Source organism: Lucilia cuprina, chromosome 4 (assembly GCF_022045245.1).
Source record: "Lucilia cuprina isolate Lc7/37 chromosome 4, ASM2204524v1, whole genome shotgun sequence".
Taxonomy (NCBI): Eukaryota; Metazoa; Arthropoda; class Insecta; order Diptera; family Calliphoridae; genus Lucilia; species Lucilia cuprina.
In genome coordinates, this window is record NC_060952.1 from 19,621,967 (window position 1) to 19,694,055 (window position 72,089).

Genomic DNA, 72,089 nt, shown 5'->3' on the forward strand with positions numbered 1-72,089 from the left:
CGTGTTAAAAGGAATGAAAAGAAGTAAATAAAGAGAGAACAAATATTAAAACTTGTTATGCTTTCTGTTCGCCTAGTATGTTACATGAATATATATTTAACAAATAAATTAAAAAACAAAAAAAATATTTTATATTTATGTATGTAATTAGTACATATGTATATAGTTAGTATGTTATTTAGTATCATTTTAGGTGCAATTTCAATCAAAGCTTTTATTAAGGACGAAAAACGCTTGTTTATTTATACATAAGGAATCTTTTTAATAGAGATATTTTCTTCCAATTGTTGTGTTAAATATGAAATTTTAAGTGAATATTCATTCACGTCCTCCCTGTGGTAATATATTCCACCTGCAAAGAAAAGATAAATATGTTAATGTTAAAAATATATTAATACTTCTGCCCATAAATAAAATTTTTAAAAAATAATATATTTAATTATAATTTTTTTGGTAAATTTAATTTCACCAAATAATTTATTTGTTTTAAATTTTTTAATCTTTGTTCAATATAACAAGACCTGTATAAAATGGTTACATCGTTTCCTGGTATAAAACTGAAGATCATTATAAACATTTCGTTCGTTTCCTAGCAAGGACATACATATGTATGTATAAATAATAATATTTTTAAGCGTATTTTAATTTGAACGCACTATTTAAAGAGTTTCAAAGTGCAACCATAAAAAAATAAAGTATTTAGACATTCATGTACTTGTTTATTATTAAAAAATGCACACAAACAAAAACAGACACTTATACCACTATACAAATGCATTAAACTACCATAAAGGTGACGTTTTTCCAGTTCAATGCAAATGAAGAAATAATAAAATATTTACATACTTATTTAAAATTTAATGTTTTACGAATTTATGCATTTTGGACTTGCCACATACACACACACATGCACAAATACATACATATATTTAATACACTATTGTTTGTGTGTTTAAAATTTAAAAAAATATTGAGGCACGCCTAAAGTCCTACAACACAAGTGCATTTATGATTCTGATCAAGTGTGTTGATGCTGCTGCTTGCTATACACATACTTGCTGTTGTTGCTCATATTGTTGTTGTTTCACTTGCAACTCAAGTGTTTTGGAATTTTTTGGTTTTTTTATTGAATAAAAAAATGTTGCTCCCGTGAAGATTTTTTTTGTCAAATAAAAAAAGTCGTGACAGATTTTATTATAGGTTTGTATTTTTTTTAATATGAATTATGAGCTTTAGGTTAAAATTGATTTTAAATGGTGCTGTATGCATATAAAAAATTTGGAAAATTTTTGAGGTTTTTTTATATAAAATTTTAGTTTGTATTTAAAAGGAATATGTAAAAGTAGAATAAAAAAAACATAACGCAAAATGAAAAAGATACGTGACACACTTCTTGCACGTGTTAGTTTTAAGGAAAAAACTATATTGACATAAGTAAAAAACAGCAAAGAATTTATATCAAAAAATTAAACAAGATGTATTAAGTTAAAAATAAATACAGCAGACATAATCAATGTTTTTTATGAATACAATGCTTTATTATAATGTTTTTGCAAACTAATTTTAAATCGAAAATATTGGCAAATATGTCCTGGAGATAACGTTGAATATATATGTTTTTAAATCACGCTTTTTAATATGAACAAGATTTTGCTTATTTTAAATAGGAAACTTGTCAAAAGCATGTCTGACAGAATTGATGAAGATTTGGTTCTCGAAAATATTTGAGGTCTTCATAAAATTAATTTCGATAGACACACAGATGGACATCCTTAATTAACTCCGCTTTCAAGGATCTTATATACTTTATAGGGTCGGAAAATTATATTGTGAAAATTACAAACAGTATGACAAATTTATATGTATATACCCTTCTCATGAAGGTGAAGAGTCCGTCCGTCCATTTAAAACTTGTAATCAAACTACAGGTCGCAATTTTGAAAGTAATTCAATGAAATTTGGTGCATAATTATTGTTCCTGGGACAAAGCCTATTGAAAATGGTGAAGATCGGTCCATGTAAACCTTATAATCAAACTACATGTTGCAATTATAGAGATAATTCAATCAAATTTGGCCCATCATCTTCTATGGTACAGGGGACGAAGTCTTTTGAAAATAGTTAACATCGGTCTATTATTTCACCTAGTCCCCATACAACTGAAAGCGCTAAATAGGGCTTTTAAGTTCATAATTATGTTTAATACCCTCGTATCTCGTCAAAAAGCTGCAAAACAAAGTTCTATACAAGCCCCCTTTAAAATTTTACTTAAATGTCCACAATTTTATTCAACAATAAATGGCTTAAGTATATCTGAGGCAAGGTACAATTCAACTTAAATGCTTTATTTCAAATACTGTAGGGTATTATATGGTTGGCCTCACCCGACTATAATTTCTTACTTGTTTGTTTTAGGCCAAAGTTCCCTAACAGCTAATACTACGGTAACCGTAGTATTAGCGTACCTTTTTAAAAACAACTATTTATTTTGCTTTTGCTCAATACATTGGATCCTTTAAAAGGATATTCATTGAGATACTCTTATGTATTAACATACATAAATGTGCATATATATTAATTACACAACTTAAGGGGACATATGTACACATACTTTACTATACAACTCCAAATTTAACTGCAACTACTAAAAAACTAAAAGTCACACACTTTATGTCTCTTTCAATTATAATATTCACTTGTAATTTAATCAAGGACATGTGTTTTAAATCAAAAATATAAAGTTAAATGTTAAAACAACATATGAATCCATATGCACTTGTAGTAGTACCAACACCAGTAGTTACCATATGGAACTAATAAAATACACCTTAACCTAACATCGCTTTAGTTGTTACATAAAACTTCTTACTAACAACATTATTCTTAAGTAAAGGACTAGACTAAAAGGACTACTTAAAAATTCCCACAGTAGTTAAATGTTGCATGTACATTGTACATGTATTAGTATTAGATGTAGTGCATCGTTATTGCATTTGCAATTGCTATAAGATAGGGAGTAGCACTTCAAATTAGTGTTGACAGTTTATTTTGAATAATTGCTTTTTTTCTCAAATTTAAATGGATTTTTCAGCTTCTGACACAGGTTTCATATTTATGTATATATTTTTTTAATATGTATATTTGTTTTAAAAAAATTATTTTTGGGTTCTCAACTCTAGACAACCATAAAAAATTACAAGTACCAAAAAGAAAAGTAATTATGAATGTTGTAAATAATGTTAGAACCGAAAAAAAACAGGAGTTATGATTTAATGTTTTTAAAACAAAAACATGTACTTGAAGTAAAGGAGTTAAAACCAACAATTATATTGTTTACAATCTAAAAATGATTTATTTCACTAGTAGGCAATTAATGCGAACATGTTAATGTATGTGTAAAAATTTATTAATAATAAATTTTATTTTTAGTTAAAATTAAACGTTTTCTTTTTTAATAAAAAATATAAGGGAAACAAAAAATAGAAATTGAAATAATCACCTCCTGCATAGATTCATTTGAAAACACACAATACTACAAACAGACGGGCGGACGTACTATTTTCCAACAATCGCCTGTTCATTATTTAAAATTGAGTATGAGTTGTTGAATGGATGGGTTGCTGCAACAACATCAGCGACAAAATTAATAATAACAACATCATCGATGTACAGCAACATCAGTGACAACTATTTGTTTATACTTTGAGAAATTTGAATAAGGAATGTTATGTTTTTTAACTTTAGATTTCAAATATGAATTAATGTTTAATTGGAAAAATATAGACTGAATAGTTGAATAATTTTCACTTTTATTTAAACATTCTTGAATACATTACTTAGAAATATAACATTAATTTGTATACTCTACATCACTATGGGATAGTATTATGCGTTTGTGATAATGTTTGTAACACCCAAAAATATTGGACCTACGCCCACCCAGGAGTATATCAGTTAGCTCAGATCAACTTTCTTAGTTTATTTAGGTCTGTCCGTCCATCTGTATATATGTGTAAATCTTTTGTGCACGCTACAGGTCGCAATTTTCAAGATCTTAAGATTCAAGATTTAATTTGGCACTACAGCTCGCATCATTCAAGATAATTTGATTTGGCACATACATACCCAATGACGAATTGTATTGATTTTTTTTTTTTGAAATCGGTCTAGCCCTCATACAATAACCCCGAATAAGACTTCTGGTCACATAATTATGTTAAATGTTCTAGTATGTAAACATGATCGGGCTTCACTGAACCCTAACCTTTATACAAACGCCCTTTCAGAAAATGGCTTAAATGTAAAAATTCATTTATAAATTCTAATAAGACGATAAAATTCTACATAAATAACTTTGAAGTAGACATAAATTCCTTTAACAAAATTTATAAGGATAGGCCCATATTTAAGTTTACCCCCATATGTGCCCTCTTGTATCTTTTTTCAACTAAACGAAAAATATTGTGGAATTCAGGTAAAAAACAAATTAAATGCTTTATTATTTAAACAAATAATCTACACTTTTAACAATCTTACTGGTGTAGGGTATCATATGGTCGATCTATACAATCATACTTTAATATGGAATATTATATAGCGTATAAGGAACTAATTAGTGGTTCTAATTGAAGTTTTTTTTTACGAAATATTAATTTTTACATTTGTATAAAAAACCATTCCAGATAGAATGATAAAATAACTTCTTATTGGAGTATTGAGTAAGAGAATAGATTAGTAAACACAGAAACTAAGAGTTATGCCGATTTTATATTTAGTCATTTAAAGGTCATCGTCGAACACAAATAAGTACTTATTCACCTAAAAGTAACTACTCCAATATTATTTCCCTACTTACCGGGTAAGTAAAGATTTCACTAGAAAATAAGTAATGCTCTTTTACATGCTCTTTCCTCTTTCAAATTCTTACAGTGTAAATCTTAATGTCTATTATGTCTGCATTTCTTTTTTATGAAATAAATATAACAATATTGTCATAAATAGAGACTATAAATAATCAAAAGAGTTGACAAATCACGTATTAAAAGTTTCCACAATAGTAACGAATTATCTTAATGCCTTGCAGCAGTATCAACAATCTGCACTTTTATTGATTTAAAAATAAAAAGTTATACTATTCATCTGAGAGCAGGGCACACATACATACATGCATACATACATACATACATACATACATACATACATACATACATACATACATACATACATACATACATACATACATACATACATACATACATACATACATACATACATACATACATACATACATACATACATACATACATACATGCAAACATATGTATAAATTAATATGGGAGACATAATATCAAGTGTCCCGTGGTCTTCCGAACAGGATTAAAATTTGCACCAAATGTTAATCAGCTTTCCGATCCTATAAAGTATACATATCCTTTTAGACGGCAAAGGTTCGATTAAGGTTCCTATGTCCGTCTGTCTGTTAGTGATGCAAATTTTCAATAATTCTATTAGACATGCTTTAGAATTTTTTTTAAAGAAATATATATCTTTGGGAAACATTCTTTGCTTAATAATTTCAACAATTAATCATTTAATCGTTTCACATGATACGTGACCATTTTAAATATAAAATTAATTTAAAATTTTTCTTTAATTCTTCGGAAATTATTCATATACATATTCTATTATTAAAAATCAAAAACTAAGTTCTACATCATTTAAATTGTCATTTATTATAGAAATTCTACGAAATTAAGTAATTTTTCTACACACGCCCTATACGAAACTACCTTATTTTTTCCAAAAACATATTGTTTAGATTAAAATAATTATTTTATATTTCTGAAACAAGTTAGAGAAGGAGAAAGAAATTTCATGTTTAAAAATTTAGTCAACCATGCGATACACAATTTTTTACATTTGGTTGCAGAAACCATGCATAAATATGTCAATAGGATTATCCCACTTTTTTACACACTAACAGCATATTAAAATTCTCACTTTTGTTGAAGTTGAAAACGATAGTATGAAGGAAAAAGAAAGGGCAAATACAACATATTTCATACAGAATTTATGGTATTTAAAGAAAAAGGACAATAACATTTGAAAAAAAAATCAATTTAACTACATAAATAAACAAAAGACCAGTGGCATCTGCTCCAATTACAATATTTACAACTACTGCTTGTACTTTACCTTTTACTTTAAATATAGTGTGTTTTTTTGTAAAAATTATTGTTGTTGGTTTTTGGGTATTAGAAAAAGAAAGTGAAAATGTAAAGTATATTAAATAACCCCTACAACAAAGTGGAAATTTGAAAGAAGAAAAGACATCACTTGCGTTTCATCAAACATATAGTTACTAAGTTTATTTAAATGTATGTTTACAATAGAGATCGGTATGTAGTCCAGACTATATAGCAGTCGATATCCAAGAATATAAATAAATCTATAGTCCAGACTATAGTCCCACTATAGAGCACTTTATAGTCCAAACTATAGTGAAGTCTTGAGTTCCGATTAAAAAGCAATCTATAATTCCATCTGTAGACTACACTATTGACTGCACTAAAGACTAGTCTATAATCTTGATTATATAGAATAGTTTGGAAAATATACTTTTCTATAGTTTGGTCTTATTCGGAAATACAGAATACTATAGTGTTGTCTACTGACCCGACTATAAAGCAATCTTTAATCTAAATAATAAAGCAATCTATAGTGCAGACTGAAAGTAATTCATATGAATTTTAGACTGCTCTAACGTCCGGACTATATATAGACTTATCAATAGCCTGGAATACGGACGGTTCATTAGACTCTGCAGTCCATAACATAGTTCAGTCTACTCTTTAGACTCATTCTATAGTTCAGTGTAGAGAGCAGTGTAGAGATCAGACTAAGAGTAAGTAAAAGAAGAGTATATATTCTAGATTTTATAGAGTAGTCTATAGTCCAGACTATATATAAGAAGTCTAAAGCACAGACCACTATACAGAGCAGCCCATGATCCAAACTATAGTGTAGCCTTTAATACAGGCAATAGGGTAGTCTATAGTCGGGAATATAGAGCAGTTTAGCTTTCAGACTCAGATAGTTTGGGCTATAGATCCGAACTATAAATTGCTCGAGTATCGGCGATATTAATGAGTAATATTAATATTTACTTATTACTTTATTTATAAAATTTGTGTCCCTATACAAGGATTAAGTGTCCCAACATTAAAAGTTATTTTAGGCCAATTATTTTTGGTATAGATTTTGTATGGATAATATAGAATCAATATTTTCGGGTGGTACAGAAGTTACTACAAAAACATTGTACCCTCCCTATTAAATATACACGTTTAATAAACATTTCTCCTGAATGTTGTTTTTAAGAATCATTTTTCATACACTTGATTATTTCAAATGTTAAAATGTTGTAGTTGTTATATTCAGTGTATGTTTTTGTTATTACATCAACCATTTCAAGCTGTTAAATTATGACATTCAACTGTCAAGTGTATGTTACTACTCCACATATACATACCTAACTTCAGTACTCTAAATCATGTATTTGTGTTGCATGTGCAACATAGCATTCAGTAGCATTTAAATGAATAAAATGCAAATGATATCATATACTCTAAACTGTGACAGGGTTTACAGTTCATCCTTTGACATTTCAAAAACGAAAAAAGGATCCACTAACAACACAATAACAATATTGTTATTTTGAAAGCGTGAGAACAGGAGACATTGTTATCCTTTGCACCACCACCTAAATAAACACATTTATTTATTTTCTATTTTCATTAGGTTTTTTTGTATTTAGTTATTTTAACATTTTTATTTACTGTTTGCTTGGTTTATTATGTAGGTTGCGTGAGTATTAGAATAATGTTTGTTGTATTTATTGTAAAGACATTTAAAATTATAGATGGGTGTTAATTTTTTCTTTACACTTTTACACAATTTTTAAATATTTATTCATCATCATGTGTGTGTTTCTTTTGCTTTAACAAAAACAATAAAAAGGAGGAGAAACTGTTAAACAAAAGAATAGTAAATTTGATCCTTACAACAAACTACTGGAAATATGAGTATTTATTAGACTACTTGTTTATGTTACAGTTTAGAATTTTATTTTAATGTATATGTGAAAAGAAATCCATCATTGTAATACATTTGACTTGTGAAAAATTTGGACTAAAGAAACTAAATAATTTAGTATGATTTTAAATTTGTGCCTAATTTTCTGTTCCATTTAAATGTTTTAATATGTATTTCTATATTATGAGACCTGTCACAGAATTATATTCCGATCTTAAATAATTACTACTTAGAAAATACACTGCAAAAATAAAACGAAGTGCTTCCAAAATAAAAACATTACTTCTCAAGGACTATTTCAGTATCTCCATGGAGTAAATTCTACTTCTTTTTCGATTCTTTGGAAGTGGCAGACTCCTTTTCGATATTAAAATTTTCTCTTAGAAAAATTTATTTTCGAAAATATTAAAAAATCTAATGAACTATTTACATTTTTCACAAAGAAAGATTATTTTGCTATAAAAATCGATTTTCCCGGAAAGTTTTTTAAGTAATTGATTTCTTTATTATTTGTTTTGTATTAATTTTACTTTGCCCTAAGTAATTCTTAAATTTAAGTACTTCTTTTACTTAACATTATCCAAAAATTCTCTTCTTTATGTACAAAAAAAAAACACTTTAAAAAACAACCAGGTGTTTGATTTAAAAAATTTCTTCAATAATCATTTTCCCAAAAAAGTTCTACTTAAACTAATAACACCCAAGAAAAAAAGAAATAACAAATAAAAAATCAACATTAAAAGAAAATTTCAAATTTACATAAATTATCTGAAAGACACGAAGATGCTCCAAACATCAATATACAAGTGTATTTTAATGTAAACAAATTTCCTGTGTTTTTGCCTTTTTTCACTTTCCTTCTGCTCCCATTGAAAAGAACAATAAATTTTATTCTTCTGAACACATGATTGTTTCATTAGAAGACAACTGAAGAGAAAGACAAAAATCAATATGTTTCATTTTAAAATTAATTAGTTTGGGAAATTTTTCTTTAAAATACGTTACAAAATTACTAAAGAAAGTAAAGTAAAATTTAACTTTTACGAGCAAGTGTTAAAGGAATTTCCTTTAAGTTAAATCCTTAAAGAAAATTTTTAACAATATTTAAACAACGGAAATGAAATCTTAAATTTTGTGTGACAAAAATTGAGAAAAAGTATTCTCAACATTCTTGGGTATATTTATATAAAATATACTTGAGGTTACGGTGTCAGTGTTGTTTAAATATTGTACAAGTGTCGTTTTGTTGGAGTGTTTGTATATTTATAAGAGTATGTGAAAATTTAGACTACAAACAATTTAAAAAGTTGAAAGGATTTTATAACAAAAAAAAAACAAAAATCACATAATAAACAAAACAAAAATACCTCTGTTACATAGATATTAATACATAGACATAGGACCTCATCAACTGGATTAAACAACAGCAGTATCCCAGCAGTTCGACAAAGGGTCAATGCATACGAAAAAGACAGTAATTTCAACTAATAGTTAACCACCTGGGTGATTGTAATTCGTATGTTTTGGGTCATTCGTCACGAATGTACCCTTTGTAATCGAGAATGAAGACAGTCGTCACTTTAGTGTCCCCTTTGTAAGCGAGAGCGGAGCCAATCGTCTCTTTACAGTCTCCAAGATTAGACTCTTAAAAGTTGTTTTCGTTTTATTGAACTTCCGTAGTTATTTTACCCATTTTTTGGAGAAATGATTGTTACTTTCTACTAATATGCCACCATCTGGATATCTCAAATTTATATCTTTCGGGTCAATCGTCACATTGATGTTCCATAGTATTCTAGAGAGTAGACTTATCACCTGTTGGCACCAATTCGCATGTTTCGGGACATTTATCAAGAATAAAAGTAAATCATCACCATCCTAGAACACGTCCATGTCCTAGTTTTATAGCAAGAAATGTAGCACCGGTTAAATAGCTAGTAATGTGACTGACTTCCAAGAACCCATTTGGAGATTACCATCCTTTGACTATTTTTAACCGTCTTTTGACTGTATCTTTGTAGGGTGTAGAGTGATGATTGACTTCCTCGTAGAACAAGCCCATGTTAAAATGGTTGGTCACCTGGGTAGTCAGATAGCTAGGGGCCACCTCAAGTGGTAGTTTAAGTCGTCAGTCCCATCGAACTGCTGGGATACTATATATTCACTAACACAACAACAGCTATTGTATTTTAAAAGAAGCTTTATCCAACCAAAATTTTCAGCTAAAATAAAGTACAAGGAGCAATATTAAGTAATATTATTTTTCGTACTTTTTTCGTTCTTTCTACAATAATTCGAGACTTTTTGGATTATAATATTTTCATAAAACTCATCATGTATTATATTCAGAATCCTTATTCTAAGGCGATCTAGCAACATAAAACACAATAGTGTGTAAACGCTAACAGATATAGTTTAAAAAGTTAGAACTGAACTTAAAATACTTTTATAGCTATCAAATTCCACATTCTTTGTTACACTGTAACATCTGAGTCATGTTAATCCCCCGTATTCATTTTCATATAAAATTCCTACAATAAACCATTAAAAACTTTATTAAGCATTTATGAATATGCAGGATTCCTCCATAGGTGTTTGTTATTAAAAACAACAAGTCAATGGCTAAGCATACAATAGAGCAGAAAAAGCCCCTCTAGTTTATTTAGTATTTTTGCTAGAATTATTACAATAGAATAAAATGTTAAACAAAAACAATGAACATCAAAATAGAAAAAAGTAAACAAATAAACTTTTGTTGTGTGTAAACAATAAGAAAGAAACACAACAAAAATGCAACACGTGCGTTTTTTGTAATCATCTATGAATGTGTGTGTAAGTGGTCATAAAAATGTGAATATGTTTGTGTTTATAAAAGTCTATACATAACTCAATATACACTATACTAACATAACGTTAAAGGGATTCATGTGAAAGGACATTGCATAGTTTTTTTTTTACATGTGGAAACTATAAAATACACTGACAGTTTAAAAATAGGCCCGGATAATAAAAGTTTTGACAACATCAAACACATTTTATTTAAAATCATTTCACATAAGAACTAAGATATCTTTACAATTTATTGCAACAAATGCTTTGCATATTTAAAGGAAATATTTTTAATATTTCTTTCAAGAATAGTGTTCGCTTACATATCTTTGTTTTGCTACTGTTCTGGCTGCTCAAAATATTAAATACTACACAGAGCTAAGTTAAATGTTGTTTATTTTTTTAATTTCCTATTATCCTTTACAGTGTAATTTAACTATATTTTTGTCGAATCTGTAACTATGTGTGTATGTCTATGAATGAGATTGCGTGTAAATAATACTAAAGTATATTTATATCCTTGTCTTGCTGTACTTGTAAATGTTTTTGTTTAGTAAATAAAAGCTGTTAACTACTTTGTTATTATACAAACAAAAATCTTAGTATTTACTAACATTTCTTTTACTTCTGTTTACGCTAAAAAAGAGTAAGCAATAGAATTGAAAAATGTCATTTTAGAAAAAATGCAACTTAGTATATTTACATATGATACAAAATAAGCATAAGTTTATTTTTTAAAAGCTTTTTGACTTTATATAAAACTTTAAATGTTAGAAATTTAAGGATAATTTTAGTAATATTTATACACTTCCAAAAAACTCATTTCCTATACACACCAAAAGACTTAACCTTAGTAATTTTACAAAAGTTTTAATATAACTCACTTATCTACGAAATGACCTTGAAAACTATATGATTTATTAAATTTAAATTTTTTACGATCGATTTGGATGAAAGTTGCATCAAGATTAGTAATACTAATAACTTTCGGCTAACAGCTGCGAAAGTTAGATGTTTGAAAGTTGGAAAGTTTGATCAATTTTTTTCAAATGAGTGTAATATTTCACACAATGGATAAAGCAAAACTTATTTAAAGGACAGACTGACTGACGGACACAGCTAAATCAACTCAGAAAATGATTCTAAGCCGATTGGTATACTTTAAGGCTTTACAAACATCAGCACAAACGCATAATGGTGGTGTAGGGTATAACAAATAAAAAAACATAATAATTAAAACTACTTCCATGACAAAAGGGTTAAGTATGTAACTTTACATAAACATCAGCAGCAGCAATAAGAACAACGATAAGAGAACTAGCAACATATTTTTATCATGTAGCTTTTCATGTATTTTGCATAAATGTTTTTACAAATTCTTAAAATTTTGCCATATTTAAGGCTTATATCGTTGTTTTTGGCGGTGACTATAAACAACACTTGCTCATTTATATTTACATTTACTCAAACTCATACAAAATCACAGACAAACAATAATATTTTAAAAACCATTTGACATCATGTTGTCTTTTTCAATGAAAATTCATTATCATTAAACATGATCAACATGGCTCCTATTTATGTGGTCAACTGAATATATGTATAACAACAACAACAATTTGATGTGAACACACACACACCCACCCACTCTTTCACACAGCATAAAATTATTATAGAAAAAAATAATAACAACAATAATGAAAGCAACATCAGAAAAGTATGTGTCAGTATTTGTAAAAAAGGACATCATCTGCATGATTATACATAAACAGGCAACAACCACACAAATAATAAATGCTAGTACAAGAACCAAATTATACATACAAACAGTGGGTTTTGATTGAAAAAGTAATAATAATAAATTAATATCAACAAAAAGACAAAAAAATATTATATGTATTTTTAAAAAATTTAATTCACTTCCCACTTAAAGGAATATAGAATTCCAAAATAAACAACTTGTTGACCCACTGTATTTTGAAAAAAATATTTGTATGTTACAAGTAAATATGTATAAGTTTCTGTATAGGTATTTGTATGTTTGGTTTATTGTTCTGTAGACTTTTTAACCTTTTGATGGGACTTCAATGCCAAACATTTTGTTATTGTTGTTGCTGCTGTTTGGTATATTTCCAATGGAGTTGAATAAATGAGTTTGTTAGGCTCTTGTGGGTTTGCTGGTTGGCTTTCCCTAGTTAATTGCTCTTTCTTTCAGTCCTTTAATTTTTAAAATATTTTTTTCTTGTGGAAAATGAAAATTTTCCAGTTAACAAAAACAAGCCCACATACTATTGCATGCTTGCAACTACGCATAAGCCCTGTAGTTTTACATTAATCATTTAGAATACTTAACAAAAATCTTTGTCAAACAAAAAGTGAATCGATTTTTTATCATTTTAAAGTGAGCGTTTCTTTATAATCGGTAGGGCACACATTTTAGACGTTTTTCTCTGTTATCAACATTAATGAATTGCAGAATTATATGCACATTTGTAACAAAAGTGAAGTGTGGTTATAATCTGTGAAAACTGATCTTCCCACCGAAAATAAAAATTTAGTTCGTTATATAAGATACAATTTCTCAAAACTTTTGTTCTGTAGTCAATATTTGGTGAATTGGATTTAAGGATAAAAAAGGTGTTTCTTAAGGTTTGTGTTACTTTTTTTTCATATTTTTGGCAGATAAAAAAATTTTGTATCATATGAAAGGTCTTTGAGAAACGATTTCAAAGACATATCACAATTTGGTATACAATTACAAACGGTAAAATTTTTCAAAAAATTTTTAGATTTTTCTTATTTAAATTTTTTTCTTATTTTAAACATTTTATACACTTAAAAATGTGTCTAAAGGACCTATTAATTATACCAATATCTCTCCTTTGGTAGAAATATGAAAAAAATAATAACCTTAAAAAATGTTCTTTTAATTCTTTTATATTGGCGTTTATTTTTAACTCCAGGACAAACATTTTGAAAAACGGTATCTTAGAATCTATTAAATATTAATTTTAGTTGGGAACATTGAAACATTCAATCATACGAACTGCAGGGTAATAAGCCAATGAATTGTTATTTTAAATACAACGAAAAGAAAAATTATTTTTAGTTGACAACATTAGTGCGTGTAAGTATAAATAAAGTGTGTTTTTGTCAGGACTCTACGATTGTTTAAGGAAAATTGTTTTTTAATTGCTTCTGAAATTTAATAAAATCAGACAGTAAACAATATGCATTTTTATAGTTTAAGAATCATTGGTATAAGTTATTTTAAATAACTATTTTAAGCTTTTAAATTGTTTCTTTAAAAGCATTATGTTCTTAATTTTAAAGTTCAGAAAAGAATAATGGAAATGATTGAATTTGGCCTAAAAAAATATTTTTCATGAATTCTCATGATTAAATAGCTATAACTTTTTTAATATAAATTTTGAATTGTTCAAAAATCTTTAAGAGTCCTCACTGCCTGAAAATAAATTTTGGAACTTTATGAAAATTTTCGAAAATATGTTACTTTTATGCCTCGTTATAATTAATCTTTTCACCAATATGAAAAAATGGCCCTTTGATCGACCATCATCCTGTTTGCTATTAAATTTTATCGAAATGTAAAGACAAGTATAAATTTATAGTCGGACATTGCCGACCATATAAAACGCTACACCAGTCAGTATGTTAAAATTTTGAATTATTTTTTAAAAAATAAAGCATTTAATTTGTTTTATTGTGGAATATTTTATTTATTGTTGACAAAAAAAGAGATTTTCTACAAGAGAGCTCATAGTGGAGTAGGGGTAAATATGAGCCTATCCTTATAAATTTTGGTAGATGAATTTACGTCTACTTCAAAGTCATTTATGTAGATTTTAATCCTTTTATTAGTAATTATAACTAATTTTGACCTTGAAGTCATTTTCTGAAGGGGAGTTTGCATGGGAGCTAGGTTCAAATGAGGCCCGATAACTGTAAAAATTAGTATTGTCATTTATTGTTCTATAAAATAATTTTTTTTTTTTGATGTAATTACCAGCCTGAAGGCTCGATTCGGGGGGTACGGTTGTATGGGGGCTAGGAGAAATAATGGACCGATTTCAACCATTTTCAAAAGCGTTTGTCCTTGAACCAAAAAAAGATTATGTGCAAACTGCGACCTGTAGCGTGCGCACAAGGTTTACATGGACATACAGACAGATGGACGGACAATAGACGGGCATAGCTAAATCGACTCATAATGTGATTCTGAGTCGATTAAGCTATGTCCGTCCTAGCCCCCATACAAACAGCCTTCAGATTTAAAGGCCAAAATTCATATATAAACATTAATAAAAATTTTAAATTCTACATAAATACTTTACCAACATTTATAAGGATAGGCCCATATTTTCCCCTACTCCCCTTTGAGCCCTCTTGTAAAAAATATCTTTTTTTTTCCCAAAAATAAGTAAAAATTTTCCGGAATAAAGGTAAAAAACAAATCAAATGTTTTTAATTAATTTCAATTTTAACATACTGACTGGTGTAGGTGTTTTAATATTTATTAGCCTCTAACTGACAATGCGGTAATCCCCTCGAATTTTAGGCTTAGAGGCCTAAACTTAATGTCAAATTGTTAAGATTCGTTTGAATGAAATTATGAAATTTATATCATCTTTTCGCCAATCGAATCCACGAATTAAAAATTTAAAAAAGTAATAATAATATCAAAAAAAAAACTTAAATATTTAAATAAAATCATATGTTTTTTTTAATCCAAACACGTTTCAATTTAATTAATTTATTTTATCCAATTTGTACTTGAAAATGTATTAGAAACTTAATTAAAGCCACTTAAGTACTTATATTCAATACACACTCAAATTCAATATATTATAAAAATGCACACTTGTAAATTACAATTTATCAAATGAATTGTAAAGTGAATTAACTACACTGTGTGACAGTAAAGAAATCAAAATAGGATTTTTATTGTAGACGACCTTTAAAATGTTTGTCTTAATTTTATTTTTTTACTTTTAAACAAGTGCATAAACTTCTGTATTCTTCAAGAATATAAGGGAGTTATTAGCAATTGAATAAATACACTTTTTTAAAATTCTAGATATAGTGTTGTGGAATATGTATGTACATTAGTGTGTCCCGAGGAACAACGTTTTTACTAGAACATGTTTTAAAAATGGTTTGACATTTACTTTTCTTATTTCAGAGCTTTTAGGTTCATTTGGAGTTTTTAGGACCAGAATTACTAGAAAAAAGTAGTTCACGATAAACCCTACTGTACATATATAGTTGTTTTTATTGTTCTTAAAAACACTTATAATTCTTGTCAATTTGCAATGCTGATATATTGAAACATGATGACATGATGACTTTAAAATATAAATAACATACATAATTATAACATTGTATATATATACATAGACTTAAATATATGTATAAGGGTGCTCCGCAAATCATACATCTATCAACTTAATCCCACATATTTTGACTTTATAGTTTTGTTTGTTAAAAAATCTCTTTATACATATATTTACCCATTTATGATAAGAACGTCAAAATATAAAATGGCACATCCGACAAAAAAAATTTTAGGGATACTCTAACTTTTATACGCATACAAACGTTCCTTAATTTATACCAATGAGCAAGTATACCAAGTACTAACTACATAAAATTTAATTGATATTTCGAAAATTCTTTCCGTGATCGAAAATTATGATGTAGAGTAGGTTTGGGGATAGAAGCACTCAGCGTAACGTTGCCTAAACCGCGAATTGTGGTGACTTTAGATGGATACGTAATTTTCATGCGAAATATGGAGAATAACCTTTTGAAATGTAACAATAACAACAAACTATGGCAACATTATAAGTTAATACGAATAATAACTTTACATACCATCCCATTAACTTCGTGAAAAGGATACATATGTATATACATCCATAGATACAAACATACGTACATATTTATGTGCATATAAGTTTGTCATTTTGTTTGTGTAAAATTTTCAATTTCGAGACCCTATAAATATTTTTATAAGTATGTTTCTAAAGGTCACACAAACATATGTATATGTCTTCGGGATCTTATATAATTCTATCAGAATAAATATTTCAATAAAAATATTAACATCGACCAAATATAAACCGTAACTAAATTGAAATCAGAATTTCAAATTTCTCATACATATATGTATATGTAAATAATTTGCTTAAAATGCCAATTTTTTCTTCGAAATTTTTTTTTAATCCCAATAGTGAAAGGTATATAAGATTCGACATTGCCTGATATTTCAAGTCAAAATTAAGTGGAAAGAAGAGAGGAACTTTACACGTACGTGAAAACATTCAAACTTGCAACTCGACGAAGCAAAACAAAAATATTTTCGAAATCTATGAGTTTTCGTTTCCTGTAAAATTCTAACATACAAAAATTTTAGGTTTTACATCATGAATGAGAACTTGAACATGTTTTCAAAATACTTTATATTATAAAAAAAAACAATTTTCTGAACCTTAGATACATCTGTAAATGTAAATATGCATTTAAACATTATTTTTTGGAATTTTTTATTTTGAATCTGTTATCTTTTAAAGTAGGTGGCTCATAAAAAACATAATTAATTGAATTTTTGAAGGTGAAAGGTGAAAATATATTTCATTATTATGTTGCTAATGTTGCCACCATTATTTCCATAGCAAGTAAATCTCATTGGGTAACAATAGTCTATTTATGGCAGTCATTGCGTGGAATGGATATATGTTTCTAAGTCTTCCTCAAGAGCTCCAAACCATTTTTAGTGGTTTACTGTAAGGTTCTGATAGATCTAATTAATAAGGTTCAAAAGTGTGAAGTAAAAAAATACAAAAGCTGGAAACCCTGTATAAGAAATTCTTTTATACAGAGGAAACAAACTTTTTATATCCTACACCACTATAGTGGGAAGGGTATTATGCCTTTGTTCTGATGTTTGTAATACCCAAAAATATTGGTTCTACAACCACCTTAAAGTATACCAATCGGCTCAGAATCACTTTTTGAGTCGACTTAGCTTTAACTTGTTTTATATAAATAAAGTTTATACTAGTAGAATTACAACCACAACCAGACCAACAGCATTATCATCCGCCACAAGAAATAAAAAATTCAAGTATGTTTGGCTTTTAATTTTATTGTTGTTGTAGTTTTTTATTCAAATACATGCAACAACATTAAAGAACATCTCCAACATACAAGTAGTTGTTAGTTTGTCATTGAGTATCTGGTTATTTCATGGTTCGTTTTTGCAGTTTTTTCTTATATTATAGTATTTCCTTTGCAATGATAAGGATATGTCCATAAGGATGATGATGTTGGATGGTTTAGCATGACTAACGGACGAAATTGCAGACTGACAGTCGACTTGCTGGTTAGTTGTCTGGTTGGTAGTTTTGTGATTGTACTCGTGTAATTATACCGAAATACGCGTTCCTATTTATGCTTGAATTGAATCCTTGTTTAGCAAAGAATGAAAGTCATTAAAAATCAATTTTAATTAATTTGAGTTTATTTTTCACATAAAAGGAAACGTGAAAGTAATATGTATTACTAGGAAAAATTTGTATTTTTCTTTTATTATATATAGTTTTACTACAAACTTGAAAATGTATAGTACGTAAATAGATCAATTTATCCTTTAGTCTATTTAAATTTATTGATGTTTTTAACTAAAATTTAACTTCTATAGCAGTTTTAAAATAGGAGTATTCAAAAAGATACAAGTCTAACATTGAAGAATTAACATTTTAACTTTTAACTTTGTTCTTAGATACAGAAGTGATTATTTTTTCGTAGCATTACTGAAACTAGCAGTTAGTTAGCCGATAGTCGAAATATCTTATTACCATAATGTTTTTCCATTGATAACAATAATTATTTGCAATAATTGTATAATTGACTTGACCTCAGAATAAACAAGAAAAAACATTTTATTAACCACATTGTAAAATCTTTATTACGAAAATTATCAATTTGTATTTTAAAAAAATTTCAAATTAAAAGAAAATAATTGAGAATATATTTTTTTTTGTCTGACAAAAACTCTTATAAAAAACGTACAATTTAAAAACGAAAAATCAAAAATAAAATAAACATCATCAATACACTTGTACGATTATAAATGTTTAGTATTCATTTTTATTTTGACCCCATACAAAGGTTTGAATTTTTTTTTGTTGTGTTTTTTATTTTTTAATTTTTATAGTATTTATTTTTATTTACTTTGTATTGTTGTACTAGAAATTATTTCACTAAATCACACAAATTGAAAGGTGCCGGTGTGTAGAAGAAATTAAGACACAGGACTTTAAAAGAATAATTTGTATAAAAATCCTTGGCACTATACATATTTGGATAAGTAAAGTATTGAAGTAGTCAAAAGATAAACTTGACAATTAAAAAGTATTTTTTTAGTTAAAATTTAATTTGTTAATTCAAAAAAAAAAATAAATAAATTATAAACATATTATATACGATGTCAAATTTAATGCTTGTTTAGAAATGTTCTTGAAAATATGAACTTTGAACCTCGATCAAATCTAAACCTTAACGAATTTATATGTATATATGTTAAAACTTTAAATTTCGTGCTTACATAACCTAAATCATGGGTTTCTATTTCCAATTATCTGCAGTTTTTTTTTTGTGGTTAAAATTCGACTTTCTAATAGATTTTAGAATATTTAATAAAAACTTAATTTCATGGTTAATATTGTTTTTGTCTTTTAAATATCACATTTCTTAGTGAAAATTCTATAGATCTAGAATTCACTCTTTTTAATACTGACTGAAGCATAAACTTTTTTTTATTCACATATCAAAGAGTTGTATACATAAGTATTGTCTCCGATCATTTTTTATGTTTAAACTAAAAAAATCATTTTAAATTGTCGTTTGATTTTTAAATAAAACAAAAAAAAACTATAAAAAACCGCGTAAAAGGGAAATTTAAAACACCCGATATTTGTTGTATTTTATATACGATCTGTTTATATTAATAATGTGTTTAACCAAAAAAATAGTGAAAAAGTATAAAAAATAAAAGTTTTCCCAAAAAAAAAATCTAAAACACTTGAAAAGTGTCACATGTGTCAATGAAAATTAATTGATGTTTAGTGCGATCGAACACGTTGATTTGGATTTTATAAATAGAGTGAGAAAATGGAGTAAATATAAACAAATTAGTTTGAATTTGTTATATTTGTTATATTCAATATTTATATTAGAGATTTCCGGTTAAAATGTTGAATAAACAAAAACATATATCAAAAAATATTGAACAAACAATTTGGATTTAAAAAAAAGTTGTGAAATATTTACAGGAAAATATTTCGTAAAAAACACGATCATATATATATTTATACTTTAGGGTGTTTCGTGGACCACTTATTTGTAGGAATACGTCTCAAACGATAACTTTTAATGAAAATACAAGAAAAAGAAAAATTATATCGAATGTGCTTCTGATCACAAATTAAACATAAATCTTTTGAAATGCTTGATCGCTGTACAATATTTGCAATTTTTCTAAATTTAATTTCAAAAACTAGGAGACACGGGGTCTTAATCGTATTATGAGAAATTGGCTTTATAAAAATGTAACTACACCAATTCTAGATTTGGTTAAAGAAGTGTAATATCAAGGCACATACCAATAGGAATCCGTTGTTACACGGATGGCTCTAAATTGGGGGATAAATTTTAATTAGAATAAATTGGATTGGGCCCTTAATATATTTACCGACAGCCGAAAGGCAATGAGGGCAATATCAAGTAATAGACTTAAATCTTAGACTGTATAGGATTGTAAGAAAGCGTTAACATTATATTGGTACCAGGCCACTCGGGAGTAGTCGGCAACGAAAAGCGAAATGCGTAATAGCATTAAAAGTAAAGAAGCTCGAGGCAACGTAACAAGCGTTGAATTAAATTATGGGTGAGAGCATCCCAAAAGGCCTTTGGAATAATGAAACGATCCTATCGGATCTTTGCATGCCTGAAGTTAGTATGATGTTACTTATTTTGAGTGGTCACACAGATTTACGAGCATATCTGTGAAAAATTGGATGTGCTGATGTAGACGAAGAGGACATTTAAATACTATAGCACTTTCTTTGCCAATGTCAGACATTCGTGGAAGTTTCTTGGAAGTAATAATATTCCTGAATGACTATTCCTGACTAACATTGATTTGATTGGGTAGAAGTACTGAAAATACCTGCAAAACTATGATTTCAACAAATACTTGTAATATGAGTAATGTTCCCTTTTATTTCATTCCAAATACACTACTTCTAAAGTCATTCTCAATATGTAAAATTAAAATTAATAAGGGAAAATACAAATTGAAATAAAAACAGAAAAAATTGTTGAAATCACAAAATTTAAAAATATATATATAACTTAAGCATAGACAAAATATAATTATTTCGGCGTATTTGGATGTCATTAAACATCACTTACACAAAAGGTAAAATAATATTAATTTGATACTAGCAAAGTTCAACTGAATACAAACAATATGTTATTTAAAAATTTAATTTCCTTTTTCACGTAAAAATGTTAATCCTTCTTTAATTTTTTTAATAACTTAAAAAATATTTATTATTTAGCAAAATATCTAAAACAATAAACTTCATTAACTAATAGCTTTAAAGCTTAATATATTTAAATCCTTTTTAATTTTTTATACATAACTAATGAAAATTCATTTTGTAACATGCCACAAAATATTGCTGATAACAAAAACTCGTCATTTTATTCGTTTGCATGCATTTGAAATCAAATCATCTCAATTCGAACAAAGTACAACAAATAGGGTTTTAAAATTAAGTAAAACCACAACAATAAAGAATACTAAATACATATAACAGCAATAAAGATACACAATCGTAAGAACAAGTGTAGTTTGTTGTGTATGTTGCATGCAACATTAGCAACCGTTATATAAATTATAGTTTTAAATTACATTCGTGATACAACCAAATAATCTAAAGTATTGCACTCAATAGAAATGTATGTATATTTTCAAAATTTTAATGAAAAAATAACATTAAACCAAGAGAATTGAAAATAGACCCCATATGGCGTAATGATTTTGAATTTAAAATAAAACAACAACAAAGAAAACAAACAAATACTATTAAAATGAAGAAAGTGAAAAAAACGTGAAGAACCCAAAAAAATTATATGATCAAAAATGTAAATATATTTTCAAATGCACTTGTCACAGAGCACAAATAACACAGATTAATGCACGGAGTCAGTCATTCATCCATTCGCTAGCTCGCTTATGACACGTTGCACAGTGGGTTTAACTGTGCTAATTTCCATCTTTTTTCTGACGAAAACACACATTTTTTGAAAGTGAAATTTTTAATAACAAATTGAAATTTTATTTTTTGCTAATAAAGAGATATTTCATTGAAATTTGATTTTTGTAAAAAAAAATTATTTTCGTTAAAATTATTATTATTATTATTTTTTTTTTTTTGGTAAAAAGTTGTTCTCATTAGAAAAATCCTTTTCGATTTTCTGTTATAATTAAGTTTCCTTGTTTTTCTGATTTGCTGTGAAAAATTGCTTTTCATATGGACAATTTTTTTCTGGTGAAATGTTACTTTTCTGATCTGTAATGGAACGATTTAAATAAACAGTTTTTCTGCAATATAGAGTCAATTATGTTCCCTAAATGTTGGTTTATAGGTTTACTCGAATTTCATTCATCAGACATAAAGTAATTTTCTATAATGAACCTTGTCTGCGTCATAAAATTTCGTACAAAACTTGTTTATGCATTATAAAGAGAGTTGTGAGCGTTATGTCAAAGTGTCAAGTTTTTATATGGGGAGAAATTATTTTTATTATTAATAATAATAAAAATTGGTATAGTGATTATGTATTTGTTTCCCTAAAATAATGTTTATATAAAATTTCTCTATAAAGGTACTTTAAACTTACACAGACGAAAAATAAATATACACGCCTGGTATGAAATTGACACCATAATTTTCAATAACATCCGTTGTCAAGTACGAAACAATGTTGACGTGTGAGCTTACCACGTTTTTTTAACTTTTAGACAACGGATGAGTATAACATTTAGATTGCGACAACGAATTGTCACAATGTTGACAACGTTGTCAACATTACATAGTGTTATCGTACGTTTGTACGTATATATTTGACAGCGTATGTTATTAAAATATTTGGTGACGAATTGGAACTAGGCGTGTATATATTTTTTTTCTCTGCGTAGTTATGACGTTAAATGTCTTTATATGAGTCTGTTTCGTTATAAAGTTTCGGTAAAAATATTAAAGTTTTTATAAAACTTTTTTGTCGCTGTATTGGTATTACCCTTATATGGAGGTTTGGGTTAATTATGGTACGAGTCCATCAAACATTATAACACAAATTCTTCTATGAGCCCAATGTACCGATAGTGTTTATTTTCAATACCTTGTGAATAGAGAAAATTTATTTATGAAAAATTTCAACAGACGGACGGACATGGCTAGATCGTCTAAAAATTTAATAAAGACCCGTTATGTACAATTACTTTTGTTGGTCTACGCCGATATTTAGATGTGTTATAAACGGAATGACAAATTTAATATACCCCTTTTTTGATATAACTAATAATTGATGTAAGGTAATTTAATGTCGGCAATGTCCGATTATATTTTCTTACTTGTTTTTTCTTGCATGTAGATTTTTAGCAGATTCATCTTTACGATGGTTACCACTGTGCAAAGTAAGTGACATGCAACAATCAAAACTTTAAATAAGTGAATTCTTAACGTTGTAAATAAAGCCGATTTAAGCTACAATAAGGTTTAATTTTCGGAAACAAAAAAATGTTTATAATCATTAAATGTATAAAGAAATATCAAAATATGAGATTTCCACACAATAATTTATATTTTCAGAGTATAGAAGAAATTTTGTTTTTCAGCATGAAAAATTATTTATAATTTTTGCTTATTAATTTATTAAAGTTTTTGTCATTAAATGTTTTTCATTACATAAAAAATTAATTATAAAAATAGAATATAATTCAATACTTTTAAAATTCTGTCTAATGACAACAATTTACTGTTAGTCTTAATATTCTAACCAACTAAGATCAAATAGAAATAAAAATATACGCCCAAAACATAAAAAAAGACAAAAAGCAATAACAAGCTCAATATTTGTTGCGGTAACATTAAGTACGAACGAACGAACAAAGTATATGTGTATGTTTAAGTAGACAAAACAAAAGAGAACAGACGGACGTGCAGTGTCGAGAACAGACGGACGTGCAGTGTCGAGTAGTAGTGAAAAATTAAATCCCTTAAGACAAGTACCGTAAAGGGAGCACAAGTAAAATTCTAATTACAATTATGACATTTGGGAGCTAAAGAAACGATATACTTTACATACATACATGCATACAACCAATAAAATACACTTGTAAATAAATATAATAAAAAAAGACCCCCAGCACCTGATGACGGCTTGTAATGCACTCTCATACAATTGAACTAGCACTAATACTCTACAACATAGGCATACGTACAGCGCATGTGCAACCGTTTATTATTGGTTCACTTAAACTAGTTTCTAATTTTAAAACAACTAAATAAAAAAAATGTTTTTTTAGGGTGGCAGTTGTAGCAAGTAGTTGATGCCACCGAGTGTATGGAGGCTGTTATAAACTCTGTTTATAATATTGTTGTTGCTGCAATTGTTGTTGCATTTGTTTTGTTTTACAATTTGACCCCAAATTTATTTGTAAACAAATGATGCCTGTACCAGAGTCGTATGTAGCAAGTGAAATAGATGTATGCAACATTTGCAGCACATCATAAAAATGCTTGTCTTTGCTTTTTTTATTTAAATTTATTTTTATGACATCAGTTCAAACATGTAAAACCCCTTAGGTGGGGTAAAATTCAATTCAAACTCTTCATCTAAATATTTTTAATACTTAGGTTTTCTTTTTTCTATAGAATTTTCAGTTTATACCATTTATAATAGAGGGTTATTTTTAAAAAACTGTTTTAGCAAAACATATGCCAAGGATTGATTGTATTGTTTATACATATAAAATAACTTTTATTTTAAACATTTAAATGTACTTACCGAGGAAAATTCAATGAAAGCAATTGTTTCAATCTCCCTAGAAATTCGGATTTAAACGTTTAAGGAAATCCAGTGTTTTATGGCAAACATAGTTTCAGGATACTAATTTTTGTCCTAGAAATAAAATAAATAACGTTTAATTTTAAAAATGTACATTCTTGTAGCACATTTACATCGAAATCCTAAAAGCAAGAATTCAGTGTAATGTAATTAAAATTATTATTTAAATAATTAAAATTGCTTTAGCTCTCCAATTTATTAAATCAATTCACTGTTATGTATTAATTACTTACAATAACTTTTAAAATGTATGTATGAACGTTTTTTTTTTGTATGCACTTAAAAACTTTGATATGTGTATATGTCATATACTAATTATAAAAAGTATTATTGTAATTTAAACAATTCCATAATTACCAATAAAATATCATTTATTAATTTGTTTAAACTGATACTTATGAGAATATGATACCATTGAAATAACAGCAATCTATAAAATATTACACATTTTTAACAATTAAATGTTTCTTAATTTCAATTGAATGTATCACATTTTAGTATTTAATATTATGTTGACAACATTAACTGGTTGTGGAGAGTAATCTGTATACATAAAAGAGTAGCGTTACTGACTGAATGATTCTTCATCGTATGTCATTAAATGTTTCCGATTATGTAGATCCACTAAGAAGGTAGTTTTTGGAAATTTAAATATTTTTTCTAAATTATCTTACTCTTAAAAAGAGGGAATATTTCCTGGTACCTGTTCGTAAAAGGTATTTATAAGGGGGAAAATTTCAACTAATAAAAAATTAATAAATTTGTATACCACTTTTATAGGTTTGTGCTGATGTTTATAACATACAACATAACAACATATAACATACAACAGGTCAACATTTTTAATATAATTGGTTGAAATTTGGCACACACGTTTCTTTGGTTAAAATCTATTATTCGCCTATACAGCCGCTTATAATTAAGTTAAAAGATCAATTATATTAACAAAAGTTGTAGTTCTATAGACTCTTTTTAATGTTCCCCTTCAGAAAATGTCTTGAAGGTCAAAATTCACTTATAAACACTAAAAACAGAATTCTACATAAATAACTTTGAAATGGACATAAATTCCTTTACCAGCTCACTCCTCTACCAGTGGACATAAATTCCTCTACCTCTGAGCTCTCTTTTAGAAAAACACTTTTTTTGTCAGTGAAAAAAAAAATTAAATGCTTTATTTGTTAAAAAATAATCAAAATTTTTAACATACTGACTGATGTAGCGTCGACCTTGCCCGGCTATACATTCTAACTTTCTATAAATTTTACACACCTTTCAAAATTAACAGACACCTGTTTCGTACATTTTTAAAAATAGGACTTTTTTGAAGTAAACAGGAGCTTATTTAATTTTTGCATATTAAAATAATTTTCTTGTATATTGACGCATATATAGTTAATTATTGAAAGAAAAAATTTGCTATTTCGCTGACTAGATAAAAAATTTGTAATCGAACCCATTGAGCAAAATTTAAACAAATCTTAAATTTACTCACCCAAAACAAGCGTTTTAAAATTGGGGTACCAAGAAATATATATATGACTAAATTCCGGAAAATAACCAATTTAACCACGTAGTCTTTTACGAACTTAATAATATATATATATATATATATATATATATATATATATATATATATATATAATATATATATATATATATATTATATATATATATATATATTATATATATATATATATATATATATATATATATATATATAATATATATATATATATATATATATATATATAAATATATATATATATATATATATATATATATTATATATATATATATATATATATAATATATATTATGAATAATAATATTCTGTAAGTGAAACTTATTTGGTACTTTTCTATTCTTCAAATGGATTCTTTATAATGGATAACCGGAAAACACACGGTCCTTATTAAATGAGAATTTATTGAGAGAGATTTTTGTACTTTTTCGTTTTTCCAATGGTACTTTTTAATATTTGATATTGAACATAGTTAGGGTAGCGAATCACCCAGGGTATGCTAGTTATATATAAATCAGTAAGTGGGGACTTTTTGATACACTTTTATTCTTCAAATAAAACCTTTGGGAATCTCTATAATGGAAAACCGGAAAACATGACACATGGTTTTTATTGTATAAAAATGTATAAAGTTAAGTTTTTATTAAATTTTCGTTCTTCAAATGGTACTTTTTGAATAAGAATCTTAAGTAAAATTTATGTAGTTTTTAGAAATTTTCAATAAAAGTTATAAATTTTGTATATATTTAATTATGAATAGAGAAGCGAAGCACCCATAGTAACTTTTACTTTTAAAAATTGAAGTGAAAATTTTCAAAATACTGAATTGTACATTAGTATGACACCGATTGTTTTAGTTATTCTTAGATACATGTTTTGCTCTAGGGTCAATAATTAGTAAGCTTAATGATCAAATGGTAAAAAAGTCCTTTTTAACGATTTTCAAATATATTAATATTTTTCGCAAGGAATTGCAATAAAAATTTGATATCATGTTAAAAGTCGTAAACATTTTTTAAACTTTGATTATGTACAATTTCATCGTTGTACTTGTATTTTTAAGACGCTTATACATTTTAAAATATATTTCGTAAGTCATTTGTCCGAGAGCTATGTGATATCATTGACCTAAGTATATGACCTGTCTTCAATACCAAAGAAACTACATCAAGACAGAATATTTGTGCAAATTTTCAGCACCCTAGCACTTTTTATTCAAACTATATCTAGCTATGGACATTGCTAGATCGTCTCTATACTAGAGGCACAGACGGTCAATATTCGAAATTTCTGTATAATTAGAGGATTGATTGGACTAAACCTTTTTTGTAATTTTCGGAGTTACCATACCAAATAATACTAGCATTTATGAAAGTTATTTAAAAAGCTTTTTAATCGTTGGTCTGTATAATTAATATCATGTGGTAATGCATATACCTACAATATAAAGTATATTATATATTTCGCTCATTTACTACAAAACTGACATAACCAAAATTCGGATGTAACATACTAAAGTATTTCATATAGATTGTTCCAGTTTTAATATGTATGTTTATTATTTTCGGTTTGAGATTGATTTTTTGTAAAAATCTAAAACTTATGTTTTCATGAATAAAGGATAAATAAATTTAAGTTTAGATGAGATAAATAAGTTTAAGTTTAGATGAGAAACATATATGTAAATCTGGTTTAATTTTTCAAACCTATTTATTTATTTAAAAGTAAATTAAAAAAATGGAAAACTGTCATTAACACTTAAAGACATTTTCTTAAGCGACTTTTTTGTATTATGAACATTTGAATCTGGTTTAATTAAATCCCTTGATTTGTTTAAAAGATATTTTAGAAAAATAGTAAAATTCCACATTTTTTTCAAAATACTTTTTTGGGTTATGTCACACTCAATGTAAATGGGCGATGTATATATTCAATTCACAATCACAATGTCGTATATTGTATCTACTAAAGTCAACATACATATTCAAGTTTTTTATTATTATGCTGAAACAAACAATTTACAACACTAAACTTTCTTACAACATTCAAAAAACATATGAAAAATTGTCGTAGAAGTTGTATAGAGCTTTTGCACAGAAAATACCAATATTTTTATGACAATTGTAACAGCTGTTAATATACTACGCATACGACACTACAACATCAATTGTGAATTGAACAATAATAACAAATAACCTGTAGTAATGTACAAGTTAACATATATTTATACAAATTAATTCTTAAATGAGAAATAAACAACAAATATATGTTAATTAAAAGTTAATTTTTTTTAAATCACACAGAAATCAATTAATTATTCTGCAATTTAAATGAATGCGAAATAATGTATGTATGTTCATACTTTGTAAATTAAAATGGTAAAATATTTAATTTGTATTTAAAAAGAGTTTAATTATCAAGTTTTACTCATTACAAATTTGTATATCCTACTGGACGGAGTTTAAAAAGGTGTTTTAAATATATAAAAATTATATTTAAAATCGGGATTTAACTAATTCTATAAAACAAATCTCAATATCCAGGGTTAGGGCATAAAAGAATTTTTTTTTTGAGACCAATGTTATTAGGTTTAGTTTAAAATAAAACAATTTTTGTTTTCAACCTAAAATTATAGAAAAATCACCTTATTTTGTCATTAAATTATGGCCTTCATTTGACGTTAATATACAAAATGTTTTTTAACTATTAAAAGTAGACCTAGTGAAGCATTATTTTGACCCATCATAAAAAGCAAAAATGTGTAACAATCAATAGAAATTGATACGAGAGAAAAGAGTTATGTCGAGCCATATTTACAATGTACGGCGTGTAAATCACATGCTTATTTATAATTAAAATAGCCAAAATGTTTATTTTAATCTACTGTTAAAATAGTAATTAAATAGGCAAGAAAAATTCAAAAAATATATATGTACTCATACGTGCAAAAAGTAAAACAATCACTTTTTATTGGAGACAAATTTAAATAAACTAAAGTGTAATAAAAAAAAACGTAAAAAAACACAGACACAACAGTATCGTTTGTTTTTAATTATCTCTGTTATAGATAACAGATTTTTCAAAATAACATTTCGATTTAGATTTGTGAACACAAGTACCACGTTCATAATGCCAGGTGAAATCATATGGGCAACGCATAATCATTAAAAAACCATTCAGACAATAAAAATAGTATTCACAACGATAAGGATGAGGCACAAAATCGTATACTCCTTTGTGGCAGTTCAAACGCACCGAAAATCTAGACTAAAATATACAGAAAATTTGTCACATTTTAATGGTCACTTTATGTTATTGTGAACCTACTCACTTTGCAACTTTCCGGCATTTGCGGTTCACATTTGCTTGACTCTTCATTAAAATACATTTTACCCGGACACAACATGGGTATGGCAATACCATTGTAACACGTGTAAAACGCTACACACGATTCATGATTGGCAATGTGTTTAATGTTATGAAAACCATTTAATTGTGGACATTTGGGTATATTTTGCTGTTGCATTTCACTGTTAATATTTTCCTTTATCTCCTCAGAGTCAATTTCATCGATTTCTGTAATATTTTCATTATCATCACCGTTTTCAGCTGTAGTTTCGGTTTCATGTTCTTTAAGATTAAAATCTTCATCATAAATACTTTTAACATCATCGTTCGGTTCAATATCACATTTAACATTTTCCGGATCATCACAATTTCCCTCCAATTCGTTAAAATAATTGCCAGCTAAACATTCACCTTCATAGGAATTTTCACCATCACAAAATATATATTTGGCACAACTTTTCTTACTTGCCACAACAGTGTCAGGCTCAGTAATGCCTCTACATTCTTCATATTCCCGACACCATATAGGATGATTCACAAGAATTATCAGAACGCACAAAATCACTAACAAACCCATTCTGATTTAAAAGTTATCTTTTGAATTCACTTATTGAAAATAATATTGTTTCTCACAATTCGCATTTTAAATAAACCTTATGCGCGGTACAACAGTTCCCTATATACTATTTGATCAATTTCAAACTTTTGCTAGGTTTTGCTACATTCCCTCAACCTCACTTCTCTTTTCAGGCTACAAACGAAATATTTATTCAAATTAACATGTTTTTATCAAATTGTTATCAGTTCGCATGAATTCAAAATATTTGGAGTAAAAGTAAAATGATATCACAAGTTGGGAGCAACACTATTGTAAAGTTAAGATTGCAAATATTGCTACTATTGTATATTTACAAATTGAGGTATCTAATTTTAATATCAATAATTTAGTTTTTAATATCTTTCCAAGAATATGTTTTTTGAGATAAAAATAGGTTACTGATAAATTTAAAGTATATTTAAGAAATTTAAGAATTATAAATAGTAGGCTACTATGTCAATGTCAAATATCTAGAGAAATAAATATTGCTATTCAAAATTTTAAGTTTTATGGACAAATAAATATGTTGCACATACATGTTTTAATGTGTTACAAATGGATTAAAAATTAAAAAAATAAGAAGTCTTTGATGTATGAATCGATGCTTTCTTTATTATCAAAATAAATTTCGTTCGTTTCTGCAGGGGATAGTGTCAATTATTGACCGATTCTCATAAAAGTTGGCAAACAAATTTTGGTTCTTATAAAACGTGTTTATGTCGAATTTTTTCGCTGTACTCTAATTTCGATCCTCCCAAAATTTGGTTAGAAGATTTAAGTTTCCATAATTTCATTGTTATACTGGTATTTTAAACCATGATTGCTAAACCTGTTTTCCGTGGTGCTATGCGAAAACGTGGACCGATATTTGGGACCTATTTTTAATACCAAACAATCTTTAGCAATAGAGAATATTAAGGCAAAACTTCGACGTTGTCCTCCCGTTTAGCCCCAATCGTGATTTAAACATACAGACGGTCGGACATGGCTAGATCGTTTCAGAATCTAATAAGGACCAGAAAATATGTATATACTTTTATGGGTCTTAGGCGGTATTTATAATGCCAAACGAAATAAAACAGACAGAATTATTTATATATATATATAAATATATCTGAGGTCGGCAACTGACCCAACAAACACACAGACCCTATTCTTTAAGAATAGGGTCGGAAAGTTATATTCTGGAAATTACAAGGGTAAAGGCTATAACTATATATTTCCTATTTGTATGAAAAGTGAGACTCATATTAAGCCAATAATCGAAGAAAATTTCATACTTTTTGTATCTTCTATACAATATTTTCTCCCATATCCAAAAACGATTATTAAGTTAACAATGGTAATTAAAAGCAGTTTTAAACCTCGTTTTTATATGGATAAGATGTGTAGTAAACCATTGTTAATTTTAATAATTGTTTTTGCATAAGGCAGTAAGGCTTTAAACATAAACGTTTACGTTATTATTCACAACAATTTATCAAAAGTTTATGGGACAAATTTTGTAAGGAAAATTGTCTTATAAACCTTTGATAAATTGTTATGTAGTAAAACAACATAAACAAGAAAATTAGTAAATATTTATTATTGTTATTATTTAGAAATTATTCTTTTTGGAGCAAGTCAGATAAATCCTTCCATAAGAGAGAAATACTATTTTTACTCTATTAATGGAATTAAAATTGTTTCTTAATACATATATAAATTCTTACTAACATTATATATAATTAAAGAATTGTAAAACTTTATTATTAAATTAAACTTAAAATATAAATACAATACAGCTATTATTAATAAATGTAAAAACAAAATAAAAAAATAAATACTATTTAGTAATAATAAAATACAAATATTTATGTATAAGCAGTATTATGTATATATGATATTCTTTATATAAAAAAGAAGAAGCTTAATAATGACCAATAAATTTAAATTGAATTTTAAATTACAAATATTGTATACATATAAAATTAAACATATACTATTTTGATACTTTTTATTTAAAATAAAATTTCTTCTTTTCCTTTAACTATTTAAAGAGATTTTGTAGTTTGGCACGTAAAATAATTGATTTTTTGGGTTTCTTTTCAATTCATTTCCAATAAAACAAATGATGACTGCGTACATCAAAATTATAAAATCTTAAGAGCATGTAATCCTGCCATTTAGTGGGTAATAATCTGAAATTAAAAAAAATATAATGATTTTATTGAAAAAAATATATATAAAATATGTTTTAAGGATATACAGTAATGTGTGTAGGTATTTAAATATTGTATGCACATTAGGTGTCCCACCGAAAATACAATTTTAGTTCATTCTAAGTTTCTCAAAATTTTTTCACGTGGTCAATATTATTTATATACTTGGTGAGCTGGGCCAAAGGATTAAAACGTCCTTTCTTAAGGGGTTTCAAATTCTTTAGTTTAAAGTGTCTTCGACAGGAACTTTCAATAATCTAACTTATGTTTTTGTGATAGTTCAAAAATATTGCAAACTTTTTAAATTTATTGAAATTTTTAAAATTTTTCTTTAATTTGAATATGAATTAATTAAATTTAAAAATTAATATGCATTTCATAAACCTCGTAAATTCAAAAATAAAAAAAATTGGTAAAAATGAAGTACAGATAGATACTTCTTTGCTAGGACTAATAGGTGAAAAGTTACACTCATTGAAATAAAACCCCGTATGGCTAAATTGTCCAACTTTGACAATCTTAGTCTAGCAGTTCTTGACAAATAGAGCTGTCAGGAAATATTTTTGTTAAATAATATCTAAAAATCAACTAAATTTTCATTTTCGGTTGTAACATCAGAAATCACAATTTAGCGAACACCCTAATGTATATAGGTATGTAAATATATTCAAAATACTATTCGGTCTGAATTACTAACAATAAATAGAGAATTTCTCGGTTGAAAGTTGGTACAAAATTTAAAAAAGTACTTTTTTTTAAATCATGCATTTAAAATGTGTAAAAACCTAAATAAATTTGTACGTTTGTGTCAAAATTTTAATTTAATCTGCAGCTTTTTTGATCCTTGATATTACAGGTTTTATGGATACAAATAAAAAATAAATAATACGAATTTATTAACGTTCCCATATTATACTATTAAAACAATATCGGTATTATTACTTATATACGATTTTGTGATAAGGACTATACTTTCTTTACATGGTACTTTGAGTCTACAAAAAATGTGTCAGATATTTGGTACATTATAATATCGTACTTAAGTGAAATTAAGCAACTTTAGTAGCAGCACGTGTTTTGAAGATAATATAAGAATGTTGTTATCAAATGCATGCAATCTTTGATATTATTATTTTTTATACATTAGGGTAACCTCATTTATATAATAAATAAATCGTGGGATCGATATCATCGAGTGATATACATATGTATATAAAAATATTAAACATTATTTTACATTTTATACAGACTGACAGACTCGTGATTTTCGTCGACTATTTATAGATCCCGACTTATTTTCAGATATTAAAGCAATGACTACAGATTAGACTATAGGCTAAACTGTAGATTAGGCTACAGACTACACTATAGGCTAGACTGTATACAAGACAATAAACTAGACTATAGATTAGACTTAAGACTAGACTATAGACTAGGCCATAGACTAGACTATAGACTAGACAATAGACTTTGGACTAGACTATAGACTAAACAATACTAGGCTAGACTATATACTAGACACACTATATATTTTACATATTTATACAGACTGACCTACCCAGTATATGATTTTCGTCGACTATTTATAGATCCTGCCTAATATTCAGTTTTTTAAATAAATTTGTTGGAGTAAAAAAAAAACGTTTTTCGTTGTTTCCTTCACACTAAAAACTCTTTTTTGTTAAATCAATTCTAGGTGTTTTTTTTCTTGCTTTAACTTTCGTTATTAACTTACCTGAGCAACCAGACACTTAATGCAAATATTTTTGGCACGTATACCATACGCTCATTGAGTAACATGCCACGGACAATTTTCTCTGCCACATATGCTGTTGGTAAACCAGGATAACTGCTCGAGATGCTTTTTAAGTAAAAAAAAATTAAATAAAAATGAAAATAGGAATGAATACAAAAAAAAAACAAATATACGCCAATGAAATATTGTTATACAAAGAAAATACTTGTACAGCATTTAAAAATAATTAAGAAATCAATTATAGCAGCTTATGTGGTCTTTTGTAAACTCAAAGACAATTATTGAAATACGTACATATCGTTAACGGAAACCCAAACGGCCCTGAATAACCAAAGATTCAATATAGATTTTATTGTTGATTCTAATGTATTTTAATGTAACTGATAGATTTTACTCTTAAACAATATGATTATTTACTACAAATAAATCGCGTACAGCAGAAGAAAACTATTTTAATTGAAAAGTTTATTTTTAAACTTTTCAATTTAAATAGTTTTCTTCTGCTGTAAATTTTTAAAAATGTTAGATAATGTCGTTTGCGTTTCAGGTGACGATATACACATTTTTTTTGTTGTTATATTCAGAAGTTTGTACGCATTTATGTTTTTTTTTTTTTTTTTTAAAGGACAATGCATATAAATAGAATGTTATCGGTTGTGTAAACATTGTAGTGCAATTTTACAGACAAACATATTTCATTTTAGGTTTAACAATTTGAAGATGAAATTAAAAAAAAATTAAATTGTTATTAAATGCTTTTCTGTTTTAATGTAAACACAAAAGATACAATTTTATTAATTTTAAAAAATTACTAAAATTTTAATTTTATTTTTCTTCTACTCTTCAATTGTAAAATAATTGTCCAATTCACAATCGGTGTTGTACGGTTGTATCGTAGTATTCGTAATTTTTTTATTATTAATTTGTTTTTGTTTTGAAAAAATTTTTTTTAAAGAACTTGTATGACTTACAACGATTGTGAATTGAACAAATATTTGTAATAAAACAAACTTACCCTGCATCACTGAGTAAATGCAAATCTCCACTTGTCTTCATAAAATATGTATTGGCTACTGTTGTGCGTACATAATCGCTACTAGATAAACGTAATTCACATCTTAATGCTTCCATAAAACCAATAATACCATATTTGGTTGCAGTATAAATGCCAGCCCCGGGTAAAGGCACAAGACCTTAAATTAAAAACAAAATTTTAAATTGTTACAAATTTAATACGTAAATTAAAAAAAAATGTTCTTAGAGTAATACTAACCTGTTTGCTGAAAATATGCTTAGTTTGTAAAATTTATTGTTATTTTTTATTATTTACAATGTATTATTTACAAATGATTTATTTTTTGTAATAATGTTAGTATATTTAGTAACTTATTTACTAAAAAGACACTAATTTAGAACTTTAAATAAAGCATAGGAAATAAAATAAATATATTTCCAAATTTGAACACAACATACCATACGGTATAATAGTTGTATGTCATAAAATTTTTTGAAACATAAACAAATCAATAATAAAAAAATTATGACATACTACGATACAACCGTACAACACCGATTGTGAATTGGACAAATATGTTTGCTACACAGTCCTCATTACATCCCAGCAAAATTTAAACGAAGTATGTACTATACATTTATCACCACTTCAAAAGTAGTACATTGTGAATTTTTTTACCTTCTGTGGAATTGATATTTATTGGCTTCCAAAGTACCGAAAATAATAAATTTTTTAATTGAAGGTATATTTTTTGTACTGTAATTTTTGGAATAAACCAATTCTATTTTGGAGTTAATTGATAAATAGGTGCAATTTATTTATGTTAATATTATTTGTCAAATTTGTTGTATTCTATAATACTACAATTTCACTTCCTAATCACTTGCAAAAAAAAAAACTAAAAATTACTTCCAGTGATTGGCTTCAGATGTAGCACAGTGGTATAGGAAAAAAGTGGGAAATAATTCGTTAACTTCTAAACGGTTAATCCGATTTTAATGAAATTTGGTATGCACAAAGAGGAGGTGTTGTCGAGTTTAGGTTTTGAATTTGGACCTTATAGGCCAACCAGGGCCTATATAGAATCTCCCCATCGAGCACTATATTTACTGCTACGACAACATTTGTTATAGTGCTCGATGAGGAGATTCTATGAAGAAATAGGATCGTTTTAAAAATTTAACATAGCCGAGGTGTCCTAATTTGAGGACCCCCCGCCGGGGCCCTGGTTGGCCTATAAGGTCCAAATTCAAAACCTAAACTCGACAAAACCTCCTCTTTGTGCATGCCAAATTTCATTAAAATCGGATTAACCGTTTAGAAGTTACCGAATTATTTCCCTCTTTTTTCCTATACCACTGTGTGTAGTGAATTTAGAATCAAATAGAAAGAACTCCCCTACTATGACAAGCATATGTTAAAATCATAACTTTTTCAGGACTTTTTCAGTACTTCCATGGAGTAAATTCTTCTTCACTTCGCTTCTTTGGAAGTTCTGTTTTTGCTGGAATGTTAAGACCATAGAAAAATAAATAGAAGTGTTACTGAGAGTAAGAAATATTACTCTCTCACATGTACAGGTTCTGTGTGAATTTAATACAATTGTATGAGTATTTTTATTTTTGTTTACATAAAATAACAAAAATATGAATGTACAAAATGTATCCGAATACATCACACCCTACCACATTGCGAGTAAGTAGCTATAAGTTATTTAGTATTTTTTAATGTAGAAGTTATATTCAAGAGATTGATGTTTGCTTAATTAATTAATGTACTACTCATTATAACAATATATAGTCAAAATTTCGTATATATAAAATTTGTTGAGTCGAATTTTATAAATACCCTATTCTTGTTAGCATGTACCGCTTACAAAAAAGTTCAATAGGCTAATTTATGGGCGGATTACATCATTACATCGACGCAGGTGTTACAAACTTAAAGACATAAACAAAATACCGTTCCTATTGGTGTGGTGTAGGGTGTATTTAGACTGCATTTGGTCTGCTTTGAAATTAACAATAATCGTTCATATCAAGCGTTAATTTTAGCATTAGCACAATTCCTTTGGCAAAATAGCCCCTGCTGCTGCAATAAACACTGCTAAAAGTTAAGTTTTCCCATAAAATTATTGAAAACATTTTCAGAAAAAAAACAAATTTTTCAATCGTTTTTATTTTTTTAATATAATTTTCAAGTGTCAATATTGACTCAACCCAGCAAACACAAAGAGTTTATTTAAAATTAAGAATAATTTTTAATGAAGATCTTTCTTACATTGGTCAACTGATATTGAATAAAAATGGCTAATTCAAAACATTATTTCATAAAATATCGAAATATAATATCAAACAAAAATATAAAAACTTTTTAAACGAAAAAGTTTGTGTTTGTTGGGTTAAATATTTTTCAACTAATACATTCTCACGACTTAGGTTTTTGACAGCAGACTTAGGTTATGTCATACTCAGTTTCAGTTCTATGTATACCTTTTCTATGGTTAAGACGGTCTAGTAATGTTCGACCATAGACAGTAAAGTCAAAACGAAACAAGATTAGTTTGGTATTAAAAATTATCATTATCGGTCCATGGTTTCACATAGCGCCATACAACAAGGTCCACATTTTGTAAAGTTTTGTGAAAATAATATTTCAATAATAAATTAAAAAAAAATCAAAATTAGAGATATTTTATAGGAAATAAAATCACTCTGTCAAATCTAAGATCGATTCATAATTGTTTCTACCTCTCATATAAATAAGATCCTCTTCAGAAAATAACTTTTAACCAAATAACTGGCATGTATAACTGCAAAATTCGACAAAATTATTTTAATGCTCATAATTTGCTATAATGAAATTTAACATAAACAAATTTTATAGAAACGATTAAATTCGACATGCACAAGCTCTATTTCAAATATAATCTCTTTACCTTTTCTCTTCATCAATTTTTATAGGGCTCAGAAATTATTCAATAAAATATCAGTAAACTAACAAAATTCGATATAAGGAATTTATAAAATCCCCCTTAGAAAATTACTCATAAATGTCTTAAAACGTAATTAAACAACGATATTAAATATAAAAAGATTTATTGGAACCATATAAGATCTTCCTGAGAAAATGACTTTAATTTTTATAACCGGCTTAAAAAACATATGTAGCAATGAAATTTAACTTAAGACATTTTATTAAAACCAAAATCTTAATAAATTTTTATGAGGATCAATCCATAATTAATCATACTTCCAATATATCCATTTTAAAAGAAAATTATCATATAATCAATAAATAATTAAAAATTATTATTATCGGGAAATGCTACTATAAACCTGATGTTTATAGATATCTTAAATTGATAGCGCTATCAACCCCTAATTTAGCCAATAGTACTATAGGCTAGTGTAAAATTGAAACTATGATCGGATAAGTAGCAGTAGCCCTAAGTCAATCGGTTAAGAACAAACTTTATTTACTCCTTTTAAAGAGATATTAATGTAAGTATGTATATAAGCTATACGAAATTCGTCGTTCGTCCCAATTGTGCGTATACCATTAGCCGAATTTCTTTAAGGTCGAATTTTATAAAAAAGCTTTTTGGAGAGATTAATTAAAGATAAATTAATTACGATCGATTATTTTTGATGTCATTAGAACAAATTAAACATAATCAATGACGCATTCCTAAAAAATTAAAAAAAAACACAAGCGCATTTATAACCATTTCCAATAAGAATTAAAATGCACATAAAACATATTGTTACTCATCCTTTTAAAATAATACATACATATAAAAGCCGTAAATGATAAGAATTAAAAAAATAATTATTACAACTTACCAGACAATGCCGCAACAGCAACTACATGTCCAGATTTACGAGCCACCATTTTGGGTAAAAATGCTTTAGTGGTCTGAGGCGCACAAACCAAACAACAATTAAATGCAACAAATAAATAAAAATGGTCATGTAACGTAAACGAAAAAAAAGACAATGTTGAAATACATATATTATTAATTTCATTTAAATTTTCAATAAATGAATTTACATTTTAACTGAGAATAATAAATGTTGTTAATAAAAATACACAAAAAATCACGTACCATGATGTATGATCCCAAATTAACGGTAATAATTTTTTCAATCTCATCATCTTTCAACTGTGGTGTCGATGTCATGGGCATGAGTGACGCATTGTTAACTAGAATTTCCACGGGGCCCAATTCTTTTTCAATTTTTAAACTCATCAATTGCAATTCACGTGGCGATGAGACATCAGTCTAAAAGATTTTTTTTATAAAAAATATTTTATTTTAATAAGTATTTTTTTTAGCTACAACTTACCTTGTAAGCTTTGGCTACACTGTGAGGAATTTTTGAAATCATATCAATAGTTTCATAACAACCTTTGGAATTTACATCGACCACCGCTATTTTACAACCTTTACGTGCCAATTCAAGAGCAATTTCACGGCCTAAACCGCTGCCACCACCTGTAACCTGCAGACAAGAACACAATTAGTAATTCACTTTTTATTAAGTACTTATATTTTTATTGCTCTAAGGGAGATTTTTATTGTTTTAAACAATTATATACATTTTGAAAATTATATTTTAATAAAGTTGTTTTAACAATCCTATTGTGGTTGGTTTAATGTTTATTAAATATTTAATGTTTTTGAATTATGTATGTCTGTATTTAATTGTTTTACAATTCTATTGTTATTTAATATTTGTTAAGTTAATTTGTAAACAATAAAATTTTTTTTACATATTTTCGCGTGTCTATATGAGTGTGAGAACTTTTCAAAGTACGTGTGTAAAGTGAATTAGTTAGAAGTTAATTTTTTAAGCACATGTATGCATCATACTGGCATTAACAGCATTTAGATCTCTTAATTGTTCACCTTTTTTTGCTTTTATTTTCCATATGAAAATATATTTATTTCCCTTCTCTCAATTTTTTCTTTAGATCTCTTGTTTTAATGACAATACAATAACAATACAAAAATGTACAAAAATAAAGTTATTCACATTATTCTATTGCATCACATCTTTAAATAGTTTAACCCATTAAGAGAAATATATATTCAAAATTTATAAGAATTTTTCCTAATTCCAATTGGGGACCGAATGGGACAAAATATGTAATTGTTATTTTAAAATAATTTTTAGTCTTAACCGGACATAACGACTAACCAAAATCGACTCGAAATATGATACTAAATGGCATTGGAGGCACAGTCGCTTACAAGTAGGTAGTTAGCCAATGGTAGTAAGTCATTACTAAACTCCTTCTAAATAATAATGACGGTATGTGGAAGTAATTGAAAAGTAAGTTCTTATTATACCATGTGCATTTAAAATCAATTTCAATTACTTGTAATTTGTAATTACAATTACAATAACAATTACCTGTAAAATTAAAGTTTGGCAACTACAATTACTAGTAATTTTTAATTGTAAATACAAATTATTATATAGAACGAAATTTTAAATTACAAGAAATTATAATTAAAAATCTTTCAATTATAATAACATGTAATTGGCAAAACTTAAATTAAACAAGTAAGAATGTTACAGTCGGTCAAGCCCGACCATATAATACCCTACACCATAGTGTATTTCGCGGAATAATTAGTTTCCTTCTAAGTTTTTAATTAAATATTTTAAAAGTTAAGAAGTACTTAAGCCCTCACGCCACGCCACGACTTATTCCAAGGGAGAGTAAATATTTTATTTCACATATTCGATGTCTGTAAAAAAATATATTTAAGGTTAAATATAAAATTTAAGCAATTATTAAACTTTATCGTTTCTAAGTCATCAAGGCTAGTATAAAACTTGGTTTGGCAGGTTTTTGTCCAGATACGAGTGTATTAAACACAATTATGGATTTAAATGCCCTATTCGGCGGGTTCAGTTGTATGGGGGCTAGGTTAAATAATAGACCGATCTTAACTATTTTCAATAGGCTTCGTCCCAGGGACAATATAAGATTATGTACCAAATTTCATTGAATTATCTTAAAAATTGCGACCTGTAGTTTAATTACAAGGTTTACATGGACGGACGGACAGACAGACGGACGGTCAGACGGACATCGCTAAAATCACTCAGAAAATGATTCTATTTTATTGTGCGTTACAAACATCAGCACAAACCCAATATACCCTCCCCACTAAAGTGGTGTAGGGTATAAAAATTTTAACCACAAGTAATAGTTATTGAAAATCTTTAAATTTTAATAACAAGTAATTGTAATGGGAAAACTTTAAGTAATTGTAATTTGAATAACATTACCCCCAATGTCTGATAGAAAAATATAACAACAACAAAACGAGTACTACTTCCAAAATCTTTCATAATATTCCAAATTCATGTACGTTTATTTATTAATTCAACAATGGGTTAAACAAAATTCATTCATTCATTCATTTGACTCATTCATATTTTTGTTAAAGTACCCTAAATGCTTTATTGTTATTGTGTTTTTCTGGCTCTATAGTATTGTAAATTTGTATCTTGTTTAATTAAATGTTAACGACGACATTTGTAACCCTATAATTTGTGAAAACTAAAAAATATACACATAAACACAATTTTTTTTTTTTTTTTTTTGTCTCTACCTCGCCTTTCAAATGCAATGATGAGGAGGCTACTACGACCTGTTGAACTACATAAATTAATTACAATAATGATAATAAGTTTATTTGTTTGTATATGATTTGAAAAGAAGATTTAGAATGAATGCCAAAAAAATATTTTTAAAAACCGATGATAAAATAAAAGAAACTAGTGAAAACTTTTAAAGATTTAAAATTATAACAACAACTTAAATTAATGTTTAAAAATGTTTTTAAAATCAATTTTAAAATAAAAAATAGTAATCTTTCTAAATCGATCGTGTTTATGTTTCCATTTTTTTTTTTATAATTTATTATTTAATTGATTTTAAACAATTATTAATACAATCAAAAGAATTAAACCTCAAATATAAATTTTTCAATCTAAGTTTAGTGACCACAGTTTGTCGCATCATATATAGCAGTTTTTTTATAAAAAAAGTATAAATCACATATTTTGTAAATAGAAATTAAATACTGATGATCGTCATATGAATATTAACAGTAAATAAACTTGACACTCCCCAGAACTTATAAATATTTTTCTATGAAAAATATTTCATTTAGAAACATGATCGTAGAACAATATTTACACTTATGTACGTAATATACTCACTGATTTTAATATATAATTTTAAATTAAAATCTAACAGATTTACTGTTACACATATTGTCCAATAAATATTTTTCTGTTTAACCAATGTTCTTAATTCCAATGACTGGAATTTGAAATGACAAAAAAAATCCGATTTTTAGTGCTTTTAATACATTAAAAGATAGATTTTTTGTATTTCTGAATTATTTTAAATTGTTACCTATAAGAGAACAAACTAAACATATGTATGTGTATATTCCGCACGATCTGTTCATATGTTTTTATCGTTATGAACATTTTATGAAGAGGGCAACTTAAAAGTAAATTGTCTTAATGATGCTTGCAAGCAAAGATCACTTAAGCGTGAAAAGCACATAAAACTTTTTGGAAAAATTAAAATCTATAATTAAGAAAAAGAAAAAAATAATGGAATATTTTATATCATTAAGTAGAAAATGTTCATAAGAAATAAAATAATACTTAAGTGCTTATAAATTTTCATTACGATCATTGTATAATTAAGTATAACATAACGAAGGACTTTATTTAATAACCGCTATATCTCATTTTCATGAAAATGAGATATTGATGTCAGAATATTTAGCAATTAAATAAAAAACAAATCCGACAAAATATTAAAAATCGACCTAATAATTTTCGAGATATAGCCCTTTATTACACTAATTCACTTAAATTTTTTGTTGTGTTGAACTATATATCGTTGTATTTTAACCAAATACACATCTCAAAATAATTGAGTAAATATATACGATATTAATAAAGACCATATAGAAGCATCATAGATACTTTTGCATATGTTCCGATCATTAAATAAACAAATTAAAAATCTTCAAAAGGCAATTATATAAAAAGCGATATAATGATTGAAAATGCTTTTTAAGGTCTATATATTATATATAACACTTGTAACTCACCAATTTGAATATGATCACGAATCTTTGACCAATTATTAAAAAATTGATACAATTTAAAAGTCTTAATACAATTAATGCTATCATGATCTCACTATTGGATCGTTGCATCATATCACCAATTTTAACTTAGCCAAGACGTAAACCCCCTCACAATAAACATTTGCAAAATTTTATTTTTATTTACCTTTTCGAGACAAAACCACCACAAATTATGGAGCAAAATAAGTAAACAATACTGAACGATAGAAAGAAAAACAACAATTACAATAACAAACAGCTAATAAATATTTATTTATGATTAACTAACTGGTAAACATAAATTATACAATATAATTAAACTTTAAATTCTATTAACCATTAATGGAATAACAATAAACCACACCCAAATGGTTTGAAGCCTAGAAAATGCAAAAATGAAATATATTTTTTTTCACATACAAATACATATTTATACAAGCAGCATTTTTCAAATACCAACCTAATTTAATAAATTTATTTATTTTAATTAAAATAAGCAAAAAATATTAAAATAGATATTTTTTAAAAATAACTTAAAGTGAAAATAAGCCTTTTAAAACAACAACAATAAGCAACAAAAACAAAAGTGAAATTACAACAAAAGCGACATTTTTTATATACAAAATTTAAGTTCAAAAACTTGTTATTTCATTGATGACGTTATTGATAAAAGAACCAATAGTAAGAGTAAAGACAGACAGACAGACAAAGAAACAAGCAGCAATACCCTACAGTACGAAAAGTACTAAGTAGCACCTTTCACTAGTTATATTACCACATAACCAAGGTGTAACTAGCTACCTCTGGTAAATAAAGTGGTCTGTACTTTGTCGAATTAGTTAGTTTAAATTAGATTTATAAAAATGTTTTAAAAGTGATACTTTGATATCCACATGTAGTGCTTTAAATATCCGTTTGTATTTAATAAAGAAGTAACTGTAAATATTTCATCTTATTAATGGCTGTTAAAAAAAACCCGTTATCAATCTAGTTCGTGGTACTGCAGGGTATCAGTAGCAACAACTATGTATTAATAATTGGGGAAACTCCATATAAAAACAAAACATTCTTCTTTAGGCCTTTCTTTTAATTTAATTTGATTTCTCTCGAAGAAAAAAAGAAGAAGCAATAAACTTGTCTTTAGAAATGTTATTGAGAAGTGATTGTTTTTTTTTTTTTTAATTGCTGATGCCACATAGTGGAACTAATGGTGTAGAAATTTTTCGACATTTTCTTAACCGAAATATAATTTTAACTTTTAAATTCGATAAAATAACTAACTGCAAAGCAAATGTCATTGGGAATATGAAATAACTAGTCACAATTTACACTGGTGAGTTTAGGAATACGTGGAATTGATTAGACCTCTTTAGATTGTTTTCCTTTTTGGGAATCGTTAATCCATAAACTAGCTAAACTTCAAGACCAATTTTAGCCGCGATATTAGTTAGTTATAGTTATTTTTTTCCTTTTTGGGAATCGTTAATCCATAAAATATCTAAACTTAAAGACCAATTTTACCCGAGATATTTATTGGTTAGAACCAGTAATATTCAATAAAAATATCGGAAAGTTTTACATGCGGATAGTTCTGATATACTTTGAGATCTATGATAATAACACACACTAACACATTTTTAACCGAGAGACTATAGTATAATTTTATAAAGGATTTCTCCTTCAGTATAATGTCTGGAATAAGGCTAAGTTAATAACTCATCTTAATGTTTTCTCCAACACTACTGCAGAATAATACTTTATATTTAAAACACGCATATTTCTTCTTTAGCTCCACCGTACGTCGTCGTAATAAATGTAGGAGTAATTTTAAAATTATGACAAATTAAACAACAACAACTTCAGCTTAAAAACAAAACATGTTTTGTTATGACTTTGCCTTTGTTGTTTTTTTATTTATTTCATTTCAAATTAATTTATATTAATTTTGGAGTTTTTAAGCGGTGAAACATCCATATATGGGAGGTACATGTAGCACTAGGCTTAAAAATAAATAATGATGATGATGTGAATATAACACTTACCAAAGCCACTTTGCCAGCAACATCTTTTTCTTTAAGGCCCAAACCAAATAAATAATCCAACAGATGTTTTAGAAATACTGCAAAAAGCACCAAAGGAAGCAGCAACAGGAATATGATCATTTTTAAATTATAAATACCACGAGTGACTTCATCATTTTGTCTTGCTCCAGCAGAGGTAGTGGCAACGGAGGTGGTGGTCGTTGGCGACGTAGTATTAATACGTATGGGTGCTGCTGGAGTAGTTGCAGGAACTGGTAATTCCGTAGTGCGTGTTACAGTTGTGGTTTCCACCATTTTTACTTTTGTTATTTTAAACTTTGTAAACACTTATTTTTAGTAATATGTAGTTATAATGAATATATATTGTTTTTTTAATTTAATTTTTTTCTTAAAATTCCTATATATTTTTTGTCAATAATTAATTTTCACTTAATTACACACGCGCGCGTTTTCATTAAATTATTTTCTTATTTTTTGTCTTCCTCACTTAACGACGCTTAAAACGCGTTTGTCTCTTGCCTGGGTTTTTTCTAAAACTCACAGCGCAAATAAATATTTCTTTCAAGTTTTAATAATGAGTTGTTGTTTTTTACTGTTGTTTATTTTTATTATTAATTTTTTTTCTTTCTTTTAGCTCAAACTTTACTTTTTTTACTCTATTGATATCGGTTTTGGGTTTGCTCGATCGATCTGTGCATCTTTAACTGTGTTACTCTCGTTGTGGGCTTTTGGTCTCCTCTACCAGTCAGTGTCTGGTTACGCGCTTTGTCTTAAACTTTATTGTTGTTATAAGCGTGTGTATATTGCTTCTATTTCAAAGCAATTGCAAAAAGTATCAGATTTCGTATTGTTTTTATTGTAGTTGTATTCAATATCACAACAACAAGTTCTCTCCACATTGGATACCACTCTCTTACACTCCACTTTATAAAATAGTATTTTATTGTAATTTTGAGTGTTTTTCTTCTCTTGTCATTGTAGTTGTTAGCCCCACTCGATAAACAGTCATACGTATTCGTATTTATTGTTATTTTTTGTTGTTTTTATAAGTACTCGTTTTTTTAATACGAACACCTGCATTATTATTGTTTTGTTATGTAGAGAAGAATCATTTACAAAAATCTTTATAAGAATATATTTGTACTTCATGTTGTGGGACGGACAACAAACTGAAGTTAAGATGTTTTAAAAGTAGAACTGAAGTAAATAAATATTACTTAAAGATCGTGATTCAATTTGAAGTGGTTTGCAGTCTGTTCTCTTTCTAGTGCCATAATTGTTTAAATAATCGTGGTAATGCATGTTTGTTGAAATTGTTTCGAGTGCAGAAATAAGAAATACATAATACTAAAAAATACATCCTATTCTGAATTTAAGGTAAATAAGTAATTTGATTTGAAAATATGTTTTTGTTGATATTAATACAAATTTGTATTAAAATGACCGATGTGTATATCGATAATAAAACTAAAATTAACAAGTAAGAGTGTTATATTCGGCCATGCCGAATCTTATATACCCACCATCAAATCATTCATGTTTATGTAGAATTTTACTGATGTACTCACATTTTTGGGTCAGTAATAAGTCTTAAAGTCATTTTCAGAAGGGGACCTTGGTAAGGTCAATTATCCATTTTCATTAAATTTATGAAAATGATTTTATTTCCTATAAAACTTTTTTATGTCGAATTTTATTGCTTTATATATATGTTATGAGCAGATATGAGCATAAATTTAAGTTCTCATTAAACATGTTTGTGTTGAATTTCACCGCTATTGATACATCTCTTAGCGATAAAGTTATTTTCTGAAGGGGGCATTATAATTAGGATCGATATAATAAGGATCGATCCTTATAAAATTTGATAGGGAGATTTTGGCTCGCATGAAACTTGTGTATGTAGAATTTTGTAGTAATGAGCGTTGAATTCGTTGTCTAAAGGGTACCTTATTAGGGGGTTAGATAATAATGGACTCATCCTCATAAAATTTAAGAAAATGATTTTAGTTCCCATAAAACTTTTATATGTCGAATATTATTGTTATATATATGCTTTTTAAGGTAGATATGAGCATTAAAGTCGTTTTCTGAAAGGGACCTTATAGGTGGGATAGGGTCAATTATGGATTATCAATTATCGTTATAAAATTCTACAAAAAGAGATTTATGAGACCATAAAACATGTTTGTGCCGAATTTCACCGCTATTGATGCTTCTCTTAGCCAGTTATGAGCGACAAAGTCATTTTCTGAAGGGGACTTTATATGGGGGGTAGGGTCAATTATGAACCAATCCTTATAAAATTCTACGAAAAGATTTATGTCCCCATAAAACATGTTTGTGCCGAATTTCACTGCTATTGATGCTTCTCTTAGCCATTTATGGGCGATAAAATCATTTTCTGAAGGGGACTTTATATGGGGGGTAGGGTCAATTATGGACCGATCCTTATAAAATTCTACGAAGAGATTTATGTCACCATAAAACATGTTTGTGCCGAATTACACCGCTATTGATGCTTCTGTTAGTCAGTTGTGAGAGATAAAGTCATTTTCTGAAGGGTACTTTGTATGGGGGTAGGGTCAATTATGGACCGATCCTAATGAAATTCTACGAGAAGATTTATGTTCCTATAAAACATGTTTGTGCCGAATTTCACTGCTATTGATGCTTTTCTTAGCCAGTTATGGGCGATAAAGTCATTTTCTGTAGGGGACTTTATATGGGGGGTAGGGTCAATTATCGACCGATCCTTATAAAATTCTACAAAGAGATTTATGTCACTATGAAACATGTTTGTGCTGAATTACACCGCTATTGATGCTTCTGATAGTCAGTTGTGAACGATAAAGTCATTTTCTGAAGGGTACTTTGTAGGGTCAATTATGGACCGATCCTTATTAAATTCTACGAAGAGATTTATGTCACCATAAAACACGTTTGTGTCGAATTACACCGCTATTGCTGCTTCTGTTAGTCAGTTGTGAGCGATAAAGTCATTTTCTGAAGGGGACTTTGTATGGGGGGTAGGGTCAATTATGGACCGATCCTTATGAAATTCTATGAAAAGATTTATGTTCCCATAAAACATGTTTGCGCCGAATTACAGCGCTATTGATGCTTTTCTTAGTCAGTTATTGGCGATAATGTCATTTTCTGAAGGGGGCCTTATATGAGGGCTAGGCGAAATCGTGGACCGATATTGCCCATTTTCAATACCAAACAAACTGGATCAACTATAAGTATCTGTGCAAAATTTCAGCTCGCTAGCTGCTTCCGTTTGGACTCTATCGTGTTTTCAACAGACAGACAGACGGACAGACGGACAGACGGACGGACATGGCTAGATCGTCTTAGAATCTAATAAGGACCCAGAATATATATACTTTTATGGGTCTTAGACGAATATTTCCATGTGTTACAAACGGAATGACAAAAACAATATACCCCCATCTTTTTTGATGGTGGATATAAAAAAACGGATGAAATTTATCGAAAATAACCGAATTTGAAAGCATCCCAACAAAACCTTATTTTTAAAAATTAATTATTAATTACATGCTCACTAACAAATAACTACATACTAAAATAAGTACTTACATATCTGAGACTCATTGTAAGAGACGAAGAGGTTTATAGTAGTCAGTTGTATCCGACCGAACGTTCGGGTACGGGTTCGGAGTTCGGTAAAAAGTGAGGTTTAAATTTACCAAAGTTCGGGTTCGGTACCGAACGAAATTTTGAGTTTGGTAGGACTCTAGTAGTCAGTGAAGTGTAAGTGATTATTTAAAGTACAAAATTTTTCTGATATATTTTAAATTTAAAGGATTTTAGAAATAGTTTTTAAAATAAAATATTTCACTATCAATACATTCATATGTATGTATAATATTTTTGATATATTTCAGTCTATCTACTTAGTATTTTTTTAATTAATTCCGAAATAGGAAATAAATTTAATTAATGTGTATTTTATTATAAGCAATAAAAAAAACAACTATTTAATGATGTATTTAAATGTTTACAGCATTTTAATTGGTTGTTAAGTTATATTAAATTAAATGTATATGTATTAATACATATTATGTCAGACTCACTAACTTACTTTTAAGTGGTCGAAGTTACGGAATTTTAATCATTCCCAAAAAATCATTCCTAATAAAATAACAGAACCAAATACCTTTCTTATTCCTGGAGTGATTCTTTGAGATCACAATCATTGTTTGTCAGAAAGAAGGAACTATTGGAGACCATTCAGTTAATAATAACGTCGTTAAGGAATTTACAAAGTTGAACTCTAATATTTTCTCGGATCTCGGAGCACCATTTGGAAACATGTTTATTACTTTTATTCTGAAAAAATTATTCATTGAAATGGATTTGTCAATCCCCATAACTTAAGTTCTAATACTGCCGGCTTTCTTGTTTTCCTATATTGTTGATTGATTCTCTTTATTTTGTCGCATAGTGGAGAAATTTTAAAAAATGTAAATACCTAAAACTTAAATTACAGGATTATTGTAAAATTTATATAATATGGATAAAACCAAATCAGAAAAAGCTCCCTTAAAAACGGACAAACCATTGAACATATACAGAGGAAAAAAGATATATACACGATAGGTACGAAATTGACACCGAAGTGTTTATAAATTTTCAATAACATCATAAAGTATATACATACGTACGACAAAACTATGTTGTCAGACAACCGCAACGTTATTAACATTGTAACAATTCGTTGTCGAAATTTAAATTTTATACACATCCGTTGTATAAACGTTAATAAACGTGAAAAGCTCACTATTGACAACAATCTGTTTATAAACAATATAAGAAACACGTTGGTGTCAATTTGGTACCAGGCGTATATATTTCTCTATTCCTCTTTGTACAAATGTATATTTTGAATAGGATTTGTTACCAATTACACTGATCTGCATTAAAAATCTCCTTAAAGAACAATTATTATAGAATTGAAGATATTTAGACACAAAAAATACATCTGCATTTCATTTCGTTCTATTATGTCTAATTTCTGAAATATTAAACTTTTTGCGTTAATCTTTATACATACTAATATTTTACTTAAGGATAAAAAATAATTATCAGCACCAGCATCGTAACTCTATTTCAGACTTTTTAAAGTGGATATCACATAAAAATTTAGCACGTCCAATTTTGATTCAGGAGTACTTATAGTAAAATTCAAAACTTATAGTAAAAAAAAAAAACTTGAAAAAGCAGTTAAATTTAACACTTTCCATAAAATTTCCTATAAAGTGTTGATAGTAAAACAAAATTTTTCTACATATACCCAACAAAAAAACTTCCGAAAAAGCGAAAAGGAAGTAGAATTTAATTCATGGAAGTACTGAAATAGGCCTGAAGAAATGATGATTCTAACACAGCCTTGTCATAGGTTGTTAGGAAGTGAATTTGAATTTGAATTATACATAAATACAACTAATTTGACTTAAATAATATTAAGATAAATAAATAAATTACAAGCATTTATCAATCATCTCAACAAAATAAAATGGGCTTATTTAATAAAAAATTTCAGTACAAAAAATATATATACATATTATGTACCTTCAATTTTAAACAAAATTGGATTCTTTTCGCTTCTTTGGAAGTCAATAAACATCACTTCCACAGAAGATAAACAAATTCACTTAGTGTTACTTTTGAAGTATTTCGTTTTATTTTCGCTGGGTATTAGCATTTTTTCCACTCAAAGTAAACAGGAATAATATAATAATTTAATATTCCGAAAGCGATTTATATGATAATATAGAATTTTAATAATTCTTGAGAAATATAATATTATATACATAATTACAAATTAAAAAATACTAAATTCTTTAAAATTATTCATCTTAAATTCTAATACGTGATATCCTCTCACATTAAACTCACTTGTTTATAAATATTTAAACAAGAAATTTCAGTTAATTTTAAATGCACTCAAAAACAATGATATTTTTATTACAATATTTAGTCATAGTCAATGATAATGATGATGTGTGGTAGTGACCACAAATTGGTGATTCTATTTTCACTCAATCTCTACTACAAATGTACGTTGAATGCTTGTTTTTGTATTGAAATGTAAAGTACATCATTCTTTAACTTAATTTAAATTTGTTTTTATTATCTCACAAGTTCAACAACTACTTCAAGATTACTAACGATAATAAAAATAACAAAGTGAAAAAAACAACAAAAAATAATTTATAAAACAAACGAATCGCGTATAACAATATAAATGCTAATTTAATAAACATTATTATTGTGTATTTTTTTTAATTTTTTTTTCTTAAAGAACAGTACAAACAATGAGTTACAAATTCAATGTAGTTCGGATGTTGTAGGTACCTGTAGTATATGGGCATTTCCATGTCTTTGTATGTAACATTTGTAAGCTAATAGATAAAAATTTAAAATATTTTTATCATTTATTTCTTTTGACTGTATACTTTAGTCCCAAATATAAAATTCTGTAATTTTACAGAAGTTGCTAATAGTGGCCGGACCAGCTTCTAGACTTAAAGTTATACAAATGCATCCTGAAAAAAAATTAACGCGATAGGATCACGTTAACTGGTGACAACACGGCACTGAAGCGGAAAACGATCTTTACAAACATTTTTGCATTATATTGATTTTTTGAATTATAACAGCAAATAACTGTAATATATACTCAATTATCGTTCTGATAAGATATGGAACAAAAATATCGGTCTTATGCTCATAGTCATGAAGTCAGACGGCAGTTTCAAAACTCCAGTTCTAAACTTTTAGCAGTTTTGTTAAGCAAATTTTAAGAATATCTCCATGTGACTCCATGAACAATAAAGAAGAGAATAAAATAGTAAAGAAATTGAAATTGAAGATTTGAAATTTGAAAATTTCGGAGAAAACTATTTTTTGTCAAAATTTTTGAAAAAAACTTTTCTTTCTTTACTGTTATGCATTTTATAAAACTTTTAAAGAATATATAATTCAAGAATATAGGTAATATGCATATGAAGTTTTCTTAAATCATATAATGTTAACCCATAAACTGTGAAGGTCAAACTCAAGCTATGCAGAAAAAGAAAATTTTCTTAGAACCTTAGTGAAATATTGTCTTGTTTTCAACCGATTCAAATAAAACTTAGCAAAAATATATAAACAAGTTTTGTATTTATAAAGAAATTGTAAAAATTTAAATTTGCTCTTAAACGTAAAACATAAAAAAATTAACCCTTAAACGTAAAAATTTTCTTATAATTATATAAATTTACGAGAAAATGGTGGGTGATAGGGGAAAAGCAGCTAAAAATACATTAAAAATTGTTCAAATAGTTTGAAAAGCTTTTGAAAATTTTCATGGAAAAGCCCATATGCTTTTTAACGATACAATGATTTTAAATACATACATGCATATGATAAATTTGTCAACATAAATAAGCAAATAAATCCCCAAGAAAACTTTAAATAAAATCTAATAATAGTTGTAAAATTTAATATTAGAAAAAAAAGTAAATAAAAAAATACATATGGGCAATTCCATGGAAAGTTCAAACACGACTGAAAATATTAAACCCTTAAAATATTTGCGTTTTTGTAGATAATTTAAACAAAAAAGTGTAATCTTGTGTTAAAGACGTAAGCTGTTCAAATTTTTGGAATTTGGTCTGTTATTACACCTAACCTTAGCAAATATCCTTTTTTCTTATAATTATTTTATAATACTTATAAAGGGATAATACCTTAAACAATCGACAGATTTTAAATGTCAAACAAAATGAATGAACTCAAACTAATCAATTTTAAATAACCCTCTCCGATTTAAAAAATGCAAGCAAAAAAGACTTTCAATTTAATCAAGAAATGGTAAAAATAAACTTCTTAAATAAAACATAATAACTTTCGAAATATGCTTAAAGTTTTAAAAGTTATTTCAAAATCTTGAGAAATTTTATATTTTCTTTAACATTTTGATATCAAACTTACAATAACTTTTAAAAATAAATTTAACATTTTCATAGATACGTATTTTCAATAAAGGTAAGATTTTATAAATGGATGTCAATAACACAGATGAACATTCTGCCAGCTTAACTTTTAATCTTTTGAAATCGCGTGTTCTTTAAAGTCTAACATCCTTTTTTACGGTCTTAAGAGCTGATTGTAAAAAACTAAGTACTCAGAGTTAATACTAATGCTCCACAGTTTCCTGAACACATAGATTTTTTCATGTGTAAAAATTACTGTTACACGGGAACTATGTGTATGTTCCCGTACTAGTCAGTTTTGCAGTAAGAGTAATATTAATAAACTTTGATAATAACGAAGCAATTTTCTTATTTATTATATCTATATTGAATTTTTAAACAAAAGTAATTTTCTAAAGGGGGCCTTTTAAGGGGGTATGGTCATTATTAGACTGTTCCTTATAAAAAGTGGTAGAGAAGTTTTGTCTCATACGAAACTTGTTTATGTCGAATTTCATCGCTGTACTCGCAGTTTTATGCTAATGAACTTTAAAGTCATGGTGGGGTAGGGCCAATTATGGAAAAAGATTTTAGCTCCAATACAGTACAAATGAGTCTTATATAGGGGCTAGCCGAAATCGTGGACCGATATTGCAAATTTTCAATACCAAACAAACTGCATCACCTAAAAGTATTTGTGCACTAGGTACTTTTATTCGGACTCTATCGTGCTTTCAACAGACAGACGGATACATCGTTTTAGAATCTAATAAGGACCCAGAATATACTTTTATGGTTCTTAGATAAATATTTCAATGTGTTACAAACAGAATGTCAAAAACAATATATCTTCTTTAATGGTCGGTATAAAAAAATTAAAGTTTTTTACATTAACATTTTAGTCAGAGAACGGCTATTATATACATTTGCAACCCAGACAAGTAAGGGAACAGATATTATGTTTCTGAAACTGTCATTAAATGCATTTTATTGTAAGTTTATTAAGCTTAATTTCTTTGAGTTTTGAATTATACCAGCAAAAAATCTTAAAATTTTGAAAATTAGTAATCTAGATAATGTAGTCATTCAATACATTACTTGGTAATGAGTGGTCGTTATTAATAACATTACTTCATTTTTTTCATGGGACTTGTAGCCAATAATATAGGGAATTAATCCAAGAACACAATGCATCTATCCAACGTTTGTGGTTCGAATCATATTTGATATTAGTATTTTATCAAAAAACTTCGATTTATAATTTTATGTAAAAAATATTAAAAAAAAAAAACTATAAAATAATTTGTTAATGGAGCACTGAGTAAGCGGAAAGACTAATAAATTCAAAAATAACTGTAGAACCAGGTTTTAGCCTTTTAAAGATGGGTAAGCACATTTGTAACCAGTTATTTTTTGAACATCTTCGAACAAAATTAAATAGTTATTCACCCCAAAAGTAAGTACTTCCACATTGCTACAACATTACTTGCCTGCTTACCGGGTAAGTTAAGTTTTTCGTGTGTAGCTTGTTATTTAAATGTGTTTTCGAAAAAAGCTATCCAAATGGAAATTATTTTTGAAGGACATTGTGAAAAGTAATTCTTTATACTTATTACAACCAACCCTCTTATTCACAAACAATATTTTTATTTTAAAAATGGTTTATAAATTAGATTTTGTATGGAAATTTTGTTTTATAAACCTTTTATAAATAAAAAATATTGTTTGTGAATTAAATAAAATTTCACATAAGAAAAGGGTTTCGATTTCAATAATGGAAAATTATAAATTTTTACATACAAATACAAATGTACAATGCAAAAATGAGAAAATAAATATTCGAATCAACGTTTATTTGTATTATTTATTGCCATTGTAAAAGTACAAATGCCTTATTTAATTTTCACCCATTCATTCCTTCATTTATTCCCTTAAACTGCATATTTGTAGTGTGAAACTATTTGTTGGATTAACTTTTTTCGCTAAAAGTTCGTTTAATGTAAATACATAATATTGTTTGAGTTTATAAATTTTTTAAATAAACAAAGCCACAAATAAATATTTATTTAAAATACGTGTTAACATGAGATTTTATTATTATTATTTTTTTTTTTTGATAACTTTGTTATAAAAGTCAACAACTTGACTAAATTAAACTACTAACTAAATATGCAAGTATGTATGTAATTATTAGAGAAACTCAAAATATTTTGAGTAGATTTTTCTATAGGCAAATTTTTTAATGTTTTTGTACAACTCATTTTATAAAGAATTAAAAAATATTATGCAAAGCACGTATTGAATGAGTAGTTGAAATTTGAAAAAAAAGAAACACTAAAAATATTGTACTTGCATACTTAAACACAAAATTTTATTTTAAATCTAACAACAATGAATATTTTGAATCAAAAATCATATAGAAAAAAAGGAAAATATAACTAAAAAAGGCAACAAGTGTCGTTAAAAGTTTAGCGTTGTCTTCCGGTGGTAGTTATTGGTCTGCTGCCAACAATTTAACAACGTATAAAAGTATATTTTGGTGTTTTTGGAAATCTAAAGCTAAAACAGGTGGTTTGAAAAAGAAACAAATTAAATAATATAATTTTTGCAGAATTTTTGTTTAGTTTTTTTTTTCTTTATGAAAAGTTTTAGTCCAACATTTAAAAGTACCAAGTGAAGAAGTTCATTAACATTGCAGGCATAAGAAATTCTTAATAAAAAGTAATAAATACATATTCTTAACATATTTTATGTTTGGGTAGGTTATTGTCATTGCGTTTCTTCGTTGGTTTTAATTGGAAATGAGTCTCTTCAAAAAAAAAATGCTAAAAAGCAAATAAAACTAATAAGATTGGTTGCCATGTGTAACAATAAATATTGGTTTAGCAAAACAGTATTTTCTGTTTAAATATAAATTTGTATACATAATTACACTTAGTAAGCTTAGATAAGCGAAATTACTCTCTAACCTGCTTAATAAAGTTATGTATTTCAAAATTTTAAAATAATTTGAAATAGTCACATCTGTTTAATTTTGTGCAATATTTGATACATGTGTTTTTGTAACGCGTGCAAATCGCACCATCATCATCATGATCATTAATACAACATTGTGTGTTGAAATTGTCATCTATGTCACCATCATCTGGCAGTCAAAGTAATATTAGCACGCATGCGTATAGATTTTTTTTAAATACTACATCAACAGCAAAAAAATATATATTTTCGTGGTTTCTTTAAATGTAAACAGTCTACTAGATTTCTTTTTATACAAACAAAACAAATAGATGCCATATCTGTATTTCGGTTCAATGTCCTTAACGTCAAATACATAAGCTATAATTGAACTCATGATTTGAATTATATTCCTTAGAATAAGTTTACAACACATGTTGTTAAATTCTTACAAATGCAAGAAGTTTTCGAATAGTACAGAGTTGTTGAAGTATTTCGAATAGTTTGTCACATAAAAAGGTACAGTTTGAATAATAGGAATGAATGGGAATTAGAATCTTTAATGTTTTTTTAATTAATTTTTGATTAAATTAAAAAAGGGTAAAATTATAGAAGAGCAAAACATTTAGATTCGGCTTCGAAAATTCTTATCATTCATTTTAATTTCGTATTTCGTACATATCTTAAAAAACAAAAACCTTTCAAAATTGGAAAATTTAAAAAAAAACCTTTCAAAAAACTTAAATTAATGAAATAATAATTTATATTTTTTTCAATTAATAATCAGATTATTTAATCTAAAAAAAATTGATTCTGATGTTTTTAAGTACAAGATTAAACTTCTCAGTGTTGCCATACAAATCAACGGAAACCGTCAATGTTTGTTATCAAAACAATGCATATTTTATAAAAAAATTGATAATGTAATATGAAATGAATGAAAACTTAAATTCAAAAAAAAATATATTGTGAAGTTCCCATAACTTATACTAGTCTATAAATCAAACATTTTAAATTTAAAACTTTTGCATTTCTTGCTCAAGTTTAAACCACCTCCATTGGGCGCTTATACTAGCAAACAAAATTAACTGATTGAATATTCAAAAACAACTTTCGAGAATTAATTGTAATTTAATCGCTAATCCTTCACCTAAAGATTGGCCCTTTGTGTTAGCAATCAAAAGCCAATTAATAATCAGATAAGTTTATCTAAAAATAAATTGATTCTGATGCTAGTCCCCTTTGATGTTTTTGAGTCCTTCATTGTTCGATTAAACTAGCAAACTAAGAGCGGGTTTCTTATTACTCAGTTAAACTAGGCTTAACTTGCTGTTAAACTTGGAACAAATTTAGACGTACTTTAACCAATAATTGTGTTTTTTTTTAGTTATAAATTTACGTTCAGTTAACTTTGTTAGTACAGCCAGCTTTTCACTCAAAAACATAAACAATGAACAGCTGATTTTTGCAAATAATACTTTTGTAAAATGAAAAATTTTAAATAAACATTTAAAACAATAATAAATAAAACAAAACATATCAGAAAACTGCAATTTACTTAAAATATTAAGTTTTTCTTCTTCCGAAATGATTGTTTTATTGTTCTTGTTTATTGTGTGTTCTTACTTATAACTGAAGTTTAATTGGACAATAGCACTCAGTTAAACTAAGATAATACGTAACGTTACAGTTTACTGAAAAGTACAAAACATATATTAAACTAGGTTTAAAGAATGAATGTAGATTATCTTTATCTGTAAAACCCGCCCTAAGTTAGACCTGGTTCAAACTGGGAAACTTTTGTTGAGAAACTTTTGATTTTGTGTGCGAGAGAAAGAGATGGTTGATATTTCTTTCTCTTTCTCTCAAACACAAAAATCAAAAGTTTCCCAAAAGTGAACCAGGTCTTTACGAATTGAGTGCTGTAAAATAACTTTTAAGAACTAATTTTAATTTAATCCTTAATCCTTCACCTAAAGATTGACCCTTAATTTATTCAAATAAAAATCTTTGTATGATCTCTTTTTCGTACTTTAAAGTTCGAAACCAAAAAGCAAAATAATAATTATAATTTTATACATAAACAAAATTTTTCACACTAAAAAAGAAATTACAAAAGATATATAAAATCTATTGTTCACAACCACTTTTTTTAACAAAACTCTTTCGACTTTTTGATGATTTTATTATAAAAAATTCTTATATTTTCAAAGAAGAAAAAGATTTATACATATGATTTTTTTTCATTTACATATATTACTTGTACTGTTATTAATAATAATTTTGGTACATTGGTACAAATTAAAAATTACAATATTTGGAATTTATTAAAAAAATACCATAATAATGACATTAATAAGAATACACTTTTAATGAAACATTACATAAATAATTTGGGGAAAAAGGCACAAACAATAAATTCATTTTAGAAAAGACACCTTGTATACAAAACAATTTTAATTAAACAAGAAACAAATTAAAATATTTAAAAGTCAAAACAAACAAAATCAAGTTTATAGTTTTTAGTTAGTTAAAACTTAGACTGAAATATTATAAATATTTCAGTAAGATTTTCTTTTGATTTTTGTAAATTTACATCTTATGTAAAATACTAAATTCATATACATAACTAAAAAAGTTACTATAATATTTTACACTATTATCCCAAGATAATAGAAATACTAGAGTAAAGCATAAAAAATTATATTAAGATGGAACTAGAATGCATAAAGAATAATAAACCCAAAAAAAAAAAATAAATAAAAATCATTCCGTTGAAATTGAGGCAGCTTTGCTACGAGTTTTTATATTATAAGCAGTATCTATTAGAATGGAGAAATAAAAAAACATTTATTAGAGAAAAGTTAAAACTTGCTAAAACAAAAACTTACTATATAATTTTCTCAGATATTCACTATCACGCGTTCTTTTGCCATTAAGACAACCATTGCGTAATTCCATAGTTATGGTATCACCATACATGGCACTGATTGCCTGTAATAATTGATCACGACTTTTATATCTTAATGTTAAAACAAAATCTCCCGATTCTTTTTCATGTTGTATGCTGCCTGTAAATGTACTAGTAATGCCATCATCACTTGCTTCATCGAAACTACTGCGACTGTATTCATCTTTAATGAGAGCGTTATCATATTTTGGCATTTTTGCATCGGTGGCACTAAAATTCGAATCTAAAAGAAATAAAATATATAAATATTTTTAACTGGATAATGTTTTGAATATCATATTGAAAAGTTCAAATTTATTTAATGCTCTCGAAATAATTTCTAAAACATTACAATCCATTAACATATTTTTGGAATTTTTAGTCTTATTTCGTTTATGAACTTATTTAGCATTTCTCAAATATTTATGGAAAATATTTCAATAAAAATTTGAGTATGAAAAGTTTTGAAATAACTTAAGAAATAATTATAATAAACACTTACCTTCAAGTTGTTTTCGTTTGCCCAAATGAACATCTGAACCTTCATACAAACGTCTGTCACGTTTAGGGCAAGTTGAAATTTTAACTGATAATGTACGTTGTGCTAAAATTTCACCACTTTTATAGAGAGACGATATGAAAAAAAAGGGTAGTTAATAAAGTAATTTCATAACTTTAGAAATAGATATAGTAGGGGGGTGTTGTAGGTATATCCTTATACGATGCTTATTAATACACAAAATATAAGAAAAATATATATTTTTGAATTCGAAAATATTTTCAATAAAATATTTTTTTCCTAACCAGCTAGGAAAGCAAAAAAGCGAAGATATTTTTCACAAATTGTACTGAGGTCTAAGAACCATTTCAAAAAAATATATTTTCGAAAAAATATTTTTTTCCTAACCAGCTAGGAAAGCAAAAAAGCGAAGATATTTTTCACAAATTGTACTGAGGTCTAAGAAAAAATATATTTGTTTAATTTTTCTCGTATTCATTACATTGATATGCATCGAATGTGTAGTATAAACTTACTTTGGACCTTCCAATAGAAATATCACCGCTGTTTGCTTACGATTCATGCAGGAATTAAAACATGTAAAACTGATAATCAATTGTTGTTTCAATTGATTAGTTTCATTGCCTTTCACCGTGCTATTAAGTGGTACCACCACCGAATAACGATCATTAATACTTTTGCCCGTATCGGAGCCATTGTAAACGGCATCGGGATTTTTGCAACGTACCAAACTTTTACGCACTATTTCATTTTTATCTGCAAAGAAAAGGAAAATAAACAAAAATTCAGTCATTAACTTAAATAATAAATATTTTAAGTTAATAAAACTTACCATTATCTGTGCTTATATGATTTTGACATCTCAGCACAGGAGCACTAACATCTTTTTCGAATACCGCAAAAACTCTTACTTTAAGCGGTTTTATGGGCATTTTCTGGGTATAGAAACAATCAATATAAACATTTTCATTTGTTTTTATATAAAGTCTTTCAGTTTCTTTGGAGAACACCACTCCCGTTCGTTGAGCATATTTTTCCGAACTATTGATTTGAATACCAAAATTATAACCCCCATGATCATGTTCTTCACATGTTGGTATTAAATTAAGATTCTGATGAATGTTAACAAAATAGAATTTAAAACATATTACAAAACGAATGGTTTTTTTTCATACTTACCGGTTTAACATCAATTTGCTCTTGTATTAATTGCTGCAGTACAGATTGCTAAAATAAATATATTTTATAATTTATTGATTTTCTTCAAAAGAAAACTTTAATTAGTTCTTCTTATTACTATTCTTAACCAAAAAGAATACACACTTTATATTTATTAAATTTTATCAACTTCATGCTCGCAAGTCTACGAAGTATCTGCTGCTGCTATTGAGGTTGCAATAAAGCTATTTGTTTGTACAACTTTTTCTACTCAGTATAAATTCTTAATATTTCACCATATATTTTAAACCACAAAACAAAAACAAAAAATAATAAAAGAATTACGTGTCAATCTGTGACGTCATTCATAAACAATCATGATGGTGCATGTTCGTTTATAGGAATACTTTAGAAGATTTAATAAAAAGAAAGCAAAAACATACCCATCTACTGTACAGCATATGACTAATGTCATTTCACAAACAATACTCTGTGAAGTCCCAGAATACATGAAAAATAGGGAGAATTTTATAAGTGCAAATAAATTAGCAAATTTGCTTGTGTTAGCTTCAAAAAGCTTGCCATATCATGTCAGTTTTCTTTTGAAATTGTAATATCATACATACAGACACCAATCCTACCTTTAGTAATTCTGAAGTTGTAATAATGGGATTTAAAAAAAGTTTGTAGATCAGTAAAAACATTCCTAACTATCACTGTATCTAGCTCAAATTTTGTACCGATTGAACCAGCTATTTTGAAATTCCAAAACTGTAATTAAGGAGTGAGATCGAAAAATTCTTAACACACGTTTTTCATTACATTTTTCAACCAAAGTATTATTTGATTTTTTTTTTTTTTTTTTTTTTGATCAAGTTCCCTTTGAAAAACATGTCAGTTATTATGTGTAATGTCAATTATATTAATTTTTTTGTTAATCTGATTATAATGAGTGACCAGAAAAAAGTGCGTACTGAAATTATTAAATATTTTCAACTAAACCCAACTTGGTCCTACAAAAAGTTGACCAAGCATACAAAGGTCTGCCGTCAAACTGTTTCCAATGTTATTAAACAGTACCGGGAGAACTTGTCAGTTGATAGAAAACCTGGTTCAGGTAGAAGGAATGGTCCACATGATGTTTCTAAAGCCAAAAAATAGAACGCATTTTCAAAAGAGCTCCCAACACATCCGGTAGGAAAGCTGCTCGGTTAGCTCAGTGCTCGGACTATTTGGTACGAAAAGTTAAAGCTAATGCAGGTTTAAAAACATACAAGGCTCAAAAATGCTGAAGAAAAGTTTAGGACCCAAAAGCAGACAAAATTTCCCAGAAAGTTCTTGGTATGGCAAGCAATATGCAGTTGCGGCAAAAGAAGCCAATCATTTGTTACAACGGGCTCTATAAATACCGAAATTTACATCAAGGAATGACTTCATAATGTGTCCACTTATTTTTGGCCTGACTTGGCATCCTGTCACTATGGTTAACAAGCCCTTGAGTGGTACAAGAACAATAATGTGGTATTTGTACCAAGAGAGGCAAATCCTCCAAACTACCCGGAGCTAAGGCCAGTGGAGAGATATTGGGCTCTTGTTAAAAGAGAATTGAAGAGTACAAAAAAGGTGTCCAAAAGTGTGGTAGATTTTAAACGGAGATATGTAGTCCATCGAGCAAAGTGACAGAAAGCACTATAAAAACGTTAATGGAAGGGTTTCCGAAAAGGGTTCAAAATTTCATCACTAGTGATTAAAACTATAAAAATATTTTTTTTTGTAAATTGTAATAATAATTTGAATCAAATAAAAAAAAAATAAAGCTGTAAGTTTAGTGGTTTCTTTTTTATAAACATATATGTATGTTAAGAATTTTTCGATCTCACTCCTTATCGCCCACTTTGCATAATGGAAAATATTCTATAGTTCTCTGCGAAATCACATCAAAATGGTGATTTGAGGTTAACATAGAGAATCACATCATTTACGTTTTTTATCGAAATAGTTGTAAATATTTTCGTTATTTTTAGCTTTTACACAAAAATATTAAAAAAATAGTTTGGTATTTGGTTTGGTCCATTTCAAATTTTTATTGAATTTATTAAAATGTATATGCCCCTTATAATACTCTAAGAGCCAATTTTTAGGTGAAGGATTAAATTAAAATTAATCCTCGAAGGTTGTTTTTAAATACTCAGGACGAGTTTTTCAGATAAAGATAATTTTTAAACCTAGTTTTTTCAGAAATCATTAACGTTCTATATATTACTTTTGATTAACAGAGTGCTATTGGCCAGTTAAACCTATGTTATTAGTAAGAAAACACAATAAAAAAAAACAATAAAATAATGAATCCGAAAGAAGAAAACTTAACATTTTATGTAAAGAGTAATTTCTGATTTGTTTTATAAATATCATTATTGTATTAAACGTTTAGTTTAATTTTACTAAAATTTTTCATTTTACAAAAGTAATACAGAAAAAACAGCAGTTCATTGTTTAGGTTTTTGATTTTTGAAGAGTTGTCAATACTTACAAAATTATCTGATCTCAAATACATAACTGAAAAACACAATCATTAGTTAAAGTCCGCCTAAATTTGTTCCGAGTTTAATCTAACAGCAAGTTAAGCCTAGTTTAACTGAGGAGTAAGAAACCAGCTAATTCTGTTTACTAGTTTAAGCGCTTAATGGAGGTGTTTTAAACTTGAGCAAGAAATGCAAAAGTGTAAACAGCGGACTTTTCGACTTTTTCATTTAATTAAAAGTCGACTTTTAGACTTTTCGACTATAAGTATTTTATAATAAGTCGACTTTTTCCAACTTTTCGACTTTTTGCGACTTTTCGACCTTTTGACTATTTTCGACTTTTTTCCGACTATATTTTGACTTTTCGACTTTTTACGACTTTTCGACTTTTTACGACTTTTCGACTTTTTTCGACTTATCGACCTTTTTCGACTTATCGACTTTCAGACTTTTCGAATTTTATTAACAAAGTCGACTTTTCAACTTTTTTCACAGACGAAAGTCGAGTTATCGACTTTTTTGAAACAAAATAGTCGACTTTTCGCCTTTTTTGGACAAAATGTCGATTGTTCGATTATTCGAAAGCCGATTTATAGAACCCTTACAGTGACGTTTTCTGTTGTTTTCTATGGCAACACTGCGATGTTTAATTTTGTAAATATTTATTAAAGTTCATTATTATAGAATCTGACTGCAGTATTTCCATTTATATGCCATATTCAAACATTCGAAATTAAATTCGTTTTTATATTTTTCTAATATCGAAACATAGGTAAGCCCTTTAAACATAATGTATATAGGTGACTTGTTTTCAAAAAATTTTCAAAGTTTTAAAATAATCCCTAAACCATAAGGATTTACATATGCATTAAATAAATTTAATACTAGTTATACATATTTATGGCTTATTTCTTTCCAATTTTCCAATTCTGAAGTCAAAAAGTTAACAATGAATACATTTTCATGCAAAGTATGTAGTCTAAGAAAATAATAATTAATGTTCAAATAAAAGTATCATTTTGTAAGGTCTCCTTACTTACTCCTTACTAAGTAGCTAGTAATTAAACAAATGCTTTTTGTTTGTTATCTAACATGTTTTTACTGGTAAAGTATCATTTTCTTTTCTAAATTGTTAAACGTTTAATTTAAAGGAACACTCCTAATGTAAGAAGAATTTATAAATTTGTGTTGTTAAATTTGTTCAAGTTTAAAATATATGTATATGTATTATAGACATCGATAACTGATAAATATTTTAACATAAAATAGTAGATAACATTTTCAATGTTAATAACATTTCAAAGACTAATATGATATTGTTTCCTCATTCAGTAATATTTAGAAATATAAAATTATCTTATCCGAAAAGAAATAGCAATAAGATAAAGAATGAATGTATTAATAAATTGTTTTTTTTTTTTTTGTTAAGTTTACGTCGATTTAATATTTATTTTGTTTTAAATTAAATAAAGTTATAAACTTGCAACAAACCCTTAAATGAAATTATATTTGAACATTTTTAAAAAAGGAAGCAACTTTAAATTGTGACAAAAAAGGTAAACAATTCTAAGGAAATCATATTAAAATGGGAATATTCGGAAATGACTTTCACCAAAAATTAAATTCATATTGATGCAGTCTTTGTTAAATATGAATTTTTTAGAATAAATTTTTTTATTCTCACTGGAACTTCTTTCCAAATAAAAATAATGACATGCTTTAAACTCTATAAACAAAAAACTTACGCCATTAAAATACAAAATTGTCAAACAAACCCTAAAATGACTATGACCTAAAGGTATTTAAAAAAAAATCATCAATAGTAGTTGATTATCTCAAACAGATAACTTTTATAACAATTAAATAATAATTAACAACAATATAAAAACAAATACCTGCGCATATCATCAAAATAAACCTCAAACAAAAGATATTTACAACAATTTAGTTTAACATAGCCATCCTTAAACAATTGTCCTCAAAATACGTTCATTTACATATAAATATGAACAAAATACAATTGGTTAAATATATAATAGCATTTTTAATTACAATGCTTTCGCTTATTGGTTTAAATGCAAACATGTATTCCTGGCGTACTAAGAAATTTTATATTAATTACTTTTTGGTGGCATGGTGCATAACAATAATAATACTCTTTACCTTGATCTATATACGACGTTTGTATAACGAAGTTGTATCGGAAGAATTGGATTTAAAGAATGCTGTAACTTTGTATTATTATATGAATATATTTGGTGCCGCTACCAATTTTCTATCACAATTGTGGAATACTAAAGCTGCTGCACATTTCTTTAATACAGTAAAATTATTTGAGACCTTGAAATATTTTGATGTGGATGTTGAAGTTATACATTCCTCGTTACTATTAGTAACCTTGAAAATTATTATTTTTCCAATTATCATAGAAATTACTTTAATTTTAAGACAACTACGTAACGATTATGAGGAAAGAAGTCTATTGTGGACAATTTATACCTTATATCCTTTAGTTATAGCCAATATTATACCGAATTGTTTATTTGGTATTTTTGTGGTATGTAGACAATTAACCATGTCTTTAAATCGTCATTTGAAAGAGTTGGAGAAAGAGGCAAACTTTTTACAAAATATGGATCAGATTCTATTGCACAAACCTTTTTATCGCATGCAAAAGTTTTGCAATTTAGCCGATAAATTAGATGAATTGGCGGAAAAATATTCGCTGATTTGTGCTCAGACTTTGTTGTATATGAGTATGTGTTCAACACCTTTATTGGCTTCTTTATTGTGTAATCTCTTTGGTATTACGGCTGGTTTCTTTCGCCAGTATTACGCTTTGGCGGATACATTAATCAATGAAGAAAGTTATGATGTTTTTAATGCCATTACGAATGGTGTCTTTTTAATAATATCCTTTTTGGAAATTGCTTTACATAGTCTGGTGGCAGATCAGAGTATTGAGGCGGTAAGAGGAGATAAAGAGTAAATTTGTATTTCTATTGTTTGTAAAACTGCTAAAATCATAAAATATTTATATTTTACATTGTTTGAAAATTTTTTTGTTTGACAAATCTGTTTTTAAAAAATTTACTTTAAATTATAATATAATAAATAATATTCTCTCTTTTACTTTTTCTTTTTTAGGTCAAAGAGACTGGATTAATATTAAAACGCATTCGATTAGATCATGCTGATGTACGTTTTAGACAATCAGTGGAAAAATTCTCATTTGAAATATTAGTCATAGATTTTAAAATACAACCTATGAGATTATTAAACATTGACTTGGGTTTATTACATGATGTAAGTAATTCTTAATTAAAAAAATATAAATAAATAATAATACATTTTATTCTCTACTTCATTCCAGGTTTTATCGGCTGTAACAAGTTTCTTGCTAATTTTAATACAAAGTGATTTAACTTTAAGATTTTCTTTGAAATAAACAACAAAATTTTTATATTTCTACAAAAAAAAATAGAAAATTAACAAAAACGACAGATATTTTTTAAGCTAAAGAAAAAAATTGTTTAGTTAACTATGGATGATGTTGAATTGGAATCTTTTGGTGCCACTACTACTTCTGCAGGGAAAACAAATCGTCGTCCTATACCGTGGAAACAACGTTCTCGTTATAATAAATGTTTAATGATTAGTATTATTTGTATAGTTTTTGTATGTATTTTTAATTTGATTGGTTTAGTGGCATTTTATTGTGTTTTTAAACGTCATGAACAAAATTTGTATATAAAAGATCATCATATGTTAGAGGAACAATAAAATGTATATTAAACAATATACGGAAATAAGTAATTTGTATTTTTATATTTTATTGCCCAACAAAAAAATAGGCTTTACAAGTTGTACAAACCTAACGCAATAGTTTGTTATATAATAATTATAAATTCCTATCAAATTTCTTGTTTATTATATATATATATATATATATATATTATATATATATATATATATATATATATATATATATATATATATTATATATATTATTTTTCTAATAAAATAATAAAGTGTGTTAAAACTCACCTGACTAAACTTCATTAAATTATCGGACTGTAATTAAAAAAAAAAAGAAAACAATTATTAGTAAAGGTTTAAAAAGTCATATAAATAAAGTTTAATACTCACATTTAATTTGTCTAAATAAGCAAAATGTTCATAATTTCTGAAAAGAGAAACAATATGAATCAAGTTAGGTAGGTAATATTATAATATTTTTTAGAATTAACAGTGCAGTCCAAACGACTTATCATTGAATCATTTTGACTGTAATTTTGATGTCATTTTGGATATGTAGATCCATTAAGGAGGGATTTTTAAATATTTGTATATTTGGGGTTAAAAAGGGAAAAACGGGTAAAATAAGGTTTCTTTACTATCTTACACAATATGAGTGATATAAGAAAAAATGTAATTGCATCTAATTCTACTCTTCAATAGAGCAGATGAGTGCCTGGTATTTTTTCGTACTTTAACTTTTTAACTGATAAACATAATATTTTGGACACAACTTTCAAAATTTTGAGATACCTTTTTTAAAATTCAGTATTTTGGTACTTTTTTTAGAACATTAAGAAAACTTTTTTGATTTATTGACGTATTCTTATTAGTTATACCTATTATACAGACTGTGTCCGTATAATAGGTATAAAAAGGGGGAAAAGTAGTTTATTTACTCACCCAAAATAAGCTCTTGGTGTGAGGGATGGCAAATGATATTTTCAAATTGTACAAAACCACATTTAAAAGTGTACTTTTTAGGATCAGATTGTACCAAATCAATATTTTTGCAAAATTTATATCAAAGTAAAGCAAAAGCATTTCTAGTCGACATTTTTACTCAATAAACTGATCAATATTTATAGAACATTAGTCTAATCCATTGATACGTCAATTAGCATTATATAGTTTAGACGAGGAAGGGTCTAGTATATAAAAAGACAATAAACTAGTTTATAAAGTTTTTATACTAGACCAAACAAAGAAAAACTTCTAGGCTAGTTAAAAGTGCTTAGGCTGCCCAATTGACTAAGGGTAGAGTCTACATATTATAGTCTATAGATTATTGTCAAGTCTATAGAAAAGCCCATATGCTACTCCAAAGAATAGAGAACAGTATTCTCTTTATTCAACGTTGCCTGATCATAATATTTTACAGGATTCCTTACAATAACCTCTTCGGAAATTTAGTAAAAATTTAACTGAAGTCGATAGTACTTTAAACTTTGTGTTAAAAATAAAATTTTTTAATAATTATTTTATATTTTAAAATTGTACAAAATGGGTCATTGGTGTACCATTGTACTTCTGAAGATCGAATTGTAGCAAAAAAAAAAATACAACTGTACCAATTTTGCCAACCTTTATTGGTGTATTTTTTTAATGGGGGTACTAAGGCCACTATAGAATCAAATTCGTCTAAATTGTTTGGTACTTTTTGAAAGCACAATTTTTCGGAACAAAAGAATGCAGATTTGAATAGTATGAGTTATATATAGAATTAAACACGGAATATTTTGTGAACTTAATTTTTATTTTTATTAGAACTTTTAAGAATTGTAGAATTTATTCCACTAATTCATCATTCCAATTGTATTTTTTATGTTATTTTTTTTTTTACTATTTTCATTGTTACTTTTAGAATTTTCTAATTTTGAAATTGAACACATAAATTATGGTTCTTATTATATTCAAATTTATAAAAGGGACATTTTTTAACATAGATGTTGGTGCATATTTAACGCTATGCTTTCAATTTTAAGCTAGTGAAAAGAGAGTAAGTAATTTCTAAAAAAAAGCCTTATGTGGGGTTCAAGGCCAGTTATGGGACAATCCTCATAAAATTTGTCATGGAAATTTCGGTTAGTATAAAACACGTTTATGTCGATTTTCATCACTGTACTCTTTTTTAAAAGATTTCTATTTATATAAAATGAAAAATTGTATTTCCAGTGAACAATTAGATTTTTAACTATAAAACGTGATTTTTGTTAAGACAACGTACTTATAGTGAAAAAATTGATTATTAAGTAAAATTCAGATTTTTTAGTTATAATTTTAAAATAGTGGATTTTTTCAACAAACTTACATATTATCTGTTTCCTCAGCATCAACTGTGGAAGATTCAGATACATTTAATACGGTTTCCTGACTCAGAATCGAATGATTTATTGAAGTATTTGGAGAGGTATCAGTTGTTGTTGTTTGGTATAGACTTTGTTCATCTGTAGAATTTGTTGAGGTATCAATTGTTGTTTTGTTTGCTTCTCTAGGTGTATGATTAGTACTAAAACAATAAGAAAAATCAGAGTAATTAATTTTAACAATTATAAAAAAAATAAATATGTACTACTAGTAAGTGTTAACATTTGTTACTACGTATGGGTTTAGTAAGGGAAATCTGCAAAAAGTTATATAAAAGCCAATATTAGGTGCTAAAAAGACCGAACATTGAGCAAAATTCAAAATTAATCAATCCTTTCAAAAATTTCGATAATGTTTTTATGTTATTGTTTTACGATTGTATGTATTCTCCTTTACAACCGTAAGGCCGGGTTTCTTACTCCTCAGTTAAACTAGGCTTAACTTGCTGTTAGATTAAACTCGGAACAAATTTAGGCGGACTTTAATAATAAATAAAACAAATCAGAAAATTGCAATTTACTTAAAATATTAAGTTTTTGTTCTTCCGAAATCATGGTTTTATTGTTTTTGTTAATTATGTTTTCTCACTTATAACTTGAGTTTAATTGGCCAATTACACTCAGTTAAACTAAGATAATAAGTCACATTACTGATAACTGAAAAACAGGAAACATATATTAAACCCGGTTTAACCAAAGAATGAAGATTATCTCTATCAGTAATACCCGTCCTAAGTATGATTTCGTATGATCTCAAAAAAATTAACAACTTCTATTCACAAAATACATTAATCTTTACAAAAACTTAAGACAAAGCTCATCACATTTTAATATTTAATTTTGTATAAAAAATTCGCTAGTTAAATGATCAACACATCATTTGTTTATATGTATGAATTATGTTTATCTGCCATTGCCACGTTCTATCGCGATTCTACAATTCAGAATATTTGTTTGTTTACCTATTCTTGGAACCAGTTGAGTTCATAGTTGTTGTAAGGTAATCACGATTATTGGTTTGTTTAACTGTTCTTGGAACCTGTTGATTTCATAGTTAACTTTGCATACCTTATAATTTGATGGACACGTCTAGTAGAAACTAGTAGTTTTAAAATTGATCGTATTTCCCCAGCGGACTTTTGCTCTTCGGATGCAATTCTTTTTATTTCACTGCAAACACTTGCAGAAATTAAAGGTTTCCTGCCCCCAAAATAGAATTTCCGATAGGTTTGAGGATTTTTAAGATACATAAATATGGTTTTCTTATCGCGACCTAGTTCCTCACCGATCTGACGTATAGTAAAGCCACATTTACGAAAGGAATTTATTCTAGCTTTTTCTTCTTCACTTAAATAGGTTCCACGAGGCATTTCATTAAGTGGTTAGCAAAAAAAGCTTTGGAAACTTTTATTGCTAAAAACAATGGGGAAATCAAAATAATATTCTATGCTACGATATTGGATTTTGACAATTAAAACCGATTATGTGTGTATGCTTAGATTATTTCATTCTACAAGGTTGTTTGAATTATGACGTTTTTATTGTACAAGTTATAAAGAAATGCGCAGGGTGATGGTAAAACTATTGATGTATGATTAAATTATCTCTTATTGTTATTATTATATTAATTACCGATAATTGATGGGCACTATATCATAATCCTGACAATGAAACTCCTCCTTAACAATGATTTGTTGCTGCTGCTGTACCTCAATTTTAATTTTACGATTATTCTTTTTACGCATTTTTCCGAAGTTAAATTAAAAGTAAATATTTAAATTAATCAAAAATATATTTAGTTTAAAAACAATAAACACAAAAGTTTACTAAAAACACAATAACTTTGAGCGAAATAACTAAAAACTTGTCAAGTAAATAAAAATTTTGAAGAAAATGCAACAATCAGACGGACGCACAAACAAAACGATGCTGATGAGTTGTATTTGTATAGTATTAAAATGGGGAAATTTGAGGGAATTTTTTATATTTTGTCTAATTTTAAAAATGTTTGGCATATTTTTA

The 72,089-nt window shown here is 27.2% G+C and overlaps 4 protein-coding genes across 6 annotated transcripts in view; 1 reads left to right on the forward strand and 3 right to left on the reverse strand.

Moving 5' to 3' along the window:
* Positions 1-29,709: 29,709 nt before the first annotated feature.
* Positions 29,710-30,821, reverse strand: LOC111679083 (probable chitinase 10). The gene is made up of 2 exons (XM_023440575.2): positions 30,003-30,821; positions 29,710-29,938 (listed from the first exon to the last, which is right to left on the reverse strand). Exons 1-2 carry the CDS (start codon positions 30,594-30,596, stop codon positions 29,720-29,722), a joined length of 813 nt encoding a protein of 270 aa, XP_023296343.2. The 5' UTR covers positions 30,597-30,821; the 3' UTR covers positions 29,710-29,719.
* Positions 30,822-32,649: 1,828 nt separating this feature from the next.
* On the reverse strand, positions 32,650-46,819 carry LOC111679069 (estradiol 17-beta-dehydrogenase 11). The gene is made up of 7 exons (XM_023440559.2): positions 45,811-46,819; positions 39,939-40,094; positions 39,698-39,874; positions 39,435-39,507; positions 35,590-35,767; positions 34,554-34,679; positions 32,650-32,797 (listed from the first exon to the last, which is right to left on the reverse strand). Exons 1-7 carry the CDS (start codon positions 46,102-46,104, stop codon positions 32,710-32,712), a joined length of 1,092 nt encoding a protein of 363 aa, XP_023296327.2. The 5' UTR covers positions 46,105-46,819; the 3' UTR covers positions 32,650-32,709.
* A 12,435-nt stretch (positions 46,820-59,254) lies between these two features.
* LOC111679082 overlaps positions 59,255-72,089 on the reverse strand; it is a 14,369-nt gene continuing 1,534 nt past the window's right edge. The window contains exons 1-10 of one of the 3 annotated variants that reach the window (XM_046948765.1): positions 71,136-71,517; positions 70,013-70,210; positions 68,053-68,089; positions 67,951-67,977; positions 61,403-61,450; positions 61,056-61,335; positions 60,739-60,979; positions 60,206-60,321; positions 59,645-59,947; positions 59,257-59,575 (exon numbers count right to left, since the gene is read on the reverse strand). In XM_046948765.1, coding sequence (XP_046804721.1) covers positions 59,520-59,575; positions 59,645-59,947; positions 60,206-60,321; positions 60,739-60,979; positions 61,056-61,335; positions 61,403-61,450; positions 67,951-67,977; positions 68,053-68,089; positions 70,013-70,210; positions 71,136-71,437 — 1,608 coding nt within the window. In that variant the 5' untranslated portion in view covers positions 71,438-71,517 and the 3' untranslated portion in view covers positions 59,257-59,519. Of the gene's footprint in view, positions 59,576-59,644; positions 59,948-60,205; positions 60,322-60,738; positions 60,980-61,055; positions 61,336-61,402; positions 61,451-67,950; positions 67,978-68,052; positions 68,090-70,012; positions 70,211-71,135; positions 71,518-71,699; positions 71,967-72,089 lie in introns of those variants that run through there. The other 2 variants (XM_023440574.2, XM_046948764.1) reach the window with 2 other exon arrangements.
* LOC111679073 (putative gustatory receptor 94a) lies at positions 65,987-67,704 on the forward strand. The gene is made up of 3 exons (XM_023440565.2): positions 65,987-66,871; positions 67,051-67,209; positions 67,277-67,704. The coding sequence occupies exons 1-3, from the start codon at positions 65,987-65,989 to the stop codon at positions 67,349-67,351; spliced, it is 1,119 nt and encodes a 372-aa protein (XP_023296333.1). The 3' UTR covers positions 67,352-67,704.

Excerpts from the sequence above, each read along its gene's own strand:
- LOC111679069 (XM_023440559.2), bottom strand. The coding sequence starts at position 46,104 with ATGGTGGAAACCACAACTGTAACACGCACTACGGAATTACCAGTTCCT. Across the intron at positions 40,095-45,810 it reads TTGCTGGCAAAGTGGCTTTG|GTTACAGGTGGTGGCAGCGG; the intron begins GTAAGTGTTATA and ends TCTTGTCTGCAG. Across the intron at positions 35,768-39,434 it reads TGCTGTTGCGGCATTGTCTG|GTCTTGTGCCTTTACCCGGG; the intron begins GTAAGTTGTAAT and ends TTTTAATTTAAG.
- LOC111679083 (XM_023440575.2), bottom strand. The coding sequence starts at position 30,596 with ATGGGTTTGTTAGTGATTTTGTGCGTTCTGATAATTCTTGTGAATCAT. Across the intron at positions 29,939-30,002 it reads AAATGCCGGAAAGTTGCAAA|TCTAGATTTTCGGTGCGTTT; the intron begins GTGAGTAGGTTC and ends TGTATATTTTAG.
- LOC111679073 (XM_023440565.2), top strand. The coding sequence starts at position 65,987 with ATGTATTCCTGGCGTACTAAGAAATTTTATATTAATTACTTTTTGGTG. Across the intron at positions 66,872-67,050 it reads CAGATCAGAGTATTGAGGCG|GTCAAAGAGACTGGATTAAT; the intron begins GTAAGAGGAGAT and ends TTTCTTTTTTAG. Across the intron at positions 67,210-67,276 it reads ACTTGGGTTTATTACATGAT|GTTTTATCGGCTGTAACAAG; the intron begins GTAAGTAATTCT and ends ACTTCATTCCAG.